The sequence below is a fragment of the Choloepus didactylus genome, chromosome 1, assembly GCF_015220235.1.
Source record: "Choloepus didactylus isolate mChoDid1 chromosome 1, mChoDid1.pri, whole genome shotgun sequence".
Lineage (NCBI taxonomy): Eukaryota > Metazoa > Chordata > Mammalia > Pilosa > Megalonychidae > Choloepus > Choloepus didactylus.
This window is the reverse complement of record NC_051307.1, coordinates 34,396,995-34,469,083: the sequence shown is the minus strand read 5'-3', so window position 1 is coordinate 34,469,083 and position 72,089 is coordinate 34,396,995. Positions and strand designations below refer to the sequence as shown.

Sequence of the window (72,089 nt, the reverse complement as noted above, 5' to 3'; positions counted from 1 at the left end):
GACATGTATATTCATGTCTTTCATAAGGGTTTGGAAATTTTCAGCCGTTATTTCCTCAAATATTCTCTCTGTCCTCTTTCCCTTCCCCTGGGACATCTATGACCTGTATATTTGTGCTCTTTGTGCTATCCCCAAGACACTGCTCAAGTTTTTCTACTCTTTTCACTATTCTTCTGATTTTTTTTTTTTTTTTTTTTTTTTTTTTTGGCCTGCCCTTGGATTTCAGACTTCTTAGTCTGAATTGCATGGACCAATTCCTTAAAATAAATCTCTTTATACATACACATATATCCTGCTGGTTCTGTTTCTCTAGAGAATACCAACTAATATAGTTGTATATGCATGATATTTAAAATCCCATACCATTATCAGATCATGAATACCATGATCAGATCATGAAATCATCTAGTAAATGATACAGATGGAGGAAGTAAAATGGCAGAGAGGATCCCAACAGCATCTCAAATGTCTGTACAAGAACATTCAGAAAAAAAAAATGAGTAGGCATGGGGTAGCATGAATATATGAAGTGTGCAGTTCTTAAAGACAAGTGAAAAGAGTAAGTGAACATTGGTGACAGATACTGCTGAAAGGTGTTAAGACAAAAATGAGAACTGACTATTGTTGGCAAGAGGGAGGTGTTTGATGACCTTGATCAGTAGTTTCAGGAGTGAATAGAAGAGAGGCTGGTATCTGACGGTATATTGTCCTTTTAGTTAACTCATTCTTTCTTCTGTCTGTTTAAATCTGCTGTTGTATGATTCTAGTGTATTTTTAATCTATACTATTGTGCCTTTCATCCTCATAATTTTCTTTTTATACTTTCAAATTCTTCTTTATGCTTACACATTGTCTTATTAATATCCTTTATCTCTTTATGCATATTTTCTTTCATCTCCTTGAATTGATTTAGAAGCTTTGCTTGAACATCTTTGATTAGTTTTTCCAACTTCTGAGTGTCCTCTGAAGTTTAACTTGTCCCCTTTACTAAGCTGTATCTTCCTGTTTCTTAGTATGGCTTGCAATTTTTTGCTGATGTCTAACCATTTTATTATCTTGATGTTTTAACTTTGAAGGTCGATTTCTCCCTCTTGCCTAGGGTTTTATCAATGACTGCCTTTGTGTTAAGGCTCTTTTTGATGCCTTGTCCAACTTTAGACCTTTAGAATGGCCTGTATTTGACTGTTCTGAGTTTTCTCAGCTCTTCTTTTGATTCTTGCCCTGAACACGTACAGTTTTTAAGATTGCATTTTTTGTGTAGTTTTTTTACCTCCAGGGGAAAGCTTCCTATCCTCTTTTTCTTCTCCAGGAATCTTGATCCATTCCATTTGTTTTCATGCAGAATTTTCTTCCCAGCATCTATGGTTTCTTTAAATTCTCTCCCTTACTTGGTGCCCCATTTTCTTATCATTTCTTATCATTTCATTTTCTTGGTCATTCATGTTCATTCATCTTCTTTTCATTTCTGGAACCCATCCTATCTTACAGCAGTTCAGTTAACACTCACTTTTGTTTTGTTTTGTTTTTGTTTTTTTTCTGTGAGGGTTTTCTGCCTCCAGTTTCCACCCTGTTAGTGTATCCTGCCCAGGGGAGCCAGACAAGGTCACTTCAGAACAGTTTGTTTTGCGTTTAGGTGGTCCAGCTAACAGAACTGGTTCAGTGACGGTACAACAGTTCTTGCCAACAGTTCTATAGCCCTCTCTCTCTCTTTTCTGTTTTGCCCCTGGGGGTCCTTTTGTATGCAGCATTCCTTGGCGGCTGTTGTTCCTCCCTGGGTCATTACAGACTTGAGTCCTTGTACCTGGGTATCAAAGTGGTTCTAAGTTGCTGCTGTGAGTGGCTCTATGGTCTCCATCTGTGGTGGGAGGGACCCCGGCCACTGCCTCTCAGGGACTTCCAAGCTGTGCAGGACTCAGTGTGGAGAAGGGGAATGGACTAGCAGTCTGGGGTGGACATTTCATACCTGATATTTTCTTTTTCTTCTAATCAGCATTTGTGGAGTCCTCCATCTTTGCCATCTTCCAGCATTCTAAGCAAGTGAGAGCTGTCCTTTTATTTGCTAAATCTCAGGAGGCATTTACAGGGGATGTCTGATGTCACCAAGTTGATGGCATCACTAATATTTTTTTATATCAATTTAGGGAGACCTGCTTAGATTTCTAAAAGAAGAGACTTAGAAAAGTTTTCAAAAAAATTGAACAATAATATGCCAATTATTTTCCAAGTCTTTTGAAATGACTAGTCTTTTACAATCAATTTCTGTGTGTAATGATGATTGGAAGTTACGAAGAGTGACTAATAAAACAGTTAAGTGTCAGTATGTAACACATACCTAGAGGATTTCTTCTTTGTTTAACTTTTAGTGGCATAATAAAAATACCAGTACCTAAATCTGCCAACATAGTTATTTTATGATCTTCAGTCACTTCCACCCCCAGGAGTGTGCTATCTTTATTTCACATATGGGATGACTCCAGTACACTTTGTTAACCTCACATCTGCTTGTCAAGTGAAAAAAAAAGTAGTTGATGGAATGGTAATGAATTTGTTTTATGAATCTTGCTGACATGATGAAACTATTTTTTCAAGGAAGTAAACTTTTTCAAGAAGTTCTGAATTTAAGTTACAGGGTAATTATTTTGGATCTGAATGGTTTCCTTTGGTTTTTTAATGTTTCAAATAGATTATTCACATGGTGTAGAGTAGAATGTAAGTCACCCTTTCATGCTTCTCAGTTTCTGTCCCTGGTTCTCCTTCAAGAGGTATAACCAATTGTTTTTTAAATTTCATTAATTTTTGGAATAGTTAATCTATTCACAGGGTACAAAATTCAAAAGTTATAAGAGCATATAGTGAAAAATATAATCACTTTCTTACTTATCTTTCTACAAATGCTTTAAACATATACAGACACTTGAATATGTGTTTGTGGGTTTATCCTGAATATTTATTTTTAAAAGTTAATAGTGAAAAGATTGGTCATGGGACGTGAGGGGATATTGGGTTTTTGACAGGAACAACTGAGTGGGAAATCGTAGTATAGAGCTGAGAATGACAGTGGGAGAAGCATATTTGAAAGTAGAAATAAAGAATCCTGCTTTAGCTGTACAACATTAAAAATGTCTATTGAAATCTAGGGAAGGATGATAGTAATCACATGAATCACAAACCTGAACTTAAGTAGTGTGATGGTTTGGATATATTATGTCCCCCACAAAGCCATGACTTTTTTATTCAGTCTTGTGGGATGTTTGGATTAGGTGGTTTCCATGGAGATGTGACTCACCCAACTATAGGTGATAACTCTGAATTAATTCCATAGAGGTGTGACCCTGCCCATTCACCGTGGGTCTTGATTAGTTTCCTGGAGTCCTTTAAAAAGAGCCACAGGCCCAGACACTTGCTGATATTTAGAGATGCGTGGAATTGCGGACAGAAGGACTTTGGAGATGCTAAGCTAAGGACGCAGAAGGAGCTCGCAGCAGCTGAGAGAAGAGACATTTCTTTTGAAAGAGACATTTGGGAGCTGACGCTTTGGAGATGCTAGCCCAGAGTTTGCTCTGGATAAGCTAAGAGAGACAAGCCCAGAGACATTTTGGAGAAAGCCATTTTTAAGCCAGAACCCCGCAACAGATGCCAGCCATGTGCCTTCCCAACTAACAAGTTTTCTGGACCTCACTGGCCATTCTTCAGTGAAGGTATCTTCTTGTTGATGTCTTAATTTGGACACTTTTATGGCCTTAGAACTGTAAATTTGTAACTTAATAAATCCCCTTTATAAAAGCCAATCCATTTCTGGTATTTTGCATTAGTAAACTGAAACAAGTAGAAAAGTCAGGACTGGAGATAAAAATTTGGCAATCATCAGCATTTATTTGAATTTTAAATACTTGGGAATAGGTGAAATTACCATGGCAGAGAATACAGAGAAACAAAGAAAGCTGAGGGTGGTGGCCTGACTTGCCATACATTTGAAAGTTTAGCTAAACAATTCAGTTTTGAACATGTTGATTTGGAGAGGTTTAATAGATTTGCAAATGGAGCTGTTGGATAGATACTGTGGTCATGCATGTGGAGTGTAGAAGAGCAGGCCGGACTGGAGATAGAAGTTTGGGATTCATGAGCATGAGAATGTTGGAGATCACCAAGGAATTGAGTATAGATAAATATAAGTGACCCAACTCTTGACACTTAACTTAAATAGAAAGTAAGAAAATGAAAAAAAAATATATGCTAGGGTTGATATTTGGGTGGGTGTAATGCTGTCAGCCAGTGGGAACTGGCAACTTTGAGCTGCCTGACTCCATCCTCTGCATGGAGGAAAGTCTTGACTGGTATTTTGAGAGTTTCTACTTCTCAATTTTAGGATTTTTTTTAAGGGATCACTAGTTTTGGAGGGTGATGTGAGAACAAAATATACCCGACTGGGTTCCATTGATTGAGAAAATTTTATTTTGGTGTAAATGCAGTAAGCATATATACTGCTTGGGGGCACACTACAAAGCAGCATTTCACATAGGGTGACACCATAAAATGAGCTTGGGAGATGCCTGCCCTGGTTCTATCCCCGCTTCTACCACTTACTAGCTGGGTAACCTTATACAAACTACTTAACCTCTCTATACTCCTTTCCTCACAAATAAAATGGGGATAATAACACTGACCTCAGAATTGTTATGAGATTGATGAGTTAATGTATGTCAAGCACTTAGGCTGGCACATAATCATTGCTCACTAAGAGTTGGCTGCCATCATCATCATCATCTACATTATTGTATTATAATAATGTCTCCCTCACATCTCATTAATGTAGGATAAGGTGACTGAATCTCAGTTTTCCCTGGGCAGTCCTGTTTTATGTCTGTCATTTCAGTGTAATTACTAACAGCAATCTATCTTTTGCCCTCTAGTTTCTTGAACTAGACAGTAAGATCTGTGGTCACCCTACCTTTGGGGTTTCTAGGATAGCCTTGAAGTACAGCCTTGGTGATAAATACTCAGCATGAGGACAAGAAATAGCCACTGTTCAATCAAAACAGCACCAATATGGTTAAATTTCTACTGTATTTAGATTGTCCCCAGAAGTCTAGAAAATACACTAATACAACTATAATATGTGGCATCATTTGATGTATTGTATGGAAATACCTGTTGAGAAAATTTCCATCTCTGTAAGCCAGGATGTATTTAACTCATTGCATTTTCCAAATTTGAACTTCATCTGACTCAATGGTTTAATTAAAAAGAAAAAAAAAAAAAAAACAGTTTCCTTTTTGAAACAGCATTGTAACAGTAAATGAGTGTTTAAATATTTCACCCAAATGAAATCATCATAAACAAAACCTGTCTATTTCTCTTCTGATACATTTAAATATATATTTTATTTTAAAAGTGTATATGCTCTTTTAGTCTCTTTTTTTCTACTTGATTTTGTGTCATAAATATCTTACCAGTTGTTAGAAGTATTTCATATATATCCATTTTGATGGCTGCATGATGTTATTAAGTTGATGTACCATAACTAATCATTTTCTTATTTTTGGACCTGGAGATCATTTCCAATTTCCTATTTTAGCTAAGATTGGGTCTTAAAGTCTTTTCCATTCTTTTGAGCTATTTCAGAGCACAGGTAAGTGATCGTTGTTAGGACAAATGAAATTGTAGAATTTAAGTGAAACCCTTCTTCACTTATTTCTCATATGTCAATCCATTTCATGAGCTTTCATCTGTTGATGCCATGGTCTCTGGACCACAATTTTTTCTATATATACTTTTTAGTTTTTAAAGCCAAAGTCATATATATGTTAACTCCATCAAAGAAGGTGAGATCAGTCAGGAAACAGTGTACAGAATGAGAAGAGGATCAAAGTCAGCCTCCTGGGGCACAAAAGAACCAAAATGAAACTATTTGGAGAATGAAATCATTCATGATGACAGACCACTTTTGGTTGGAAGGTTTGGGACAACCCTTATTTAGTGGATTGAAACAACAATGAGAACTAAGGAGGTAGAAATACATTTAGCATTTAAAACCATACCTGGTTCAAACAGGAGTCTTTATATATAATCCAATATGTACATATAATAGATGAAATGGTTATTGTTCACCTCTCCTTCTGCTTTATCTAAACCCCCCTTGGCTCCTAAGATGTCTGATTCATAGGGCACAATTTGAAAACTATGTTAGACTTTTCTTCCAAGGTTCTTGGTAATGAAGAGAAGGAGAGAGCTAGAGGACACGTTAACTGGAGGAGGCAATTGTTAGTGAGGATGGGAAAGACTTGAGCATAGTTAACATAGGCTGTGGAGGAGTCTAGAAAGAGGAAGGAGCCAAGATGGAATTTGTATTTGTTTATATACACATGGAGATGGTCCAAGAAATGACCTTTCGTGTAAGACATGCATTGTCCAATATGGTAGCCTCTAGCCACATGTGGCTGTTGAAATTTAAATTAAATTTAAGTTTAAACATCCAGTCCTCAGTTGCACTAGCCACATTTTGAATGCTTAATAGCCTCATGTGGCTAGTGGCTTTTGGACAAAACAAATACAGAACATTTCCATCATTGCAGCATTCTATTGGACAGCTCTGTTCTATTTCATTTCAAAAGACCATATCATAAAATTTAGAACTTGAGTTGGAGAGAAAATTCTGGGGGTGCCTATCTAAAGTTTGCCATTATTTACTGCTTGATCTTTGTCAAGTTATTTAATCTCTCTGAGCATCAGTTTTCCTTAACTTTAAAATAGGGCTATTAATATACTTCCATTATAAGATTATGTGACATAATAACCACAGCAGTTAATAGCTTACCACGTGTCAACTTCTGCCATTTATAATGGAAGTGTCTTGCCTCTTGAAGACATGAAGAGATGATGGACGCATTTAGAAGGAAATAGGATCCTGCCTGATTATGGAAGCAAATAAATAGCTATTTGCCTCTATCAATTACCTATGTTCACATAGACAAGGGTTGATTTCCTGGTTTTGAACACACTTTCAGTTTAATTTTCTTAAAATAACTGTTCACTCTCTTGCTAAAAAGCTTTCCTGGACCTTAAAGAATTTCCACCTTAAAGAATCCTAACCCTAGACTGTCTTTAAACTTTTGCATCTGACCCTCCACTATTATATACTTAATGCTTATACTTTCACATATGTATCTTTTTTTCAAAAGGAAAATTTCATACAAACTTGCTGTTTGTTTTTTTCCATTTAACCTTTCTTCTCAGAGATCTATATATGAATGTGAATAACTGCCTTATTTTTTTCCAGGACTATGTAAGTATGACATCTAGATGATACACTATAATTTATTTAACCAGTATCCAAGTGACAGGCATTTAAATTGATCTCATCCTTTTAGTATGAATACAATTACAGTCAGTATATTTGTATAAACACCATTTTGCATATGTGTAAATATATCATAAGTATCTACAAGGTGAATTGTCAAGTAAAGTGTATGTGCATTAACAATTTTGATAGCTAAAATTAAAATGCCCTAATAAATGTTGTAACAGCTTACGCTTTCAGTAGGTGAGAGTGCTAACTGCCCCCACCCCCAAAATCCTCACCAGTACTCTAATCCAACTTTTTGATCTTTCCTGATTTCAGAGGAGAAAATTGTCTCATAATTTAGAATTCATTTCCCTTCCTACATGTATAATTGAGTATCTTTTCACATGCTTAAGGACAATCTTTATTTCCTCTCTTGCTAACTGGATACATAACGTTTGCTGGTTCTGTTTCACTATTATTCTGCTCTTAAATGTTAAACTAGCCTGTTGTGATATGAATTGTGAATTTTGTAAACTTCTGTGAATCTTTTATGTAATACGAATCTTTTTTCCTTTTGACTCTGTTTATGTTCCCCTCTGATGATGTAATCCTAAGCCTTCCTAAGTCCCACCAGCAGAGAAGCTGCCTCCAACCATCCTCCTGATTCAACCCTACCTCTCCCTCCTTGAAATTGAACCCTTGGAGGGAGTTGATAGTCACTTGTCTTTTCGTGTGTAGGTCTCCTCTCCCTAAGCAGATGTCAGCTTTCTCAAAGGCGGAAACATCTCTGCCTCTATAATATTCAACACCTCAGTAATCTTTGTTGATGATAATAATTGCAGCAGTTCTGGCTCTTCTCTTATCAAGCCATCACCACGTGTGTCTTCATCACGTATTTCTCCTTAATTTATCTTTAGTTTCTCAAGTCATTAGAATTTTTGCCCAGAGTTTGATGGAATCAACAAAAACTAAACTAATGAAGAAAATAAGTTATCTTGGACTTGAAAAGAAGATGTGTGCAGCTCACATGTTAGCTCCCCTGTCACAACACACTGTTTCAAGTTGAAGATTGGCTGCTTGCTCTGTGCTCTTTTAATGTTGCCAAGTAGGACATTTTTTCTCTCACCTAGTCCCAAGAACTGTCAACTGTGAGAACATTTCTAGGACCCTTGCAATTCTGAGAGGATAAAGAGATAGAGAAGACACCAATGGTTGTGATTTGCAACTTGTTGCAAAATCATAATCCTCCAATATTTAGCATCTGCCAGACTTTTCATCTACAGACAGGGAGGTGACAGTTGAGGTTTTCAAAGAAACACCAGAACACAAAGTAAAACTTAAAAATTACATGACAGGAAATGTAATCTCAGCCCTGTCACCTAAAAGATACCATCTGCTATGTTTAGGACAAGTTAAAGATGCACTTTCTAGTACCAACAGGGCTTTACAAATGTAAGTATATATAGGTTTGGTTTCAACTTCGTGTACTGTTATGGGCAAAATATATTGGTAAACTAGTTAAGTGAAAAAATTTATATACTACTTCAAATTTTGAAAAAAATTGAATAGGCTATTTTAAATGTTGAAATAAAAATTTAAAAAAAAAATGTCTAGGTGGGGGGTATTACAGGAAAGATATACCAACTTTTAATAGAGATTAACTCCAGGTGGTAGTGTGTTCAAATTTTCTCCAAATTACAGGTATTACTTTTGTACATCTATCACCCACTTTAATTTCAAAGCAGTACTGGAAATGAAATAACATCTCATCCAAGATACCCGTCAATGATTTGGCCATCTTGACAGCCACCCTCTGAAATTCACCCTACCCCCACCCTCACCCACATCATCAGCGAATGGTGTATTTTAAAGATTAAACACTTGAGTGTTATCTAAGAGACTCAAATTCTGGGTAGAGTCTTCTCCCCCTGCTTGTCCAAAGGCACAGAGAAGAGAAGATAGATTTTTAAAATTAAGCACAAGCCCAATTATCACACAAGATTCTTTTTTGGACTCTTTCAAGGAGGACAGTTTATAGAAGTTGCCAGAAAGACCTTGTGATGGTTAGGTTCATTGTGTCAGCTTGGCCAGGTGATAGTACCCAGGTGTGTGGTCAAGCAAGCACTGGCCTAACTGTTACTGCAAGGACATTTGTGGCTGGTTAATAAATCAGAAGGCTGGTTTATAAAATCATCAGTCAGTTGGCTGCAGCTGTGACTGATGAAGTCAACAAAGGGCATGTCTTCCACAATGAGAGAATACAGTCAGCTGGATTTAATCCAATCAGTTGAAGACTTTTAAGTGAGACAGATAGAGGACCTTCACTTCTTCAGCTAACCAGCAAAGTGTTTCCTGAGGAATTCATTAAAGTTGCCAGTTTGTTGCCTGAGGAGTTCATCGAACATCTTCATTGGAGTTGCCAGTTTGCTGCCTGTCCTTTGGAATTTGGACTCATGCATACTCACAGTTGCATAAGACACTTTTATAAAATCTTATATTTATAGATATCTCTTGTTGATTCTGTTTCCCTAGAGAACCCTAACTAATACAGATCTTATTATAACCTGCTTTCATTTATGTTAAAATGTCCTGTAATGGATCCTAGGGCAGTTACACAGCGCTGCTCCCGATTATTCCACTTCACAGAGTGGATTTCAATCCCCTTACTTTGCTGTTCTAGAAAAGGATCCATTATGGCCACAAGTAAGTGTTTTTTAGGCCTACATAAGTAAGAAATGCTCATTCCTGACTATTTGTGTGCAATCACTTCAAGGGGAAAAGGTTTGTGCTTGCAAGCACTTTACTATAAATGGAAGGGTTCTATTAGAAATAGTAAGTATATTGGTTAAGAGTTTGGGCCCTGGAATCAGACAAAGGTCCAAATCCTGGCTCAGCCAGTAAGCAAATAGGAATAAACTGTAATATCTCATGAATATAAATGAGATAGTCCATGTAAAGTGCTTAGCATACCACCTGGCCAGTATTAAGCCTTCAGTGAGTGATGATCCTTATTATGTAAAGATGTTGCTTTTAGATTCAAATTTATTTGTTTGTTTATATGAGGATGGGAGGTTCCTGTAACAATGAAGTAATGGTAGAGGACAGAACATTGTAGAGCAGAGTGGTTAATCCATGCATAGTTATGTCATCCTGCATTCAAATTCTTCAGTCACTCTGCCTTAGAAAGCAAACTCTGAGATGGCTCCTGATGTAATTGGACTTTTTACTATTAAGGGATGCCTTTCGAATGTGGAAGCCAAATCCTGTTCCCAAGATGTTATAGCTTGGCAACAGTTGTTTGGGGGAAAAAATGCTTGTTTGATGAAAGATGGCATTTTAGGGGTTTGGTTTTAAATTGGATAGGGATAAGTTGTTATCATTATGAAAGAGCAGAAAAATACATGACAATGCCTTTGAAATCCAGTTCAATATCATTTTATGAAGAAATCAAAGACCAGAAAGATTTTGACTTTCCAAGGCCACAGTTAGGAACAGAATCCAGGTTTCCTGACGCTTGGTCTAGTGTTTTTCCAGGTACCCTAAATCCCTGGCAGTCCAGGGCCTGAGAGAGAGACTATATATGGAAGGAGAGAAGGGAAGAATTAACAGTGTGTGGCTCTCTCTCAACCCTCCCATATACACTCAGCAAAATCAACCAGGGAGACAGTCAGTGAAAGCAAAGCAGACTGGCTCCTTCCCAGGGCCCCCCAGTTCCCTCTCTGAACCACTGTCACTGATGTTCAGGGTACAACGAGTAATGACAGCTGCAGCCCGTTCTCCAGGATGCCCATGCACTCCTGCTGGCCCCTGGGGAGTGGATGCTTGACCCGAGTCCATTGTGTTTGGTACAAGCCTGCTCATGCTTGTTATACTTGCTGATTCCATAGTGTAACTAAATAATACATAAACCAAAGAAATGCACATGACAAGAAAAGTTTATGTCTATGAAAATTCCATTGAATGTTTGGAAAAAGTTGACAGAGACACGTGGCTTTTAAAAAATTGTTGTCAAATAGATAAGACAACAGTAAAATACTGAGGAAAATAATAATAATCTGATTCTGCTGCCACATGCTTCAAAAGTGTCTTTAACTTTTGTGTATTTCTTTTCAAGTTTTAAAGTATCAGCCATCACAAATGGCATTTTCAAAATTATTTACCAAAGGATCTGATTTAGCTATCAATATCAGATTTTAAATATGGTCTATTTTATCATGAGGCAATATTAGGAATATTATTTCTGTCTTTTGAGCTGCGACTGTTTTTAACCTTGTACCCTACATATTTGTGCCTTTTTCCCTCTAATGACAGCTTTACTGATACATGATTCCAGATATGCATCATTTTCTTATACATACCTAAAAATTCTGGACATCTGGTGTACACAGTAAGAAGGAAATCAGCAATACTTCTCAGTTTATACTATTAGAATTGTATTTTTTAATAGAAGGATTTGTTGAGTTGTCTATATTTCTCTTTCTCTTTGTCTCTCCCTTTCTCCCACACACATATTTGACAGGAGACAAAATTAGGGGGGTACCTTAACCAGAGAAAGGAAGAAAAATGAAAACCTGATTCCAGTTAGTAATAACTCAGATGACAAATCAAATTTTCTATTTTTCATGTTCTGGTCATTTTAGACAAAGTTCAAAATTTAAAATAAACTTTCATTATCACTTAGTATATTTTATTTTCACTTCTTTGGAAAATCAGTTCCCTTAGTGTTTGATGATCTTATAAGACGTAAAAACAATATCTGCTTTTTTCCCACTGGATTTAGTGAAACAAATGGTCAATTAATCACACTGTTTGGGTTTTTTTATTGTTGAATTTTATAGCTTTATTAGTTTAACTCTAGAAAATTTATCTTATATATTTTCTACATGTGAATTTTAAAATTTGGCAGTTCTGTTATGAGATCAACTTGCCCATTTATTTCTGGAATTTAAAGGAACAACCTCACCACCAAAGGTTTTATATTTAGATATATGTCTAAAAAGACATCTCCAAAAAGAGATCTGTAGCTTAACATCTAATGGTAAAGATCAAATAAATTAAGGCATATATCTATGATGAATACCATGAAACTAATAAAAATGTTTTGGAAAAATTCAATGGCATAAGAAAATGTTCATCTTGTTTTCAAGTTGGGACTATAAAATAAATATATCCCATATAATAGGAGTATAATAAGTGAAAGTTCCCTCTTTTAAATATTCCTCATCTACTACAATGTTGTGCCAGTTTGAATGTATTGTGTCCCCCAAATGCCATTATCTTTGTGGTCTTGTGGGACAGACGTTTTGGTGCTGGTTAGATTTGCTTGGAATGTGCCCCACCCAGCTGTGGGTGGTGACTTTGGTGGGATACTCCCATGGAGGTGTGACCCCACCCATTCAGGGTGGGCCTTGATCAGTGGAGCCATATAAAACATGCTGACTCAAAGAGACTGAAGAGAGTGCAGCTGGGAGTGATGTTTTGAAGAGAAGCAAGCTTGCTAGAAAGGAACGTCCTGGGAGAAAGCCGTTTTGAGGCTGGAGCTTTGGAGCAGACGCCAGCTGCCTTCCTAGCTAACAGAGGTTTTCCGGACACCACTGGCCGTCCTCCGGTGAAGGTACCCGATTGCTGAGGTGTTACCTTGGATGCTTTGTGGCCTTAAGACAGTAACCGTGTAGTGAAATAAACCCCCGTTTTATAAAAGCCTGTCCATCTCTGGTGTTTTGCATTCTGCAGCATTAGCAAACTAGGACAGATTTTGGTACCAGGAGTGGGGTGCTTTTGCTGCTGAGTTTGCAAACACCAAACATGTTGGAACGGCTTTTTAAATGGATAAGGGGGAGTTTCTGGAAGAGTTGTGAGGAGCTTGATAGAAAAGGCCAAAACTGCTTTAAAGAGACTGTTTGTGGAAATGCGGACTCTAAAGATACTTTGGATGAGGCCTTGAACAGAGATGATCAATGTGTTGTTGTGAACTGGAAGAAAGGCGATCCTTGTTTTAAAGTGGCAGAGAATTTGGCAAAATTGAGTCCTGGTGTCAGATGGAAGGAAGAATCTGGAAGCAACAACCTGGAATACTTAGCTGAGGAGATCTCCAGACTACGTGTGGAGGACGTATCCTGGCTTCTCCTTGCAGCTTATAGTAAAATGCGAGCAGAGAGAGATAAACTTAGAACTGAACTCTTGGGTTCAAAGAAACCAGAAGCTGATGGCTTGGAAAATTACAGGCTTCCAGGGGGTGGAATCCCAGAAGCTACAGCCCAATGTGAGGATGTAACCAAACATGGAACCCAGCCGCCATTTCAGTACAAGCCAAGATTGGAGATGGAATTATCCAGAAAGGATTTGTGGAAAGTCCTATTGTCTGATGGCTTTGACCCCTGTATGCTTCATGCAAAGCCAACAGAATTTTTGCGAGATCTTTATAGACAGAGCCATTGCCGGTCTGGACTGGAGGAGACAGACAAGGAAAAAATTAAAGGAAAAATCTCTTCAAAGACAGAGCCATGGAGGTTGAGGTCTGGAGTCAAGAGGTCTCGGGCTGGGAGAGCGGAGCAGCCCACATGCATGGGAAGGGTGAGTTTGCCCTGGAGGTCGAGGGCGGGCATTCCACCTCGATGCTCTGGAAGAGTTTTGCCACCTCAAGTCCCAAAGAGGTTGGAGCACATTCCCAGGGAATTGGGGAGAGCCTGGCTGCCACCACACTGTTCTGAAGGGGTTGAGCGTGTGCCCCGGAGATGGAAGGGAATCCGGGAGCTGCCCCGATGTTTGAGGAGGGTGGGGCCGAGAAGGTGGTCTCCCCAATGTGTGGGTATGTTGGAGCACTCACCTAAGCATTTGGAGAGGAAAGGGCTGCCGAAAAGGCCCTTAGGAAGGGTTAGACTCCCACTCTCTCAAGCCCCAAGGATGCAACGTTGTTCTGTAAATGACTCTCAGACTTTGAAATCTAATGGAGTTTGTCCTGCAGGTTTTAGGAACTGTTTTGGTCCTGTTAAACCTGTTTTCCTTACTCTTTCTCCTTATGGCAATGGAAATGTTTATCCTATGAATGTCCCTCCTTTGTATATTGGAAGCATATAACTTGTTCTAAGTCCACAGATCCAAGCTAAAGGAAAAGTATGCCTTAGGACTGACCACGCCTATATTTGATTTTGATGGGATTTTGTACTTAACTTTTGTTACTGAAATGGTTTAAGTTTTTGTGATATTGTGATGAAATGAATGTATTTTGTATTTGAAAAGATAATGTCATTTTGGGGTCCAGGGGGTGGAATGTGCCAGTTTGAATGTATTGTGTCCCCCAAATGCCATTATCTTTGTGGTCTTGTGGGACAGACGTTTTGGTGCTGGTTAGATTTGCTTGGAATGTGCCCCACCCAGCTGTGGGTGGTGACTTTGGTGGGATACTCCCATGGAGGTGTGACCCCACCCATTCAGGGTGGGCCTTGATCAGTGGAGCCATATAAAACATGCTGACTCAAAGAGACTGAAGAGAGTGCAGCTGGGAGTGATGTTTTGAAGAGAAGCAAGCTTGCTAGAAAGGAACGTCCTGGGAGAAAGCCATTTTGAGGCTGGAGCTTTGGAGCAGACGCCAGCTGCCTTCCTAGCTAACAGAGGTTTTCCGGACACCACTGGCCGTCCTCCGGTGAAGGTACCCGATTGCTGAGGTGTTACCTTGGATGCTTTGTGGCCTTAAGACAGTAACCGTGTAGTGAAATAAACCCCCGTTTTATAAAAGCCTGTCCATCTCTGGTGTTTTGCATTCTGCAGCATTAGCAAACTAGGACAAATGTTAACAGTGATTATCTCGGAAGGCGGGATTATAGTTGATTTTAATTATCTTTCTTTGTGCTTTTGTGTATTTAATATTTTTCTCCATAAACAATACTAGTTTTCTAAATGCAATTTTATTGATCTATATTCACATACCAGATAATAATCCAAAGTGTACAATCAGTGGTTCACGGTATTATCATAAAGTTGTGCATTCATAACCAAAATTAATTTTTGAACATTTTCATTACTCCAAAAAAATAAAAATAAAAAAATAAGAATAAAAATAAAAAAGAACACTCAAAACATCCCATACCCCTTATCCCCTAGTTCCAGTTTGTTAAAGTAGCCATTATGCAAGATACCAGAAATATATTGGCTTTTATAAAGGGGATTTATTAAGTTACATATTTACAGTTCTAAGGCCATAAAAGTGTCCAAACTAAGACATCAACAAGAGGATACCTTCACTGAAGGAAGGCTGATGGTGTCTGGAACACCTCTGTCAGCTGGGAAGGCACATGGCTGGTGTCTGCTGGTCCTTTGCTCCCAGGTTGTAAGTCAAAAATGACTTTCTCCAAAATGTCTCTGAGCTTCTGTCTCTCTTAACTTCTCTCAGCTCTCTGCTTTGTTCTACTGGGGTATTACTCTCTAAGCATCCTGGAGTACTCTCTTAGCTTCTCTGGGGCAAACTCTGGATTACATATATTAGCTTATCTCCAAAATGCCCCTCTTTGTTTCTCTGAGCTCCTTCTCTCTGTGAGCTCTCTCTCTCTTTCTTTTTTGCTTTTATAAAGGGGGTTTATTTGCTTACAAAGTTACAGTCTTAAGGCCATAAAGTGTCCATGATAAGGCATCAACAAAGGGTACCTTCACTGGAGAAAGGCCATTGGCATCCAGAAAACCTTTGTTAGCTGGGAAGGCACATGGCTGGCGTCTGCTTGCTCCCAGGTTGCATTTCAAAATGGCATTCTCCAAAGTGTTGCTCTTGGGGTGTTTTGTTCTCTCTTAGCTGCAGCTGCTCTTCAAAATGTCACTTTCAGTTGCTCTGAGTCTGGGCCTGTGTGGCTCTTTTTGAAGTACTCCAGTGATCCAATAAAGACCCACCCTGAATGGGGGGGGGGGCAACACCTCCATAGAAATAATCCGATGAAAGGTCTTGCACATAGTTGATTGAGTCAGATCTCCATGGAAATACCGAACCAATAGGTTCCAACCTCATCAACACTAATACATCTGCCCCCACAAGTTTGCATCAAAGAACATGGCATTTTGGGGGACATAATACATCCAAACCGGCACAAACAGTGCATGTAAAAAGACAGTAGAACAATATCTTTGAAGTACTGAAAGAAAAAAAGCCTGTCAACCTAGATTTTTATACTCAGAAAAAAAATCATTCAAAGGCAAAGTAAAGATTTTTTTCAGATGTATAGTAGCAGAGAGAATTCATCACCAGCCCAACACTACAAGAAATGCTAATGGAAGTTGATCAGACAGAAGGAAAATGATACCAGATTGAATTATGAATCCACAGCAATAAAAAGTAATAAAAGTAATAGAATGGTAACTACATGGTGAATATAAGTTTTAATATTATTTAAAATTCTCTAAAAGATAATTGACTATTTAAAAAAAGTAATTGCAATGTTATGTGCAATTTATAACATATGTAAAAGAAAAATGTATGACAATAGCACAAAAGTGGAAAAATGGAAGTATACTATCGAATATTTGTATACTAGTGTATAGTAAGCTATTGCAAAGTTTTATCCTATATGTGAAGTGGTATAATGTCACTTGGAGGTAGACTATGATAAATTAAAGATATATTCTGCAAATCCTCAAGCAACCACTAAAAACTAAAATGACAGAATAAGTAATTAGAGCTAAGAAGCCAACAAAGGAGATAAATGGAATAAAAATATTTAATCAAAAGGAGGCAGGACAAGTAGAAAGGGGGAACAAAGAACAGCTGGGTTAAATAGAAAATAAATAGCAAGATGATAGATTTAAACCTAACCATATCAACAGTTTGTGCGCTCTCTTAAAGGTCACCAGTGATCTAATTAAGACCCACCTTGAATGGGTGGGGCCACATTGCCATGGAAATAATTTAATCAAAGTTCTCACCCCCACAGTTGGGTGGGTCGCATTGCCATGGAAGCATTCAATCAAAAGATTCCACTCAACAAGATGGGATTGAAGATCATGTCTCTTCTGGGGTCCATAACAGCTTCAAACCAGCACACACCCCTATTATTTACTTTATTTTTTGTCTTTATTTTCTTACTCATCTGTCCATACATTGGCTAAAGGGAGTGTCAGCTGCAAGGGTTTCATGATTACACAGTCACACTATAAAAGCTATATAGTTATATGATCATCTTCAAAAATAAAGCCTACCAGACTGTAGTTCAACAGTTTCAGGTATTTCTTTCTAGCTATTCTAATACACTAAAAACTAAAAAGGAATATCTATATAATGCTTAAGAATAACCTCCAGATTGACCTCTTGACTCTATTTGAAATCTCTCAGCCACTGAAACTATTTTGTTTCATTTCTCTTTCCCCTTTTGGTTCAAAAAGGCTGTCTCAATCCCACGATGCCAGGGCCAGACTCATCCCCAGGAGTCATGTCCCACATAGCTGGGGAGGTTTACACCCCTGGGAGTCATGTCCCATGTAGGGGGTTAGGTGGTGAGTTTTTTTTTTTTTTTTTTTTTTTTTTTTTGCAGAATTTGACTTAGGCCACATCTGAGCAACAAAAGAGTTTCTTTGGGGGTGACTCTTAGGCATAATTATAAATAGGCTTAGCCTCTCCTATGCAGGAGTAAGTTTCATAATGATAAGCCCTAAGATCAAGGGCTTGGCCTATTAAATTGGTAGTCCCAAATTCTTGTGAGAAGATCAGGAATTCCCCAGGTGGAGAAGTTTAATATTTCCACATTTTCCCCCAGTCCCTCAAGGAGGCTTTGCAAATACTTTTTTGTTCTCTGCCCAAATACCTCTGGGATGTATCGGAACAATACTATTTTTACTAACACAAATAATTTTAATGAAATGTTTGTAGCATAACTATGGCATGCTTAATTTAAACTCTCTGTTACTGATGGCAATTTCTACATATAGATCCATAAGAGAAGCAGTGATTTTAATTATAACCACTAACAATTTTCATGGACAACAGAGAGTATTATTTGCAAATATAATCTTTACCTTGGAAGTTGGAAAAACTATCTGATGCCCTCTTGTGGCCAGTAGTTTTATAGGTGGTTTATTCCTTTTTACTGAAAATGTCTAAACCAAGAGAATCTTGGTTTCTCTTTAGAAAAAGTCTAAACTAAGAGAATAATACCAAAATTATATCTCATTGCTTTCTAAATGACAAAAATAATGTGTTCACATTCACTATTTTTTTTTTTAATTTTTAAACTATTTTTAGAGCAGTTTTAGAAGATACTATGCCTTTTTTTTTTTAAAACAGTTTTATCCACACACCATACAATCAAACATTCTCTATTATTAACAGTTTAGGGGCTATCTTTCCAGCCCTCTATATAGCTCCTAAAAGAAAGCATCCTGTAGCCACACTGAGTTTGAAACCCTATCAGCTAGGACACTTTGGGCAGTTAACTTAGATATCAGGACCCAGTTTCCTCACCTGTAAAGTGAGGATAATACTATAACATACATAGATTTATCAAGGAATAGACAGTACTTGCTATAGTAACATGTGAAATAAAATTCTATTTTGCAAGGTAAAATGCTTTATGCATGTATGTATTAATATGGACTATAATGATAACAAGATCCTGTGATAAATCTAGGTAAACTTTATTGCACTATATCCTCACTTTTTGTACCAGTTTTCACCCTTTGCACACATTATGTAAACATAATGATAAACTTTATTATGCATTTGACATGTGCCAGGTAGAGAGTTTTACATTAATCATCACAGTTCATTCTAGGACACACCCATGTATGTTTAAATTCCATTTTTGCACCTATTTTGCACCCATTTTCACACCCCACAACTTTCTTTTATTGGCCTCATGTTCTTCTATAGTATGAATGAACTACAATCTTTCATTATTGTAAATATGGTTGCAACAAACATTCTTGAACATTTTTTGTGTATTTGTGAAAGTATTTCCATAGTTTATCCTCTAGATATATAGAATTTGAATTATTAGATAAGAGAATATGCACATTAAAAAAAATTTGGCATTGTCAAATTGCCTTCCAAAAAGGTAGCAACCATGCAAACCATGACTGTTCCAGTTTGCTAATGCTGCCCTTTTGCAAAACACCAGAAATGGAGTGGCTTTTATAAAGGGGGTTTATTTGGTTACACAGTTACAGTCTTAAAGCCATAAAGTGTCCAAGGTAAGACATCAGCAAAGGGTACCTTCACTGGAGGATGGCCAATGGTATCCAGAAAACCTCTGTTAGCTGGGAAGGCACATTGCTGGTGTCTGCTTGCTCCCAGGTTGTTTTTCAAAATGGCATTCTCCAAAGTGTTGCTTTTGGGGTGTTTTGTCCTCTCTTAGCTGCAGCTGCTCTTCAAAATGTCATTCTCAGTTTCTCTGCTCCTTGTGTTTGTCAGCCCATTTATATGACTCCAGTGATTTAATTTAGACCCACCCTGAATGGGTAGGTTAACACCTCCATGGAAATTATCCAGTCAAAGTCATCACCCAGTTGGGTAGGTCATATCTCCATGGAAACATCCAATCAAAAGGTTCCAACCCAATCAACACTAATAAATTGACCCCCACAAGATTGCATCAAAGATAATGGTGTCTGGGGGGACATAATACATCCAAACTGGCACAATGACCTTTTCAATGTCAGTTTGATAGGTGAAAAATGGTATTTCAATTTCAAATTACATTTCTCTTGTCATAGTGTACCATCAGCACATCTTTTGTCTATAGCCATTTGTATTTCTTTGTTAATTTGGCTTTGCTAATTAATTCACTTATATGTAGAAGCTTTTCGTTATCATGGATATTAACACATTTTCTTTTACACATTTGTGAAAAATTTCTCCTTCTTTGGAATTTGTCTTTTAACTTTATGTCTTTTGACATGTAGTTTAAGTGAACACCCACCCCTTATTGTTGTTAAAAAAAATTTTTTTTTGCTTTTCTTGAAAATTATTCCTCCATGTAAGCTTTAAATCAGGTTTTCATGTTTCATTAAAAATTCATCAGGATTTAATTCTGATTTATATTGACTACTTATGTATTAATTTGTGGAAAAGTAAAGTTTTTATAATACTATGTCCATTTAGAAATACTGAATATTGCTCTTTTCAGTTCTTTATTTTGTCTTTCAGCAAATTTATATAAATTTTTCCCCTGTATAGGACTTACTCCTTTTTGTTGTAATTAAAATTTATTTCCTGGTACTAAATACTATCTTAATAATAGGATTTTTTTTCTTCCACAAAGTAGTATATTAAATTTTTCTAATGAAATTAATATTGTGTTACATACAATTGCACACATAGGAAAAGTGTATAATACTTCTTGTTTTAGTTTCCTAGGCTGCTCAAAGCAGATACTATGAAATGGTTCCGCTTAAATAATGGTAATTTATTAGCTTACAAACTTACAGTTTCAAAGTCATTAAAATGTCTGAATCAAGGCATCATTGAGGTGATATTTTCTTCCAGAAAACTGGTTGCAGTGATCCTTGGTTCCTCTGCCACATGGCAAGGAACATGGCAGTATCTGTTTGTCTCTCCCTTCTCTTCCAGTTTTTGTTGTTTTCAGCTTCTTCCTGTGGACTTCCTTCTCTGTCTGAATTCCGCTCCACTTATAAAGGACTCTGGTAATTGGAATAAGACCCCTTCTGAATGAGGTGGGTCCCACTTTAAATGAAGTAGCCCCATCAAAAGCTTATACAATGGGTTTACATTGACAGGAATGGATTAAATTTAAGAACATGGTTTTCTGAGATAGTCACAGCTTCACATCACCACACTACTCCACTCTATTACAAGAATTTATGATTTTGGAATTTTTCTTCCAGACTTTTTACACAGTATGATCAACATTCCTATAATTTCATAACCATATTGTAATTGTTTAATTCAGAAATGTAACGGATTGCCCATGAAATATAGATGCAATTTATCAGTGATATGCAGTAGTTGTATTTGGTAAATCTGTTGAACTGTTCTTAAATTAGAAGTTTTTAAAAAATGCTTGCCTTTTTGCCCCTCTAGTTAAAAAGTAATAATTCTCTGTATACAAATTTAAAGACTGAAATAATTTAGAAAAATAAATTTATCTATTTCTGCTCTCTGCCCCCGAGAGCACTATTGTTAACAATTCTTTCAATATTGTCACCATTGCAGACATAACATTTTTCTTCCCTCACTCGCAATATTTGTCCCATGTCATTTCATATTGATGTACCTCTTTTTTTTCTTTCATGGTCACATGGTAAAAATACCAAAGTATTTCCTTGAATAGATTTTCAAATTTTATTTAAGTATTCATCTATTGATAGCTACTTGGCTTTTTGTTATTTTTGGCATCTAAAACAATTTAGCAATGAACATACTACACAGATCATGGCCTCCTTGTTTGAGAATTTTTGTAAGTAAATTTCTAGAAGTACAGTTGCTTGGTCAAAGAATATACATATTTAAATTTTTAACTGCCCTTTACTGCGGGATACTGATTACGTGCTTCAACTTGGCGGGCCTGGGCCAGGGGACCGGATCCGCCCCTGGGGAGGGTGGTGGGCACGGGCGACAGCGCCCTCCACAGCCCCCCAGGCCTGGGAAAGTGAGGCCGGAGGCAGGCCCCATTTCCTCACCCAAAATACCACCGTTAGGGGAGGCTTGCCGGAGGGAATCGCCTTTTCCCCACCCCCTTATCTTGCCTGTACACTCCCCCGTTGCCAGAGCAACTCCCGCCCGCTGCAACAGCTTATGCGTCCTCTCAGAACCAATCCTAGCCTTTCTCCCCTCAGCATTACCATTTAAGGCTCTTACACCCCCACTCCAACCCCGCCCTTCTTACCAGCCTATATAACCTGTGCTCACCCCTGAATAAGGTCCCTTTTGTCCTTTTGTTCTACCCCTACTGGAGGAAGAGTGTCTTGTCTTTCCCTTCTCGCCGCCCTCCACACCTTGCACGCCACCGCCGGGGACCTGGCCAAGTCCCCCGCCTCGCCCTCGCCTCCGGGAAAGAGCCCCCGCCGCCGGTACCCTCCGAGCAACGCCGAGAGCCGAGGGTTCAGCAACCGGCCGCCATCCCCCCAGACGATTTAACTGCGACCGCACTTTACAATACCCCTCTAAACTTCTACTAGCAGTATATAAGAATGACTGCCTCATCACACACTCTCACCAGCATTCATTAATCTTATGATTGCCAAAATAAATCTGTTTTATTTTGCCTTTGCTAGGGAAGTTTAGAAACGTTCATACATTTACTGGCCACAACACTAAAATTGCATACAGAAGTTATCCATGGAAACTGTAGCCTGGAGAAAGATGCTTACTACCCACACTCCCTACAGGTTTGCATTATATATGATAGTTGAGTTTTTTTGGTATGTTTGTGTATTTTGCCAAGCTATAGCATCTATATCATAACATTTGTTATTTTCAAGTCCTATGAAATTTAAGCAGAAGTCACCCATGATTATGTTTGTAACTTTTACGGAAGCTGTTTCTGCAGCTAGCTTTTTTTCTTTTTTGAGGGTAGAAACAATTATATGCAACACTTCTTTGTGTTGATTATCTGCTTTAAGGAATAAAAATCAAACCACCCCTAAATGTGGTGATGGTCTGCTACAAGTCCTAAGGATGAGTTCGCTTTTGATGAAGATTAAATGTTTTCATTTTGATTTTTGTGTTCCTTAAAATTATATGTGAAAGAACAAAGAAACTGGAAGATGGCCTAATGCTATTAAATTGGTTTCTGCAATGAGTAAAGTGTACACATTTTAAACAGGAATTGCATGAGCCTTCTCTAATTATAATGTGCTTGTGTGACAGCTCACCCAGTGGATGAGATGATGCCACAAAGTTCCATCTAAAATTTGCCTCCACTAAAGTACAGATTCCAAAGTATATGGAGAATTTGTTAACAAGGGCCACTAGCACTCTATACCATGTCAAATCAAAAAATATTTGACAAATAAGAAAGAAAAATGTGAAAGCCTATGATAAATTTGGACATTACTATTACTAATTCTGTGTGCTCTTTCCTCTTGACCAATCATTGGCACCTTTTGTCATCTCAATCCTCAGTCCACTCAGCTATTTTATCTACTGCAGTTTGATTTACAATTCAAGCAAACAAAATTACTATTAAATTATTAGCTTTGTTTTCAGAAATATCTGTATAGTATGTAACAAGGAATTTCATCAAGGCTTCATAAATCAGTAGATTCTTTGAGTTGTATTCTCACCTATATAATTTTTCCATCAGTTTTTTTTTTTTTTTTTCCCCAAATCTTGGTCAGATACTGAACCTTCTCACAAGTTTCACGAGTTGGTCGATTTTATATTGGCAACAAACAAAACTTGGTACCAAAGCACTGTGTCACACGAGCTTTACCAAAGCCTTGCTTGATTTGAGTCATGGCTTCGTCACTTGGCTGTTGTCTTGGGCATTTTTAACTTCTCTTATCTAAACTGGGAATAGTAATGGTATCTTCCTCATGGGGTTGTTATGATGATTAAAAAAGTTGTTGGTCCATAGTAACAAAATCAAAAAACTAAGTTATCGTTTACTAATATCTATAAAATGGATATAACTACTCTGCAAGTAAAATGAATATGGTGTTTTTTTTTTTCCCTCTTCCCAATCACTGAATTAGATACTGTAACAACATAAATGCTTATCATGATTTGTAATCACTGCAGTTTATTGAAAAGTTAAATAGAGATGAGTATTACATTAAACATACTAGAAATAAGCACTTCAATATTGTCATATGACTTACCAAAAGCTTTTTTTTTTTTTGTATTTTTTGTTTTTAATGGCCATGTTCAAGTTTAATCTCTAGAATTTAGGACTTCAGTTGTATCAGAAATATAAAGTGAAATGGAGAATTAAAACAAATCATCATTCATTCACAGACTCCTGCTTTTAACAGCCTGATAATGCTTTCTAGCTGGAATTATGCAGCTCCTACTGTCTTCATTACAACAGTCCTGGAGTTGAGAAAGTTAGAGAAGTTGACTCCTAGACTCTTAATTACTATTAAAAAGGGTTTGACAAACTTTTATGGCCCGGGCTTATTCGAATTTAAGACCCAGTGCGTAGGACTGCTGCAAGATGGTTTTATTTCACTAGAAATGGATTGGAAAAGCTACACTGATGTGAGCTTTCTTTTCCTTTAAATAAATTTTGAAACAAGGTGGAGGACAGGCAATAAAAGGCAGAATCTTCCCCAGGTAGTACATTTAATATACAAATTCAAAATTATTTTTTTCCCAAAAGGCCCTGCCATTTAACTGTCAGCACTAATAAATAATAGATGTAGGAAATTTATAGTAATATAATGTGGAATGGACAGTGTAGTTACTAGATACGTGCCAAATACTTGCTTCTTGGCAGTATGGCAACTACACTTTGATTTTCCCAACACGCCTATACCTACAGCATGAACAAACTACCAGAACAAATGCCACCTGCTAATTCCTAGGGAAAGAGACATTTGAAAGTTGCCATCTTTAAACCAATTGCCCACAAATCTGCCATTATCACCCCCAATTCCCCTAGGGTCTTTAAGGGAACAGTGTGGTGATTTTGACAGTTAAAAAAAAAATTTTTTTAACTTAAACTAATTTCCCTCGTGATGTCATTTACTTGTAGGAGATTATGCTCAATTTTGAATTAAGCATCCACTACACATTTCAGGGGAAACAAATAGATATTATGGTGTAGGAATGTTAAAACCATATATGGCTTAACAGTATCAATAACATTAAAGCAAGTAATGTCTCCAAGGTTTTAAAATGAGTTTTCTAAGAAATAAAGCTTCAGTGGCTGTAAGATTTCAAATGGATTCAAGAGGTCACTCTGGTGGACACTCTTACACAGTATATAGATAACACTTTTTAGGTTTTAATGTATTGGAATAGCTAGAAGCAAATGCCTGAAATTATCAAACTGCAACCGAGTAGCCTTGACTCTTGACGATTGTGTAACAATGTAGATTACAAGGGGTGACAGTGTGATTGTGAAAACTTTGTGGATCGCACTCCCTTTATCCAGTGTATGGATGGATGAGTAGAATGGGGACAAAGACTCAATGAAAAATAGGGTGGGGTGGCAAGTATGATTTGGGTGCTCTTTTTTACTTTTATTTCTTATTCTTTCTGGTGGAAGGAAAGGAATCAAAAATAGATTGGGGTGATGAAGGCATAACTATCTGATGGTACTGTGAACAGTTGATTGTACACCATAGATAATTGTATGGTATGTGAATATATCTCAATAAAAATGAGTTTTCTCTTCTTTGAAACTCGCCCTATAGCTACTCACTAAATTGTGCTTTGAAAGTTATCACCTTTCTGTATACATATGTATTTTACAATAAGGAAATAACTGAAACTGTGGAAACGTAATGCATAACATTCTTTGAAATAACCTATATAGCCACTTGTCAAATCGTACTCCAAAAGTTATCACCTTTCTGTATGTTATCACATAAGGAAATAACTGAAATTGTGGAAATGTAACCCATAACATTCCTTAAAATTTGCTACTTGTTAAATCGTACTTTGAAAGTTATCAGTTATGTATATGTTAAATTTCACAATAAAAAAATGTATTAAAAATGAGTTTTCTGAAAAAAACTGCAAACTTCATAAATTCCACAGTAAAAATTGACTCAACACTTTCAAATCATTGAACCATACACCCTTATAATTTGGGCACTATTCTGTATTCTATACCTCAGTAGAATTCACCAAAAATATTAACAGGAAATTCTGGAATAGTCACAACAATCCAATGATTTATTACCAAACGGTGATTTTTCTAAGTTAAACAATTCAAGCCTCGAAATTGAAAAATGTGAGTGGTGGGAAAAGTATTCCTGATGTGAATTTTTAAGTTTACCTTTGGAAAAAAAAAACCAAACTCTTACAGCTATCTCTTTTTCTTTTTGTAGTTCAAGTATGCTTACAAAACTGATGGAATTACAGAGGTATAAATACGAAGGACTACTGAAGAATATGAAGTATTGTATTATTTAGCTTCATTTTAGACCTTCAGTAAAGACTATAACATCATTAACACTGAAAAAAGCTTTCTTACAAGAAGGGTTTAGAGCAGCCCTAAGAACATTTCTGCTTTACGCATTTACGTCAGATGTCATGTCAAAATTAGCATAAGCCAAATTCTGGTTAGGAAAATCCTGTGTATAGTGACTTTGATAGTTAAAAGCTGTTTTAAATTTTCAATTAGCTACCACTAACACATTTTAGATCTTATATTTATAGTTAGATATTGTAACCTTTGGGGAAAATATGGTTAAGGCGATTTTTTTGTTTTGCAAGACTATTAATCTTTTATTGTTAAATAGCTTAATGGTGGAAGAAATGATTGTGGCCAATGTATGTATGAAGAGTGTGAAGGTCATGGTATAAATTAATCTGCAGGACTTTTTTTAACATTCCCCCTTTTTTTTCCTTCAGAGTGGTCCTTGAGCATCAATCATTGTTTGGTGCTGGATTCTACTAATTCTTTTGCTTCATTTATTTTGGTTCCTAAGTAAGGAAATCCACCTTTATCTGGGTGATTCAAAGTCATGATTCTTCTGTGAGCTGTTCTAATCTTGGCCTTGTCAGCAGATGGTACAGGTTATTTTTTAAAAGGAAATACTGAAATCCCTATTTTTGTCTATATATATATTTTTTGCTACATATTTACACACGCTGAAGGGAAAAGTCTCCTTTGCTTTTTTCCCTTTTATGCACATAACAGAAAGACACATTATCATGCCTTAAACTATTTTTTATTTGCAACTACATGATTTCACACAATTCTTTTAAACAATGACATAAAATAGATTTCCTTGTGTATAAATAACGTACATATTCTCCATAAAGTAAATGCGTAAAGGTGCTAGCACTGATCATCCACTCCTACAGTGTTCTGTATCCAACAAAGTTGATGACACAAAATATAAATACTCAAGTCCAATATTAAAAACTCAGGCACTTGACTAACTTTAATAAAGTTTTTCAAACTATATCAATATATCTAAAGTGCATATATATATATATTTTAAGAAAGATTATTCTCAATAACTTCTCTATAAAAATAAGTTTGATGGTTTGGTCCATCTAACTTTACTACTATGAATATGAACTTTTCACTTTTAATATAGTCAGGCGTATTCTACCTATCTCTCAACATGACACCAAGAGACTCAAATGGTGCTAGTGAGGTGCTAACATGTGAGGATTGATCCAGTGGTTCCGGTCACAATGCATTCCAGGGGGAGGTACCCATGTCACTGGAATGGGGCGATAAGGTTTATTCTTCCTTCCCTGATTTGGATAACCAAAAGGAACAGGAGGAGGGTAGTGATTCTGGTGGCCATTCCCTCGGTACATTCCTGACTTTTTTCTGGGCAAAGGATGCCACATTGGAAGAGGTGGGAATATCAGTTCTGAAACCTGTAGGGAAGGAAAAACCTTAAGTTAATTAAAAAGAAAAATTAATGTTTTATGTAAAGACGTAAGTGACCTTCCAGATTCCTCAAAATACAAAAAAAAATCACTCACCTACAACCCTAAGAGTACATTCAAGTGACACTCCTATAAGCAAGTCTCAAAATGTGTTAAAAACACATTCTTCTATATAAGTGACCAATGTTTTCTGAATGAAGAAATAAATTAATAAACTCAAACACAAACATAGCATTCTAAAACAATTCATAAAAGGTAAGGGGTGACCTGTACCCTCAAGGCTTTCCAACTAAAAAGATCAAAACATGGAATGAATGGAAGCTTGTAAGGACACACAATGTTTTAGACCAGTGGTTTCAACAGTAACTAAGGAGTCACCTAGGAGCTTTTGAACACAAAATGTTCATACCACAGCCCCTGGTCCAGTGAATAATAATACTAACAAAATCAAAGGAGTAGAGCCCAGGTATTTTGATGAAGCTCTCCCAGCTAATTCTGCTGTAAGCCAGTTTAGTGAGTGCAGTCTTAGATTCTCCCATAAATTAGGTGGGCACACATTATGTTCCCAGTATTCAAAAGTTCTTACCAGTAGCTGTGGACCTGACTATTCAGAGTTTCAGATTTCTCTGATCTGCCCTTCTTAGTACAGGCATTATACACACACACACACATTCTGCACAACACTGCATTCAAAAGGCACAAAAGTATATACAGTATGGTAGAAAGTCTCTTCCTTATCTGAAACTAACAGCTATCCAATTACCCTCTTGAGGGCAGCTCTCAGACATTCAGATCAACTCACAAAGACCTTTCTCCCTCTTGTTTTATAGATACATGGTAATGCAATGACTATACCATAATTAAATTAACTGATCTACTATTAATGGGACATTTAGGCCACTTCAAATCTTTTGCTATTAAAAAACAATGTTGCAACTTAAAAAAAAAAGCTGCAAACCAACAAAAGACAACCAATGCTGTAACAAATTTCAGCAGTTAATTCTTGAATACCTACAATAATGGAGAAATAATGAAGAATTTATAGTTCAAACTGTTAAATGACCTATACTGCAAGTGTAGCAAAATGGACTGTTTCATCTCTTTCTATGGTATTAAGCGGTTTGTTTGTTGGCAGAAAGATAAAAACCTGGAGCTTGTATTACTCTCCTTCCAGTTAATCCCCTCCCCATATAGGCAACTACTGTTCTGATTTCCATCATCAGACTCAGTTTTCCCATTTCTGAACTTCATATAAATGGACTCACCCAGCATATATAACTTTTGTATCTGGTTTCTTTTGCTCAACATAATGTTTTTAAGGTTCTTCCACATTGTCTCTTTCATTAGTTTTATTATATGAATAAATATGTATACTGTATATTCACACAATATACACATACACACCATATATGTACTGTATGAATATGTCAAAATGTGTTTATCCATTCACCTGTTATTTAGGTTGCTACCAGTTTTTTATTATTATGAATAAAGCTGTTCTAAACATTCCAGTACGAGGCTTAGCAGACACATATTTTCATTTCTCTCAGTGAAATACTTAGGAGTGGAACTGCTGCGTAATAAGGTAGTTGCATATGTTAATTTTGTAAGTGCCAAACAACTTTCCAAAATGGTTGTACTATTATACATTATCACAAGCAGTTAATAAATCTAGCTGCTTCACATTCTTGTCAGCATGTGGTGCTATCAGTCTTTTCAATTTTAGCCATTCTGGAGGAAGCAGTGTTTCACTGGTTTTATTTAACATTTATCTGATGACCAATGAGGTTATATGTGTACTGGCCACTATACAACTTCTTTTGTCGAGTGTTTATATACATCTTTTGCTCAGTATTTTTAATTGGGTTATTTGCTTTTATTATATAGTTTTTAAAGAAAATTCTGGAAGGGAGTCCTTTGACAGAAAGATGTACTGAAACTATTTTGTCCCAGTCTATGGCTGGCTCACTCATTTTCTTAATGGTTTCTATTGATGAGCAAAGATTTTAAATTTCAGTGAAGTTCAATTTATCAATTTTTGTATGTCAGTGCTTTTTGTATCCCCTCAAGAAATCTCTGCCAATCCCAAGATTATAAATGTATCTCCCTGTGTCTTCTCCTAGAAGCTTTAGAGTTTTCACTTTTATATTTAGGTCTATGATCCATCTCTAATTTTTTGTGCACGGTATCAGGTAGAGGTTAAGATTAATTTTTTTTTTTCTATACTGATTATCCAATTTTTTAGTGTCAGTTCTTGAAGATTTCCTGGTTGTACTGCTTTGACACTTTTGATTAAAAAAAAAAAAAAAAGAAAAAGAAAAAACTGACTGTATATATGTGTTCTATTTCTGAAATTTCTACTCTGTTCCACCTGTGTATCTTTAAGCCATTACCACAATGACATGATTAATACAGTAACTTCATATAAGTGAGTTTTCCAACTTTGTTTTCCTTTTAAATTTTAAAATCAACTTGTAAATTTCTAGAAAAAGCTTTTGAGATTTTGATTGATACTGAGTTGAATCTGTATCAATCTGGGAAGAACTGACATAATTTTGACTTCTTAACTAATGGAGAGCTGTCCATGGAGGCACCTTTCAGAAAACACACTACAGAACAAGTTGGGGATTTTTTGTCCTTAGTTTGATAGCTCCTTTTAAAACTCTTGACAATGACAGGTTTAAAATTAAAGTGGAAAAGGAAGAAAAAAATACAGGGGGTCACTTGCACCAGCTTTCTACAAGAGTATTGGTAACAGCAGTGCTTCTGTCATGAAATGCTTTGTTAGTGAGTAAGACGCCAAGGAAAAATGTTTTCCTTAAAAGGCATGCAAAAGACACCCCAAATTTCTATGCCTTTCTATTTCAATCTTATCCAAATAGTCTTTCAACTTGAGGGGAAAATAAAACCTAAAAATTAAGATCAATTTACTTATAAAATCTAGCAGCCATCAGTTTAATTACTTTGTTGAGTAACAACAAAATAAAATTCTGAGCTAATACTACCACACATTTGAATGAATTCCAGCAACTTTAATAAAGGTAATTTGCAGCATACACAGAAAAAAAAAGGTCAAAATATTCATGGGAGAGGTTTTTAAAATGATCCTTGAAAAACAAATATTATGTTACTTATATATAAAAGGAATCTCTGGAAGAATGCACAAAAAACTGCTAACTGGTAATCACTGTCTGTGGAATGGCACAAGACTGGTGGTCAGGAGAAGAGGGAGGCTTCTCACTACTACACTCTTTTATACTATTTGAAGTTTTTTAAAGCAGGTGCATACATTTTCTGATTTTTATACATATATACCCAAAATGTGATAAATCTTCAAAATTTAATATTCCTTTCAAACCCAGGAAGGACAATTTAGTAACTGGAAAGAGAGCGAGTAACTGGATGGAGGACAGGAAGCTCAAAGGGACACAGCTGAGACATAAGGAAAAGGAAATATAGAATGTAAGCTTTGTATCATTGTTGAATCTCTTGTACTTCTTAGCTGCGCTTAATGGGATTGCATAAAAGAATGTTCTTGTTCATGGGAAGTGTATGTGTGAATTATAGTGTTTGTTCAAGGATGTGTGCAACTAGCTCTCATATGTTCAGAAGAGAGAGCAATAGATGATGGATGATAGATGGGGAGGGAGGGGGAGGGAAAGAAATAGTGATGTGACAGCATGTTAAGGTTGGTGGATTGGGGTATTGGGCGAGGGGGGTCAGGATATGCTGGAGTTCTGTGTATGGGGGTTGTATTGTTTTTGCAACTGTTCCTGTGACTTTGAATTTATTTCAAAAAAAAAAATTAAGTTACACTGAAAAAATGCTATTATATAAATGTTGCTGAATTTAAAGACTAGTTTTTCACACTTGAAACTCCAGCACTGACTTCTTATTAGATCTAAATTTTCATCTTAACCCAAATCCAACTGCACCATAAACCTGATATATTGCATTATGTCTAAAGACCAAACTTATAAAAATAGTACATTTAAAAATACATTCAAAATTAGGAAGTACATGTATATAATAAAGCTCAACTCAAAAAGCCTCTTGTTTGTTTGGGTTTTTAAAAATATATGCTTTTTGGTATGTGAGATATAAACAATAAACAGGTGACTAAATCTGTAAATGAACACACACTAGCTATGTGATGCCGGTTTGAATCTATTATGTCACCCACAAAAGTCATGTTCTTTAAAATCTTGTGGTGGGGGGACAGACTTATTAGCCTTGATTCGGTGTAACCTTGTGACTGAATGTTTCCATGGAGATGTGAAACACTCAACTGTGGGTGAGAACTCTGATTAAATTATTTCCATGGGTAAAATTATTTCCATTCATGGTGGGGCTTGATTAGTTCACTGGAGTATTTAAGAGTTAAGAGCCAACATAGATGCTGATGCTTGAAGATGTTTGGAGATGCTAAGCTTAAAGATGAAGCCCCAAGTTTGCCCCAGAAAAGCTAAGAGAGGACCCCCAGACATTTAGAGAGAAACGCTCTGGGAGAAAGAAGCAAGAATGCACAGGAGCTGAGAGAGCAGAGCAAAGACAGGAGCCTAGAGGCATTTTAGAGAAAGCTGTTTTGAAACACAACCCGGGAGAGCAAGGGACCAACAGACACCAGCCACATGCCTTCCCAGCTGATAGAGGTGTTACGGATGCCATCGGCCTTCCTTCAGTGATGGTATCCTCTTGGTGATGCATTAGTTTGGAGACTTTTATGGCCTTAGAACTGTAAATCTGTACCAGAATAAATCCCTTTATAAAATTCTACTATTTTGCCTAATGGTAGAATTAGCAAACTGGAACAGTGACTCTTCAGCCATTAATTGAAGGAGACTGTTTTGGTTAGTGTAAACTCAGAGGTCTGAAAGTACCCAAAGATACAAAACCCAAAGTGTTAAGGACTGCAAAAAATGAGTGGCCATGCTTGAATTTTTGAATTTTAAAACATTAGGGATGTTTCATCATCATGAACTTTCTGTTCTTTGCCATACTTTTTGAAAAATATTTATCCCAGTTACTGAGTAGTAAAGCAGACCCTTGATAAAGTGACCCAGAAGCCTATTTACATGTCACTGGAGCAGATGCCCTTTGGTGTGGGAAAGGCAAGAACTGTGATCCAGAATACCAAATCAGAAACTTTGGGCAACAGGAGCAAGACTTCCTGGAGCAACCTGGGAAGCCCCACTCATGCCTTTCAATACAAAGCAGTTTCACAGTTACCTGGTACACAGGGCTGGGGGTTGCAGTCACCGAATTGGGTTTCACTTCCTTACTAGGCTCTTCGTCCGAAGAAGAGGATCCAGAATGATAATCAGAGGTAACTTTATCAAGGGCCCTGGTAACTTTCTTGGAGATCTCATCTTTGTTTTCATCCTCGTTTTCAAAGCTGGCAACAATGAATGCATTGTTTTTCTCTCCATACCTAAGAAAAAAAGAAAATACTTACACACCTTGAGGTCATATCAACAAGGCAAGATATGCCCACAATGCCAGTTTTCAATCTGGGTTGAAAGTGCTTCTAATGGATGGTGCTGAGGGTATCACAACATTGTAATGTGGGTCTTCCCTCTGAATTGTATGCTTGGGAGTAGCTGATCCCAAAGAATACAAGATATATGAAAAAAACTGTGAGTATAGACTGTAAGCTTTATATCAATGTTAAATTTTCTGAACTTGATAACTATACTTAAAAAGTGGTTACATAAATGAAAATCCTTGTTCTCAGGAAACAGAAGTCTTAACTGTTCAAGGAGCATGATGTATACAACTTATTCTGTAATGTTTACAGGTTGGTGGATATTGGTATCTGGGTTGAGGGTATGTTGGGGTTCTCTGTATGGGTTTTGTATATTCCAACTGTCCTGTAAATCTGAAATTATTTCAAAATAAAGAGTTTTTAAAAAAAATTACAAAAAAGAAAAAAAAAGAAATGCCCATAAAAGCAATTAAAACAGGTCTGGACATGACATTGTCCCCAGACAAAGGAGTCCTCTCAGAACTTGACTCTATACATTCTAATGCAGCTCTATGCCAGCAAGAATGCATGATTTTCTACTTCTGATCTATGTAAAGATGAATAAAAATGACCTATTTCCCCCAAATTTTCCTTCTTTTCTACTGCCTCCTAACAAAAACAATGTTCAAAACAAAGGGAAACTCATTGTTTTGACTGCATTTTTAAAAACATACCATTGACATCAGTTTTACAGGAAACTTTCTAATTTATTTAAAACTAACCCCTGTAATGTATATCCCTAGTAATTCAAGTTACAAATCAACCAGACATTTCCTATGGGATTTACTTTTACCAAGATTACATTTAAAAGGCCTGTTTCCTGCATCCACAATGACAAAAATTACAAACAAGGTAATTATTGAGGTTAAAGAAAAAATACTGTTTTTGAGAAAAATGAAGTTTTGCTTAAATCATATTATCCATCTCAAGGTGATACAGGGATAACTGCTTACATCTCATCTTAATTTTAAAAAGCAAGGTTGATTATCCTTTCAAAATATTCCTGAAGCCTTGATTTAAGAAAAATAATTAAAAAAATATATAACCCATGCTTCTGGTTGCTTAAAAAAAAAAAAAAAAAAAAAGGAAAATAAATTCTTCAATGAGAGAAAATAGCATAATGAAAAGTTAAATCAAGAGTTTTTATTCAGAGAACAAAGCAGAAACCCACAAATCTATTTAAATAGTTAACAAAGGAAACGAATTGTTAAGCAGTTTTTACACAACATGTAATTAAAGTTAGAAACACAGTGATTCTAAGTTTAAAAACATAAAACTTTAAGGGAAAATAATGCTACACTTTGATTCAACAGAAAAATAGGGTTAATGGATATCAATTTCATCAAGATAACTCTCATCTCCAATTATTTCTGAATCAAGATACTGATCTATAAGGTAAAAGGCCTGTTAGAAAGCCTTTGTACGTTTATATGAAAATCAAGTAGTCTCGCAGATGAGTTCTATTTCTTTATATAGCTCCGCTATCTTCCATTTCCATTGGTTTAAAGGGGCCACGAAAGGTACCTAAATACAGTAGGTAACTCTCCTTTCTATTCTTTTTCAGTTTACCTCAAAAAATGAGTCTCTACTGGATTGAAGAAAGAGCACTTGACCCCTTTCTGGTACTTGCTCTGCCACTAAATAGCTCTGTGACCAGAGAAAAGTCAATTTCTCTAGGCTTCAGTTTCCTAGCTGCTGGGTGAGGAGGCTGGGGCTGGCTGGATACTGGTTGGTCTTTGGCAATTCTTAGTAGTAGATGCCTGAGCAGTTCCTCACAATGCAGAACTCATGCACTATATTTAAGGGGTTTACTTAGGATGGGTTTTTAGTAATGGAAATTTATCCCTTTGGCCGAAAGACTCAACAAATCTCAATACAATCAAAGGTTAACCCTAGGTTAATGACAATAATATTAATAATGGGTTTAGGCCTACCTTCAGTTTTGCCCATTAAGAGTCAAAATTCAAACAAAACAGAAAGGTGGAAAGCCTTTGTAGAAACAGAAACCTAAATCAAGAGTAGACATCTAATGATTGTAGGATCAGCTTTATTAATTCAAATTTCCTACACACCACACGCAAGTTCAGTTTGGTTCTGCATCTTTGTAGTGTTTGGGTATAAGGACTCCCTTCATGCTAAGTGAAGCTGCTGACTTCATTGCTGTAACATTGGAAAGTGTAGTTACTTCCTTTCCTTAAAAGAATTCATAATGGACAACTTCCAAATTTAGTTTTCAATGATGTACTGCTAAAACATTAAGGCCAATTAAGTTAATAAGAAACAAATTAATAGTATCTAATACTTTTTTATCAGGAAAAAAAGGTTGCAGAAATCACACACAAAAAAGTTATAGAATCTGTTAAGAGGCTAATGAAGCCGCCAGCTATTCTGACCTTTCCATCATAGGAAAATTCTGATATATTTTATGTATCCTCTTAGATATTTCACTAACTGATAACTGTTCTAACTACTTGGCACTTTTTGTACCCTTCCAACCTTTTATTATGACAGTATAACTCTGACTATGAAGAAAGTTCTCCCTGCCTACATCATTTTTTTTCATAACCTTTGTCAGTCTCTAGTATTATCAATGATTTATTATCATTTAAAGACTCTCAGATATTTGTTCTAATATATAAATGCTTTACCAGGTTTGTTTTAATTTTCAGGATACTTAACTTGCCAGCTTGGATCCCAGAGTACTTCTCAATATCCTCTATTAACTTCCATCAATCACCTCCACTCAACCACTAACAAGTCTTTCTTTTTGGGGGGACCCTAGAGTGTCCATAAAACTAAAGGTTTTTTTCTTCAGGTGCCAAGACTTATTTTAAGCAATTAAAATAGATGTCCAAAATGTTTACAGAATTACCTGACTTCTTAAAAGCATCCCTGCACATAAAAACTTTTCCTTGATGATTTAGGATCATTGTATTAAATATTATTTGGCTAGGCAGTGATACATTTGTGCCTACCATCTAACTGTTTCACTTCTTCCTTTACATCAGAGCATATGATACCTTTTTGCAGCTTTATGACTACTCGGAACAACCCTCCTTCAAATGTTGCTTCTCATCTTTTCTGGGTTGAAAAACTACACAACTAACTTAAAGAACTGTGTGGTAAGTAAGAGTCAATAAGGATCTAAGTGTAGGTGTAATGAAAAAGTAAGCAAATCAGTATAGTAACTTTGGGATAGCTATTTCTTGTAAACTGAGATCTTCTGAAGGGGTTCAGTTGACAAAGTCTTCCAAGTCTGACTTTGGCCTAAGAGTAGTTGTAAATTAGTCCTAAATTCTAAAAGAAAGAAGTGGTAGAAGTTTATGGAGATAAAGATTCTCCAACAGTTGAAAAAGACAAAGCAAGTCATCTCAAATTCAGTTCTGAGGTCAAACACTGTAAGATTCTAGGATTAATTCAGAACTCTGCCTAAGTCAAGGTCAAACTTTGGCGACTTTGTCTACTGAACTCCACAACTAAGAATATCTGGTCCACAATAAATGTTTTTCCAAAGGATAGAATTCAAATAATTTCATACCTAGCACTCATCTTTTACATCTGCTCATTAGGAGATGAGAGAAATAATTTCTATTGTGAAAACAAAATCATGAAAATACCACTGTCACCTAAAAAACAAAAAGTGGGGTGAGAGGGAGTAGAGACAGAGACCAACCAAAAGTTACTATATGGGATTTTTCCTAATTTGAAGAGGGTAAAAAGACAATATATTACCAATAAAAAAAAAAAAAAAAAAAAAAAAATGCTAATTGCCCTAGACAAAACTAGGTGTCTACGTTCTATTCCTTTACCAAAATAAATTTCTTGGCAAAGCTCTAGAAAATCCCTGCCTAATGGGTTTCTCAGTTTCTTCAGCTGCAAAATAGGTATACAACTTCCTTCACCAGAACCTCCAAAAAAGTGCTCAACAAAATTCATATCTTAGAGCACTAAATCACCAACTCCTGCTTATAAAGATACCCAGGCAGGCAGTACAAGAGAACTTCCTAAAATTTGTTCCACATGGCAATAAGTACAGCTGCCAAACTTGAGAACTCACCGACAGCACACCTCACATGGGTCCACCCAGAGAGTGAGCTCCTTTGGTAAGCCCAAATCGCTGTACAAGATGCAGCTGTTCTCACAGGCTTTTAGGACGTCAGGATCAACTCTCTGAAATTTATTGACACGAATGCACCTATAACAAAGTGGAGTCATATTAATGGTTTTGGTTTTAATTGAATTTTAACCATAAACCTCAGTATATCTATTAGTATTTGCCAAAGGGATTTAAAAAAAAAAAAAAATCCCCTAGAGGAGAACCCAGAAATATCTTGAATGATACATGTGAATTACAGGCAAAGAGGCGGCTTCAATATGTCCAGTTCAGTGGACAGAAGAGGGTACCTGTGTGAGTCCAACATCACTAGAACTGTCTCTACCTAAGTTTACCCAGAGACCACTCAACCTCACATGTACATTAAATGAGCGAGGACTATGAAAACTGCATAAGATTTCTTAGTGCTCTAAAGATAAAAATATTTCTAGGCCAAGTGCCTATACAACAAAATCTCCAACTAACAAAAGATCCCAGTCAGTGTTTCAAATATTTGGAAATTCTTGTGACAAGTCTTGAACTGTCATTAGCTTGCTTTTACATCCTAGATAATAATAAGTGTTAAGAAAGGTACCCTTCATCTTACCTATAATTGTTCTATATAGACTCAGTCAAGGACATGGAAGCATTCATTTCACGTACTTAAGATCAAAATACAATCCTAAAGTATCATTGGCTTATTCCATTTAATATCTCTGTTATCCAAGGACTTTTTTTTTAATAGTTGTCAAATGGGAAAAACTGCTAAACCAAATAAAGTTTCTGTTCCATTGTTTTAAAACAAAGAAATATTCCATCTACCTAACAGAATGCTCAAAGATGACTTTCAGAGTGAAGGCAAAAATGCATGTTATTTGTATTTATTATTTTTATATTTTTGGTTCATATTTTTAGTCTACGGATTTTTGAGGTTTAACTTTTTCCTTATTGGTTTATAAAGATCTTTGTACTGTAGATGTATTAACTCCTTATTATAATCATAACAAATGTGTTTTTTGTTTGCTTTTTGGTATGTTACTTGCCTTTTAAGGTTATTCTGGTTTTCAGAATTGTCCAAAAAATGACCAATCATTGCTTTATCCAATATTTACTGAGTGCCAACCATATGTCAGGCTGTGCCAGACACTGGCATTAAAAGAGGAAAAAAAAAAAAAAATACATGTAAAAACAAGGTTCTACCCCAGTAGGAAAATGGTAGCTACACTGGAAAGATTTCCTGCCAAAGATCTTCTATTAGTAGGAAATCCATCAAGAAAACCTGGGTTTTAGTACTAGTCCTACTACTTATTTACTGGGTCAATTTAGATTAGTAATTTTACCTGTACATCAGACCTGAAGTTATAAAATATGGACAGTAACAGTTAACTGACAATCAGTAATTACACCAGTTAAATTATTTTGTTGATTTCAATTTTCACTAAAAACTGTGATATGTTTCTAACTAGGTAACAGACAATACTGTTTCTAAACAATAATTCTTTTTGAAGGTTTCAATATATTAACTCTTTTAATTCTCACAACCATCCTTCTGAGTTAGATACTATTATCCCCATTGTAAGGAAGAAAGGAGGCAGAGTTCAAGTAATTTGCCCAACACCATGTAGCTAGTAAGTGATGGATCTAGGCTTTGAATCTAGGCCATTTGACTCCAAAGTTCATGTTGTTATAAATTCAGGGGGCAAAATGATTTCATAATAAGATGTCACTTAGTCCTTTCCATAAGATGGCTCTGTGCTACGGATCCTAACATTGGATAGGTGATTCAAAGGTCCTGTATGCTCCAGGATCAAAAGCAGCTAAGGGTAAGGAGTTATATCTTAGATGTTTTTCTTAACCACAATGAAAGTATTGTGGGCTCTAAGCTTAAGAAAATATATATGTAAATACAGATGCTTGAATAGAGACTCTGCTTCAAAATAGCATACCTTACATATTTCTATTTCATTCTATATACTGTCACTACTTATTCATTAACTACACTCCAAAAACAAGTTTCAAAAGTTGCATAAAAATTGCCTACCATTTCCTTAATGTTGACAGTTTAATTCTTTCCAATTTTTTGCAATTACAAATGAAGTATAAGAAATATCCATAGCCATACATATTTGTCCGCATTTCTCATTGTGCTTCTGGAATAGATCTTCAAAGAGTAGCAATATTTTTACGGATCTTGATAATATTGCCAAATGGCCCTCCACAAGCATTTTACATTTTTATACTGCAGAGAAACTATTTTAATTTATAAACATTTAGGAACAAAAAGAACACTTACAACCTACCATATAGATTGAAGTATATTAACTCTGGTTAATCCTATACTCTATTCATTTCTATAATAGTAACGACCCACCATTAAGTCAAATAGTTTTTTTACTTCAGAGACTGCTTCAAAATGGCTCAGTAACAATACTTCAGATCAACATGTCAATTTAATCCTGCTTGACTTTTTCTCAAGTTTTTAGAATTAATGGAAATGAACTTGTACATTGTCTGAACTTTAAGCATTTACTTGACAGTGTCTGTTTTTTTTCAGGAATAGTATGGTGGCTTGGCACTTACGAAAGCCTTCATCCAATGTCATATAAGTATACAAAGCCTCAATAGCTCTACCTTACAGGAGCTGTTCACTGAATCAGAAACAAAGATGGGCAGAAGAAACTAAGAGAATTAAATGAGAAGATAAAAAATAAGCCTGTTTTATATAGAAGACCCACATTTCTACTTTGATATACCACATTTTCAAATTTAATAGGAAACCTCTTTGGTTAAAAATGAAGGGAGAAACATAATTGCCTTGATTCTTTTCTTGACAATGGAATACAAGTGCTCCTGGCTTTTAGCAAATGAGAAACAAATCATATTTTAACCTCCTTCTTAGACCCTTGAATAGTTAGTCCTGTACTTGCAAGAGCTCAGAGACTGAAAGGAATTTCTTTTTACATCAAAGTACCAAAGTGCTGATTTGTGGAAAAAACTCTGGGGCAACAATATGCACAAATCAAAGAAAATTTCTGTAGTTGTCACTATAGTCACAACTGTTCCACTTTCAGTTTTTTGAGGCCACATCCACAAACAGGGCAAGGTTTGACAGCCGAGTTCTGCAGAACATTCTCAACCCAGGTTCTCAAGCAGTCACATAAATACTAGGAAGTGAGCATGCCAGAACATGTTTTGCAGGAGCCTGCTCTTCTTTACTTTAAGCTGTAAAAATAACTTATAAAGTACAAAAGACAGCTGCAAGTGAGAATTATCTTCCCTCTCAACCCAAAGGCAGCAGTGGCACTGTGATATATAGAAAGCCCACAAGAATTTGTAGTCAGTTAGACCTGAGTTCAAATTCGGGAGCTAACATTTACCACCTGTGAATAATAGGTGAGCTGCTGTCATTTATAAATAGGTACACTGGTCAGTCTATAAATATTAAATGCATGTAGAATTATGCATCATAAATTAAATCATTCCTGTATTAGGTGTCAAATAATCCTAATTCCATTTCTCTAGTTCACTTTTCCCCAAAAAACGTGCAACATGTAATTTATATTTAGATACAAGGAGACTCATTCCCCTCAATTCTTACCCTGCTCATTTATCATTGATAGTTTTTGGGCTCCTCTACAATTGTGAAAAACCCCAAGTATCCATGATAGAGAAATGAGCTCATTCAGGGGCCAAATTATAAGCCACAAGACTAATAATCCCAATGAGCCTACTGTTTTGGCCTTCTGATTCCAGGCAGTGGGACTCCATCAACAAATATTTATATATTAAAATCAGTTATCTCGACACCCTAGAGACCGGTATTTTGCAGGTAAAACTCGGACAGGCATTGTCCAGATACCCTACAGGCCTCTGGTCTTGCACCCATTTCAGGGGTTGTTCAGCCTCTTTGTTCAGTCCTATCCACCCATCCAGTCCACTCCTTTACCTGTAGGCCTGCCCTTTTGATGGTTTTTCAGGATACCAATGATTCTTATATTTTTCTTGAAGTATTAGAGTCAATTTCTCCGCAAACCTCTCAACTGCCTCTTTCTTCAACTTATCATGTTTTCGTACTAGCCGTGTGAAAAAGAAGACCACAGCAGCAATTTCGTTCTTCATCCTTCCCTGCAAAGATAAAACACAATTTCTCAAATAAATAAAGAAATATAAAACAAATTTAAAAGAATTAAAACAGGAAGATAAAGCTCGGTGACCCATCCCTTCTTTACAGCCTTCCTTCCAGTTTTATCCTGCATCTCATTGGCTCCTATCTGGAGTAGGGAATCACTAATTTATTTTATATCATAAAGATTTTATTATAAAATACTATTTAACAAGTAGAGGGCAAAATTCAAAAAATATTTTGGGTTACAGTTCCACAGTTTCAGTTATTTCTTTATTGTAAAATATAACATATATACAAAAAATGTCTTTGGATTATTATAATAAACAAATATAATTTGAAATATGATTTTCAAATAATAACTGGAAAGTTATCACTTCTATGTATATATGTTATATGCTACAATAAAAAATGCAAAAAAAAATATTTAATAATCTAAGCATGTAGCTTAGTGGAGAAGTTCAGTAAAGAGAGTGCACCAAATGTTCTTGCTGGCTAAAATAAAATCAGAAATGCTACTCAAAGAGAATCACTATAATAAATGATATCACTGTACAGTTTTACTAAATGTGTCCATATTTAGCTACCATGATTTAAGTTTAAAATTCTGTGAAATAATTTGAGTTTTAAAACACAAAAAAGCCCACTTTAAAATTCAGTACTGTAGAGCTATTTTGAAAAATAGCCTGGCAGTTCTTAACGAGGTTATACATAGAGTTGCCATATGACCCTAGGAATGTATCCAAGAGAAAACATAGGCTCATGCAAAAACTTGTACAGAAATGTTCATAGCAACATTATTCATAATAGTCAAAAAATGGAAACAAGCCAAATGTCAATCAACTGATGAATGGATAAATAAAATGTGGCGATATCCATGCAATGGAGTATTATTCAGCAATAAAAAGGAAAGCAATACTCATACACGCCACAACATGGATGAGGCTTGAAAACATTATGTAAGGAAAAAAAACAGTCACAAAAGACCACATGATTGTCTTTAATACATAAAATAAAAAGTTTATTTGTGGCCAGACTTAAAGGGATAGGAGGGAAAGGGAAATAACTGTTAATGGGTATGGAGTTTCTTTCTTTTTGGGGTAATGAAAATGATTGTGGTGATGGTTGTACAACTCTTTGAATATACAAAAATTACTGAACTGTATATTTTAAATGGGTGAATTATATCTCAATAAAGCTGTTACACCTTTTTTTTTTTTTTTTTGAATCCAGTATTGAGTTTCTTTAAGCACTCTTTCAGGAAGAGTGCTTTACCTAGAAGATATGAACTAAAAATAGTGGCTCTTAAAAAACATATTTAAGACAGTGGAAATTCAGGGTCATCCACACAAAATTAAACTAAAAGCAAGTAGAGATTTAGCTGCATTTTGGAATTGAACCTTTTAAAAACGGCAAATCTGATTTATCATTGACTAATCCATAAAGGCAAAAACCTTGTCCTAAGGTTGTTTCCATGTATATTCTGTCTTTATAGGATGAGCTCATTCATTTGGCTACTGTAACTTGGAGTTATTCAGATGCCACATTTAGTAGGCAATATCACCTTTTCCAGAGCCGATTATTAAAGATATACAGCCTCTGCTATGTTTAGTACAAAAACTAACTAACCTAGCCATAGTCTGTTCCCACACATTCAAAAAATAAAGCTAATTCTCTTAGCTTCCTTTTTCTCAACATTGCTCTTTAAGTCTTTCATCATAATACGACTCCTTTACTCTGTGTGCAAAATCAAACAAGAACCTCACTGTGAAATAAATTCTATATAGTTATCAGAGAAATGTGCTGGCAGCCAGAACCACTCTGATCCTAGATGGGAAGACACCCAAACCTTTTTCTTGGAACTTCAGAATGCCAAATCCACCTTCCACCGCCAGCTACCAGGCACCAGCCTTCAGCCTGTGCACAACAGTGGGTGGACACACACAACTACAACCCACTACAGTCGTTGTGCAGCCTCCTCCTGAAAAATGAGCAGTTTCCACTCTCTAAAGCTAATTTATACACCGCCACGTTACAGTGGAAAAGAAAACCCACTGCTATTGACTATATGGTTGGGAGGCAAGTTGCTGATGGAACTACATTAGCCTCCAACCCCATCAAAGAAAACAAGGAGCCACACTAAAACGGATGTTCTTAATTCTCAACTAAATCATTCTCCCCATTTATTAGATTTGCCAACTATGTGCTACTTAGAGTTCGGGGTTGTAGGTTTTTGTTTTGTTTCATATCGAAAAATAAAAAAGAAAACAACCACTTAGTGGTCTTTCCTTTTGCTTTTGGTTGTAACACAAGAAGAGCCATATGGAGTTGCTTTGGGGAAAAAAAAACAAATAGTTTGAAGGCATTATCACTGGAAAAGCTGAAAAATTAGCTCACCACCTGTATTCTAGGAGTACCAAAAGCCAAAGGGAGAAAAACCAGAAGCAAAAGGGGCCTAGAAGACCTTAAGCGTCTAAAGGAGTAGCCACAGTTCCTCCACCCACACTCGGAGCAAAAAGCTCGCATTTAAAATAACGCACGGTGACGTCATCGTGGGACGTAGTCACCGCGGCGGCTGCTCCCCAAGTTCTACTTTGTTCCACAGGCACCAAGGCATGGATACAATCCCAAGGAATACCAACCCCCGCCTTCCAGGCGTGTATAACTTTGTACTGTCCCCTCTTCTGTAACGAAAAGCTAATCGCAACCGCTTCTAGAAACAAGTATTTCTCCTGATAAACGTTCCCAAGGTTGAAGAAGCGGGAACACCGGTCTGTGGGAGTGAGGAGCCTTGACCCGCCTCAGCGGCGCTACGGGAGTGGGGGATGGGGGCGGGGTCGCTCTCCAGAACGTGAGGAAACAATTTTCCAAGGGGCAAGGAGTCTTACTTTTGAAGCCATCCAAACCTGCTGCTAAGCACTACGCTTGGGTTTTGAGAGTGCTAGGTGAGTAAGCATCAAACATCTCCACCCACTCTTGAAAGAGAGGCCCGCAAGCTGGGGCCAACTTCTGCAATCCCGGTTTTTCCCCCAAGTCAAGGGGGAAGGGCCTTTGAACGCAATTCCCTTCCTGCACCCACCCCCCGACATGCCGGTCCGGGGGAGCCAGCGCTGCGTGCCGGCGGGGTCCGCTGTACCCTGGCAGGCGTCAGGGCTCCGGGTGGCCCTGAGTTCGAGGACCGGGCTTCCCTTTTGCGCGACCCCCACACAGCAAGCCCGGATCCCCGCTCCAGAAGTGAGGAGACAATCACACGGACGCGAGAGAGGGGCACAGCAAGAAGGGTGGGAAGGCGCAGGGCCGTCGTCAACCCCGAAGCCAAAGGTAACTCGCGCACCGGCGCAGTGGAAACGTGGCAAGAGCTCGAGGCGGCGTCTTCTCCATCCAGATCCCGCCGAGGGTGCCGCGGCAACCCCGCCGGCCGCCCTCTAAGCCCCCAGCCCTTCTTACACACGGAGCCCAAGCCGGTGCAGCCGGTTCGATCTAGCACGCCTCTCCTCTCCCGGGCGCACCCCCGCTTGTGAGCCCTCGACGTGGCCACAGCGGCACTCGGACTACCCTCCCCCCGATGCCCTCAGCCCCGCCATATCCACCTCCCCTTTTCCGGTCTCCTCACCGCCGCCGCCCTCCGGAGCCGCAGACTAGCAGGTCCCGATTGTCTCCAGACGCGGAATCCAGGGGTGCCGGCTGCGCGGAGCACCGCGCGGCAGCAATGAGCGCCGCGAGCCTCGTCCGACGCGTGCTGCTCCCGCGTCGTCGGGCGGCCGAGCGTGCGCGCCAAGGAGGGCGGGCGGGAGAGCGAGTGCGCGCAAAAGCGAGCGCGCGCGGCCCCGAGGCGGTGCGCGGGGGGCTCGCGGCCCGGAAGAGGGGAGGGGCGATGACCCGGGAAAGGGTTGGCCCCGCGCGGGACCGGCTCGCGCGCCCCGGGGGAGGAGCCAGAGGGGCGGGGCCTGGCACGAGCCCGCCCCCGCGGCCCAGGGCCCGCAGTCGGGTCCCCCACGCGCGAGGTCCGAACTCTCCAGTGTGTGGGCTAGGTTCACGCCTAGGAGACTTCCTTCCTGAGAAATAAGGTCGCTGAGGGCCAAATGGACCCCGCTCGACCGCTGTAGCTACTACAGTGCCTTCGGGGGTCGCGCAACCAGCGGCCGGCGCCTCCGCTGTCTCGGCCTTTCCTTACCCTTAGTCTCTCCTTTCCACTCTGCACCCTGCCACCTTGCCGCAGGAAGCGGAGAGTTCTAGACCCAACCCTAGCTCCAACTCTCTAGACCCAGGGCTTCGGGAAAGAGAGGCCACATGGACCAGACGGGAGGGGAAACTTTGCATTTATGTGATAGATCCTCACCCTTCTTGCCGTGCTAATTGCAGGCACGTTGGCTCTAATTAATCAGCCACCCTGCTATGTTTTTAGATTGTTTAAAACTTTTCGTTGGCTCTTCCGTTGCTGAGCTAGTCGCTCTCTGAGAGCGGAGACTGCCTCATGTTTACCGTGCCGGGCCTGGAAGTGAGTACAGCGCCTTGCACAAAGGAGAGGGGCTCCAGGGATGGTGACTGAATGCATGAGGCCTCGAGAGTCCAGGCTTTTTATTTCTGACACACTTTTACTCAAGACTTCTCAGACACAGAGTTTAATCATTGAGCAAATACAAATATGGAAAAGGTGCATTAACTTTGAAGAAAAGAAGGAACAACTTTCCAATCTTTTTTATTAAATTGGTGCCATGGTACCAATTTTGTGAAAGCACTTTAGTACATCAAACAGGCCAGGAAATACAAAATATTTATTTTCTTTTTGTTTTTGTTTTTGTTTTGTTAACAAGAAAGCTAATTCTCACATGGGCTAAAACATGCTGTAAGTTACTCAAAGCTGACTGGTCAAGTAATATATTGACCAGGTTCCTCACTGTGCATCAGGCCTGAGAGCACATTTTCAGTCCAGTATTATAAATAATTTAAATTTGCATTACTGATGGTGACCATAACCTATTAGCAATTGAAAACAATTTTAAGCAGTAATAAATATAGAATTCCCAAACCAATACAATAAACTTTTTTTCAGATAAAATATTATAGGTTTATTTAAAACTTAATTCTCACCTTGAGTATGCAAAATACAAATGCCACAAAATGTTCATTATTTTTACTTTGTAGTTTACAAATCTACAAAATAGAAGTATGCTTAAATTTATATTACATATTTATTAAGGCAAGGAACTATATAGAAAAAAATATTTGTTCTGCTTAAGGCATACTTGGGAACAAACCATTGTACAAATTATGACACATCTGAAACCACAATGCTTAAACAGACTGTCTGCATAACAAATGTTAAAGTAAACCAGGTGTATTTACCTGACTTAGGTCATAAATGTAGATTGGAAGACAAAAATAGATTTTCCTTGTCAAAAGTATGCAGCAGTTTGAGAATTTTCGCTCCCTTGTTTGGTACCTTTAGAACCAAGATTCACTAAGCACCATCAGTTAGGCTATTAAAACGTATTTTCTATACCTGAATTTCTTCCTCTTCTTCTGATATCATAATAATGGCTTTTTGAAGGCAAAGAGAATATAAGGTGATCTTTATATTTGTACCACATCAAAAACATGATTCAAGGTAATGTGGCCTTCCCTCCCCCCAATGCACAGATCAGTATAATAAACTTCATATGTAAAAAATTATGCCATTCTAGGCCTAGAGCTGCTTGCTGGTCTGTTTAAAGAGGACACTGATATTTATACTCTGGACTATTCTAGGAGATATGAGGGTGTTTGTATTTTAAACTCCTAAAAGTCAGATTGATTTTACTTTACTGATGAAGTCTTTTATCTTTGCAATTTCATAAAATATCCAGGTAGCCATGAACATTACTCAAAATTTGTCCAGACATTTCAATAGACTGGGATTGGTATTTTGTGTAATGTTTATTAATCTGTGAGCCACATCATTCAGTCTTTGGGCAGTACCATATTGAAAAGAACACAAGCAAGTACTTGGAAACTAATTTCAAAACAACTTTTTAAAATTCTCATAGCTCAGCTGCTGTGAAGCACATACATAACAGAGAATTTATCTTAAACACTTTTCTTTTTCATCCACTTCTTTTGCACACAATAGATGCTTTTGTGCCTCTGTGTTCAAAACTTGCCCTCCTCTTCTCCATCCCTGGCTTTATGCTTCTCATCCTTCCCCCTAGCTCTCTTCCCTCTGATTCAGAATCTCCAAAGTCTAGAAAAATTGATACAGCAAGACAGTGCCCTCTTCTTTAGGAGAAGGGTTGGGGGAGCAGAGCTGATATAAACAATTACACATTCACATATATTTTCCCTTTCACAGCTTATTCCCTTTCACAGCTGACTTGTAACATTCACTATACTGGACATATTTTCGACTAAAAAAATTTGTAATTCTTCCATATCTTTTATTCCTTTGAACTCAGAGAAATCCAACATTGAAAATGGAACAGTCTTGGGTACCATCTTCTCAACCCATACGTCAGATTTGAATCTGGATATGAAAGCATTGTTGCCATCACTTTTATAATGGACCAAGAGGTAGGTTGTTTCTGTCATGTTGTAACATCAGGGAAGAGTGTGCAGCCTTTGGGGACCATTGGAGGTCCAGCAAGTGGGATCTAAGACATCTTGATTCCAAAAACACTTGAATACATTTCTTCAAATTTTCCCAAGACCTAGCCACTTGGCTAAATTAAAATAAACTAAATCTCCTTTCTTTGCTTCAGCTTCTTAGAAAATACTTACAAACTGGCAGTGGTTAAAAAACATAAGCATAAAGAAAATTTGAAATATTCATTACTTTCTCCATTACATCATGCAATAAAACTGGCTTCCAAAAGTCACAACTCAAACTCTCTTGATGAATGAGGCAATGGAAACTGGGCACACCAACCTCCTATTCTGAGTTGCATTAACTGTTGACACGCAGATCCCTGCCCCAACCATGTCACAAGCATGCCCCATCTTTTTCAGGAGAAAATGTTTTGATCAAACTTCTTAGATTATTTAGAGATACCTGGTTAGGATTTGTTAAATCATATGAGCTAGGTTAGGAAAATATACACTACTTGGGTGGGCTGACACTTTGGGTTCAGATAAAGTTTCATATTGGAAACCCCGGGTGTAAAATATCCCTGCTTGGTAAAAGAGGGGCCATCATTGTTGGGTTTCTTTGACAAAACTCATACCAGCAGAGAAACTGACTTTTATTAGTAAGCAGTGCATAAACTCCCACTCCTATTTAGTGTACAAGAAAATTAAGAATATAGGTATATGCAATTAGCAAAATGCTCAGAAATGTTGCAAAAGAAAGAACTGCAACCTTTACTCAATAGTATTTCCTTAAAGGCATGGTGGTAAGTAGGTTTAAAAACATAAGTCCTTTATTGAACAATATAAAGCATATCTTTGTAAGAAAAAGTATCACCTTGTTTTTACTCTTCTCTGGTCTTTTAAAGTCAGATGTATGGTGGTGGTACTGGGTGAGAATGGAGGAGGGAAGATTGAATGTCTATTTTCAGGAGCCATCCCCTGCAAAACCTTATTGATTCCATACCCTGTCAACAACTGGCACTGGTACATTGGGGAAGGGAATCAGAGAGGATTAAAAGATGAGTAAAATAAGTTGCTTACAATCTAATAGAAGATGGGGGCATGTGAACAAGCTATTTAATGTATTACAAGTTGTATTATGAATCAAATGCCACATAATGGTATAAAGGCAATAGTGTTATAATACAAAAGGGTTTGGGTGTGACTGGTCTCCCAGCTGAAAGAAAGTTTCACAGACATGTGAGTAGGTCTTTGCAAACCTTCCTTACTACTTTTCAAATGTAGGCAGGTAGAGGGGAAGAGGCCATAAGCAAAGGGAAATTGCTCCCAAGGCAAAGTAGCTCCTTTGAGTCACACAACCTCAATTGCACCACAGAGATGGGTAGAATTAATCAGATTCACACAGCAAGTCCTGGCATTTGAAGGCGTAATTAGGGGTGATTATGGGTAAGCTTTAAAAATCTGCTTTGTCAGCAGATTATCCAACGAGATGTTACCATAAAGAGGAGGAGGAGAAGCTCAAAACACTGAACAAAAGTTACTACGTTAATAATTGCGTATGATGTGGTTGGCAAAACGTTTTGTTATGGTGCTTATAGGAGTGTTTTAAGGAGATAATTGCAGGAGGTGGGTATTTCTACCCTGTAGAAAGGCTTCAACTAATTCTTTTTGTTTTTTTTTTGCCTTTTCTGTTTTCCCTCTTTAGCCTTGAACCTTCCATGATTGAATACACCAATCATTTCAATGTTAAATGAAATAATTTCTGCTTTAAGAGAATGTAATCATGGCCATGTTTTATTTCTTTTATATACATATACATATACATACATATACATATATATTCATAACACCTAGAGCAGTGCTAAGCATAAGGTAGTTCAAACTGAACACTTGACTGAAAATTCTGTAATGTTCACCAAACTTTAATTAAAACTTTTTTTCGAAATGTTCTGAAATTCATAAATATCATTAAAAATTTATTTTCACTCCTGACCCTCCCCAATATTCCTGTTATTAAAATTTTATATTTGGCATATGCAAACCTGTAAATCCTCATTCAATATAGGCACTGCTGTAAAACTAGATGTAAGAGCAAACTGAATGCTTAAGCTTACTGTTTTTATTAATCATATTTTTTATTGTAGAATGTAACATATATACACAGAAGTGATAAATTTCCAAGTGTAATTTAATGAGTAATTAGAGAGCAAATTTCAAAGAATGTTATGGGTTACAGTTCCACAGTTTCAGTTATTTCCTTATTGTGAAATATAACATATACAAAAAGGTGATAATTTTCAAATTACAATTTACAGTTACAGTTCCACCATTTTGATTCCTTCCTTCTAGCTATTCTAATACCCTAGCAACTAAGAAGAAGAAAATTATATAGAGATTCAGTATTCATAATCCTTTGCTAAATTCCATCTTGTCTGTTGCTACCCCTTCCTCTAGCTTAATCACTTTCCCGATCTAGACAGGGATGTCTAGGCAGTAACCACCCTAACTTGTTCATGTTGAAAAGGGATGTCAACATTATGGAAAAAGGGACACATCTGGTTGATGTTCTTGAAGAGGCTATTACTTCTGGGTTTTGGGACTTAGCTGGTATAGGAGTTCTCTGGAGGATTTAAGTTTCTGAAGAATATACTTAGTGAGTAAAACTTTTAGAGTCTCATATAGGGATCCAGGTATTTTTTAGGGTTTTCTGGACTACTGTTGATTTGATCTTATCGTACTATGGCCATTTGTCATATCTAGCTGGAGCTTGCATAGTAGGAACCTCCAGGACAGCCTCCTGACTTTATTTGAATTCTCTTAGCCACTGAGACATTTTGTTGCCCTTCTTTCCCCCCTTTTTGTCAAAAAGGCATTCTCAAGTTCATTCCTGGAATCCATGTCTCATGTTGCTGGGGAGACTCACTCATCTGGGGGATCCTGCCCCACATTGGGGGGAGGGTAAAGAATTTATTTGCCAAGTCAGGCTTAGAGAGAGAAAGTCAACATATGAGGAATAAAAGGGGTTCTCTGGAGGTGACTCCTAGGCATAATTATAGGTGGGCTTAGCCTTCCCTTTACAACCATAAGTTTCACCAGAGCAAGCCTCAAGATCAAGAGCTTTACTTATAAACTAGGGGGTTCCTAAGTTCACATAGCATACGATCTGTCCACGATAATACATCCATATCTCACATTATCATCACTTAGTTGTATAATCCTTATCACTCTCCATTTGAAACAATTTTCATGTCCCAAAACACCTTGTAGCTCTTTTCAGCCCTTGATTATTTGTCCCTAGTATTTGTGAGGTCCTAGTATGGTATTCCTATTAATTATAGTCCCTAGTATGCAATAGGTAGATTCTTCCCATATACCATTCTGTTGTCAACTCTCTGTACTAGTGTCATATGTTGGAAGTATATCATGCAAGGACCTATCTATATTTGTAATGCTGATCTGTGGGATGCATGCCTTTAAACAATCCCTTTCAATCCTATTCACTTTAGTACAGCTCTGATACTTATAATCCCATTAACAAACAATCGTCACCCCATCCATTCCCATAACTTTGAATTCACCGTCATTAACATGTGTGAACATATTAGATTATCATTCTCCCTCACTAGCTTCTGTCTATTACTAAGTCCCCGATATTCTACATTATAAGACATTGATTTTACATTGTTCAGGGAATTCATAGAAGTAGTAACATACAGTGTCTCTCCTTTTGTGTCTGACTTATTTCACTCAGAATTATTTCTTCAAGGTTCATCCATGTTGCCATATGTTTCAGGTTCAGGACCTTGTTCCTTCTTACTGCTGCATAGTATTCCATCATATATATATATATACCACATTTTGTCTATCCACTCATCTGCTGAAGGACAGTTGGATTGTTTCCATGTGTTAGCAATTGTGAACAGCGCAGCTATGAACATCTGTGTACAAATGTCTGTTCATGTCACTGCTTTCAAATCTTTTGCAATACAAAAAGCATCTCATATATAGACACACACTTGTATTTGTTTATATACATATATACTTATATGTATGTATATATAGTGTATATATTCGTATACAGAGAGAGAAATTTATGACAGATTTTTTTCATTATTTTTAATACTAGCTTAAAGTGCTCACAAAAAAATTTTTTTTCAGGAGGAAAGTTGGTGAGCATAATGAATTACCTATGATCCATATCATTGCCAACAACTTTAACACTATGGGAGAAGGGAGTGGGGGAATATGTGGAAAGAAACAGAGTCGAACAAAGTTGTTAGGCTGGTAATATTCTGTTTAGTTTTGTTTTTGTTTTAAATTACAGACATGTACATGCTGAACTCTCATGGTGCTAAGGAACCAAAATGAATAAAAAGCATAATACTCCTCACCAGATGTTAGCATAAATATTAAATGTTATATAAATATGTGCACAATTCTAGAACATTTATCTTAGAGCAACAACTCTTGGGATTATAATTCGCTGGTCTTTTGCTATAGGCATGTATTTTATGCTAAATTCACTGGGCTTTTCCAATGATATTGTCTGTGTTTAATTTGGAAGCTCTAAAATGAAGGAATGACCTTTTATTTTAGATTTGCTGTAATGGAATTCAGCAATTTTATTATTTTTAAGATAGATAATTCATTACATACATAGCTAAATATTTTTTAAAATATTTTGGTTTATAGGATTCTACCTATATTTATATTCACAATCAGCAAAAAATACAATCTAAGAGATACTTTTCAAAAGGGTTAAACCAGGAGTCACCACTCTTCTCTCTTTATACTCCCTTCCTTGGTGTTTGAAATCAGCATCTCATGGCATTGAATGTTGTCTGTGTGCTGAGGACTTCCCAATTAATATTTCCAGTTCCAGGTACTCCTCTGAAATCCAGACTTATGTATTCAGTAGCTTAATGAACGTCTCCACTTGGATGTCTGATAGGTATTTCATACATGACATGTCCAAACATGAGCCCTAAGTTGCCAATGTCCCCTCAACCTCACTAAACTTGCTCCTCCTGCATTCAGTGTTATCTCAGTATTAATCTTACGTAAGTGGTTCAGGCCAATGATTCAGGAGTTCACAATAACCATCTCCCCCACCGCCCTGCCCACCCACCCATCCATATTTTATCCATGAGCAAATCCTTTTGGCTCAGCCTTTGATTTTTTGGACTTTTCGCCCACTCAAATGGCATTTTTATGTCATTCAACCTAATGTACCCAAAATCTTACCATTCCCATTTCCATTGCTATCTCTGTAGTCCAAACTGTTCCATGAACTAATGCAACATCTATCTAACTGGATTCTACACAGGGTAGTTCAGAGTGATCTTTTTATAAGTCGGATCTTGCCCCCAGGGGCCCCCCATCTCTCCCAGAGTATAAGACAAAGGCCCTGCAATGGTCTACAAGGCCTCACAGTAGCTGTCCCCTCTCCTACGCTCTTCCCCAACACATCCTCCCTATCTCCCTTGCTTCATCTAGTACACACTCCCCCCTCATTTCAACCACTGTCATGGTCTGTATTAGTTTTCCATTGCTGCCACAAAAGACCACAGATTGCCATAAAATTAACAGTTTAAAACAATACAAATTTATTATCTCAGAGTTCTGTAGGTCAGAAGGTTACATTTTTGTACATCAGAAAATCAGTAGGTCTGGGTTGGCTCAGCTGGTTTTTCTGCTTCCAAGGCTGAAATCAGGGTGTCGCTGACTGGGATCTTATCCAGAGGATCTAGGAAGAACCCGCTTCCAAGCTCTTTTATGTTGTTGGCAGAATTTAGTGCCTTGTGTGTGTGTGTTTTTGGACTAAGGTCCTTGTTTCCTTGCTGGCTGTCAGCTTGGGGCTGCCATTAGCTCCTAGAGGCCCCTCTCAGGTCCTTGAATGTTGGCCCCTACATCTCAAGGACAGCAACAGTGTGTCGTATTCTTCCCATGCCTGGAATCTCTCTGATTTCCTCTTCTGCCAAATCTTTCTCCCTCCAGCTAGAGAAAATTCAGGATACCCCAATAATCCAGGATAATCTCTTTACTTGAAGGTCTCAAACTTTATTCCATCTGCAAAGTTCCTTTGCCAGTAATGTAACATATTCACAGGCTCCACAAATTAGACCTTAGACATCTTTGGGGACCGTTACTCTGCCTCCCATGTGACCTCTCAGCCAAGCATGCTTCCATTGCAGGGCACATATGCTTGCTGCTGTACTACCCAGAATGTTCTTCTCCTGGATAATGTTACAGCTCACTCCATCACTGCCTTCATGCTTCAACTTGACTACTACCAAATCCTGCCAGCCTCCTCTGACCAGCCTTTAAAAGAAACATCCCCAATTACTCACTTTCCCCCTTAATCTGCTTCCCCCTCCTTTTTCTCACCACTACCTGATGTAGAATATATCTGTCTCCTTCTCCAAATAAGTCCCTTAAGAGAAGGGACTTTGATTTATTCACTGTTGGATCCCCACCACCCAGAACAGTTCCTGGCACATGGTAAAATGTTCAATAAATATTTGTTGAATGAATGCAGATCATCAAAAAAAGCCCCAGAGGCCTCACTCCATTATTCATGCCTGAGAAAAGTGAGTCAACTAAGTCTCAGTTGACCTAAAAGACTATTTTTTAAAAATTTTTATTCATATGTGTTACTACAATAGTTTTTGAAAAATCTCATTCATAAGACTATCACTGATTTGTCAAGCCTTCCTTAAGTCATTATTCATGACTTTTATAGCACTCCACGATCTTTCACATAAGATAACTAGTAGTTTGGCGTTACTCTCCTTAGTGTAACTAAACTAGCTCAAAGTTTTCATCTCTTCCATCTTTAATCCTGACAAACTATTTAATAATCTCTTCTCAAATTTTGAAAGAGTTGAAATTTGTAGTTTTCAGAATCTACTTTTCTCCTTTCAAAATTAGGACGTTACCCTATTGCAAATTCTTGGCATTTCTATTGTTTTAAATATTTCCTCAATTTATTGACAGTGCATGCTAAATCTATAAATAACTCAGGAGCCGGAGATATCAGTTTTAAAGTTACTGTTATTTTCCTTCTTTTTCATTATCCACCTCCCCAGACCCCCATATCTGTTTTGTGCTTTTTAATTTAAGGTTGTTTTCCTTGGAGCAAAAAATGAAAACAAAATGAGACATTAAAGGTTTTGTTTTCTGTCTCCATCTGCCCCAAGCAGGGTCCTGAACACTTTCTCTGAATTTAGCTAAACAGCTCCTTTCAAAGCTTCAGTTTATTCTGACATTTAGCTACCTTTCACCATTGTTATGGGTTTCAGCTTGCCTTTTTATTTGTATCTGATTCATCAAGTAGCACCCGTCTCTTTGGTTTCCTCTGCATTTTCCCCTTTCTTTCCTCCTGAGCACTATTTTTCAATAATAAGGGCAAGCTATTTTGTTAGTTACCCATTTCTCTTGAGCCATTTTCTATTTCAGATCTTGTCAATGCAAGCATTCCTATCCCTCGGAATTAAAACAGATTCTAAAAAAATTATTTTTGAACTTGCAGTGAGTGCAAGCAAGAAAATGTGTGATATGCTGCAGAGCAGTTTTTTCTCAACATGTGATTCCCAGACCACCTCTATCAGAATTGTGGGCCATGGATGGGGAGTACTTAGTAAATGGAGATTACCAATTGGAGGTTATCAGAATTGGAGGATGGTGAGTGAGGAGCTTGGGAATCAGCATTTTAAACAAGCTTCTTCAAATAGACTCTTCAAAATTTGAGAAGTTTACCTGTCAAGGATATGCAGAAGCATAAATCCTTGCTATTAAGGAGCCGATACTATATTTAAGATGATAAGACATGATATAATATATACCAAATAAATGATATAGACAATAAGTACATTTGAATCAGAAATTAAGTCCAGCTGTTAGGTTAGGTGGTAGAATGTGTTAAGATTGGCTTCATGGAGCTGGTGTTTATTGCTTATAAGAAGCACTCAAGAATTGTTTGTAAGGCCTCTAGATTGATCCTATGCTGGATAAGCCCTGAAACCCAGAGGTAGAAGTCTCTCCAAGAACATCAACCATTTTCATAACTCTACCCCATAAGGTCAACACCCCATTCCAGCACAAAGAAGTTAAAATGGTCATGCTCACATATCCCCGAAGACTGGGAGAAAGATCAAATGAGAGAAACTGAGAAATTTGGATTTAACAAATGACTGCCAATACTGATATTACATAGATATTTCTTTTTAGTGTCTAGTGTTTTAGAATAGCCAGAAAGAAATACCTGTAGTTGTTGAATTGTAATCCAGTAGTCTTGATCTGTGATAACAATTGTATAAGGATATAGCAAAAAAAAAAAAAAAAAGGTCAGTTTCCCCTGTTTGTATGGATCTACTTCTGGATGTTTTGTTCTGTTTCACTGATCTATATATCTATCTATGACAATAACTACACTGTCTTAGATAAGCTATCTCTATTGTAAATCTTAAAATAGGATAGAGGGCAATACTAGTGATCAATAAGAGGGAGGGGTAAGGAGTATGGTATATTTGGGGTCTTCTTTTTCTTTTTATTTCTTTTTCTAGAGTAATGCAAATGTTCTAAAAATGATTGTGGTGATGAATACACAAGTATGTGATGATACCATGAGCCATTGATTGTGAACTTTGGATGGATTGTGTGGTGTGTGAATACATCTCAATAAAATTACATTAGAAAAAACACATACTCTCAAGTGAGTTTGAAGTCATTTTATAAAAAATAAATGTAGTAATAAGATGATTTATTTTTCTTAAAAAAGGTTTGGATCTAAGTAATAAAATATATAAGTTAAAAAAAGAACTGTTTGTTGAATTAATGACAGGGCTATATTGATAGGTGAGGAAACCATAAAATTTTTTTAATTGGAAAAGATCTTAGAATCCTCTTGTTTTTCCCTATTATCATACAGATAAGGAAATTGAGTCCCAAGAAAGTTTTTTGACTCAATTACCCATGACACACAGATTTCCTTATTCCTGACTGAATGTTTTCTCTACTATTCCATGATAGAATTTGGCCTAGCTAAGAGCAAGGGGGAAGGCATTTTAATAACTGTAGTAAATTTAGTTCAGAGTGCATCAGATAGGTGTGCTTTGACCAATATAACTGGAAGGGTGGAGCATTTGATTAAGAGATTAACAAACAACCTGAAAAGGCAGGTTGGAATCAGATTATAAGCAACTTTGAATACCAGAGTAAAGGATATAGAGAGTGCAGAGCTGTTGAAAAACTTGGCACAGGGAAGTGACAAGACAAAAACAATTTATGAGGAAGATTATAACCTGTAGTTGCTGATGGGAAGGATGGGAGGAACGAAAGGCCAGAGCCAGGGAGAAACATGAGGAGGAGCCAGCTTTAGAATCCACAATGAAAAAATTGAGGCCTAGATTGATAAAAGAATGGATGTGTGAGCAAATTGGAAGTCTGGCTCATTAAAACCTGGAAATTGGTTCAACTCTGGTCTAGCTCAGTAGTTTCCTTCTTCTTTTAATTGACGACTTAGTTGCATTTTTAAAAATCACAGTGAAAGTATATTAAAGTGTCAGCAAAAGTTCTACCAGCAACTGCAACACCTTCTGACAGTAACTCCTGTTAACAGTGACTTTTAAATATAACCTTAAATCTGTAAGCAAGCAGGAAATTGTAAAATAATCTTAAAATGTAATCTAAAGCAGTTTTTAAATGTAATCTTAAAATGGGAAGTAGGCAGGGGGTGAACACCTTTAGTCTCACAAAAGAGCAAGATGTAAATGTAGAGTCTGCAACAATATGTAAATGAAAACATTTACATCTGGGAGCACCTTTCACAGGTGTCACCTAGTTCCTAAAGGAAATAGGAAATAACTAAATTACTGATTCTCCAAACATCTGTTACATGTTGACTAAAATGATAAACTCTTTTTATCTCTAATGGGTTTAGCCAATTAAAGAATCACTTCAGGGAGAATGCCCCAAAATCTCCCAGATATGTATAAGCCTTTCCTCTATCACTCTTGTTCCATGTTAATTAAATGATTAACTCTCTTCATTTCCAAAGGGTATAAAAACCAATTAAAAAAACACTTGGGGGAGGCTGGTTTGGGAAAGCTTCCTCTGTCCTCCCTCTGGCATAAATAAACCCTCTTTTCCTTCTCAGCTTGGTTCCATGTGACTTCTATTGGCCATGCCGGGCGATGAACCCAGATTTGGGAACTGCCTCTTCTACACTCCAAATATTACAGTAACTCAATTCAACTCAATACAGTTCTGACTCTAACCACCTGGAGTTGGCCAGACTCCATAGTTTAAGGACAATCCTCTAGAAGATTTGCCTTCAGGTACCAGTTGCATATTCGGGGACTCAGGTCACTCACACTTTTTACCAACTGGCTACAAACTCACGGGTTCCCCCACTTTGTCAGGTTCAATAATTTGCTAGAACAATTCACAGAAAATGCTATATTTATAATTGTAGTTTCATTAAAGTAAAAGGATATAAATAAGAAGCCAAAAGAAGAGACACATAGGGTGAGCTCTAGGAGGGTCTCAAACACAAGCTTCTGTATCCTCTGCACATAGAATCAGAACATGTCACCCTCTGGCAAAGAAATGTATGTTATCAATTGTGGAAGTTCTTTGTTGCCTCAAGCATCCCAAGTTTACTTGGTGTTCTAGTTTGCTAATGCTGCCAGAATGCAAAACACCAGAAATGGATCGGCTTTTATAAAAGGGGGTTTATTTGGTTACACAGTTACAGTCTTAAGGCCATAAAGTATCCAAGGTAACACATCAACAATTGGGTACCTTCACTGGAGGATAGCCAGTGGTGTCCAGAAAATCTCTGTTAGGTGGGAAGGCACGTGGCTGGCATCTGCTCTGGAGTTCTGGTTTCAAATGGCTTTCTCCCAGTATGTCCCTCTCTAGGCTTCAGCTTCTCTCCAAAATGTCACTCTTAGTTGCTCTTGGGGTGTTTGTCATCTCTTAGCTTCTCTGGAGCAAAAGTCTGCTTTCAAAGGCCATCTCCAAAATGTTTCTGTAACCTGCAGTTCCTCTCTCAGCTCCTGTGCATTCTTCAAAGTGTCCCTCTGGCAAACCCGCTCCTTGTGTCTGAGTTTATATAGTGCTCCAGTAAACTAATCAAATCCCATGCTGAATGGGCAGGGTCACACCGCCATAGAAATTATCCAATCAGAGTTATCATCCACAGGTGGGTGGGGCACATTTCCATGAAAACAACCTAATCCAAACTTTCCAACTTAATCCCCACTAATATGTCTGCCCCCACAAGATTGCATCAAAGAACATGGCTTTTTCTGGGGGACATAATATATACAAACCAGTACACTTGGGTTCCATTATATTGGCATGATTGATAGAATTAATGCCCACATGGTTGAACTCAATCTGTAGCCCCTCTCCCCTCCCAGAGGTCAGGGAGGTGAGCTGATAAGACATGGCTGAAAACCCCAACTGCTAATCACATGTCTGGTCTTTCTGGTGTTGCCAGCCTCCCACCCTAAGGCTTCAGTTGCAGCTGGCCCCACCCTGTGACTATCAGGTGTGGTCCATGGCCCTCCTCATGAACAATCAAGACACACTTGTATCACAGGAAATTCCAAAGATTTAGCAGTAGCTTCCCCAGGAACTGGGGACAAAGACCAACCAAATTTTCTTTTTAACACAATGGAATTCAATTTTTCTCACCCCAGTGTAGGGAATAGTTCAAAGCCCAATATTTTTTTCTAAAAAAAATAAGTAAATAAATAGATAATCAAATATATGTCTTACACTTAGAGGATGGTAAAAGCACTGCATTAAAATACTGGTTAATTCAACACTTTTTTTTAAAAAAGGCATCTATTCTTTTCTAGGCACTGTGTCAATTTCTGGGTCCTTAGAAATGCATAAGATATGATCACTGTTTTCAAGGAGCTTGCCCTTTACTGGGGGGAAGCAGTAAAATAATAACATCTGGTTTTCATGCCTCAATCCATTCATTTTTTTAAATGCCATGAAAATACAAAGGGGAAAATAATGAATTCTAATGGTAGAAAGGTGAGTCAATGAAGTTAAAAGAAAAATAACTTTCATTTACGAAAACATCTGGATGGGCCATTTCATTTAGGGATTTGAGGTTCTCTGAGCACAGTCAGAACAACCCAAGATATGTCTAAATTGCTCTAGATGAGAAATAAATAGACATTTGAGGACTGCCTGTAGCCAGGTGATTAAAAGAGAGATTCTAAGGAGAAATCAAGTCTACCCCAAAATATATTGGGCTAGCTTTTGAGCAGAGAAGACCCTCAAATGAAAATTCCTAAGATTCAGGGTTGATCAAAGGTCCTAAGAAAAGGGCTATATTATTTTTTATTTTTAAATTTGAAAAATGTGGGAAATGAAAAATTTAAAAAACACAGAAAAGTAGAGACAATAGCACAATGAAACCCCCATATCCATGAAGATTTAGTATTGATCATGATTTTGCTACACTTGCTTAATCTCTTTTCCCTCTCTGTACTAAATTATTTTCAAACAAATCTCAGAAATTTTGTCATTTCACTTCTACATATTTGAAAATGCATATCCAAAAAATAGTATTTTTTATATAACTCAACCTATTTTCACAACGTAATTAACAAAATTAATAATTCCTTGCTATCATTTTGGTATTTTTGAATATGCAGTCCTTATTAAAATATCCCTGGCTGTCTCAAGATTTTTTTCAGTTGTTTTAGTTTCCTAGGCTGCTCAAGCAAATACCATGAAATGGGTCTGCTTAAACAATGGGAATTTATTTGTTTCCAGTTTTGAGGCTGAAAGAAAGTTCAAATCAAGGCATCATCAAGTCAATTCTTTCTCCCACAAGACTATGGTGTTCTGGGGCTGGCTGCTGGCCATCAGTCCTTAGCTTGTCATATGGCAAGGCACATGGTGGAGTCTCCTGGCCTCTCCTTTCTCTTCCGGGTTTTGTTGATTTCAGCTTTGTATTTTCTGTAGCCTTCTCTCTGTCTGTATTTTATTCTGCTTATAAAGGATTCCAATAGTAGGATTAAGAACCACTCTGATTGAGGTGGGCCATAACTACTTTTTTTTAAAAAAATTCTATTTTATTTGTGATACATTCATATACCATACAGTTATCCAAAGTATACAATCAGTTGTTCATGGTTGTGCATTCATCACCACAATTAATTCTTGAATGTTTCCATTACCATACAAAAAATAAGTACAAAATAAGAAGAAAAACAAAAATTATAGTAAAAAGAAGACCCAAAACATCCCATCCCCTCCATCCCTCCGTATTATTCATTGACTTTTTGTCCCCATTTTTCTAATCATCTGTCCATACTGGATAAAGAGAATGTGAACCACAAGGTTTTCACGCTCACACAGTCACATAGTATAAGCTATATATTTATACAATTGTGTTCAAGAATCAAGGCTACTATGTTGCAGTTCAATAGTTTCAGGTATTTCCTTCTAGCTATTCCAATACATTTAAAACTAAAAAGGGATATCTATATAATGCATAAGAAGAACCTCCAGAACGTCCTCTTGACTCCATTTGAAATCTTGCAGCCACTGAAACTTTATTTTGTTTCATTTCTCTTCCCCCTTTTGGTCAAGAAGGCCTTCTCAATCCCTTGATGCTGGGTCCTGGTTCATCCCAAGGAGTCATGTTCCATGTTTCCAGGGAGATTTACACCCCTGGGAGTCATGTTCCGCATGGGGGGCAGTGAGTTTGCCTATAGAGTTGTCTTAGAGAGAGAGGTCACATCTGAGAAACAAAGTAGGTTCTCTGGGGGTGACTCTTAGGCACAATTATAAATAGACTTATCCTCTCTGTATTAGTTAGGATTCTCTAGGGAAACAGAATCAATGAGAGATATCTATAAATATAAGGTTTATAAAAGTGTCTCACACAACTGTGGGTATGCACTAGTCCAAATTCTGTAGGGCAGGCAGCAAACTGGTAACTCCAGTGAAGATGTTTGATGAACTCCTCAGGAAATGAACTGGCAACTTCGAGGAACTCCTCAGGAAACACTTTCCTGGTCAGCCAAAGAAGAAGTGAAGGTCCTCTATCTGTCTCGCTTAAAAGTCTTCAACTGATTGGATTAAATCCAGCTGATAGAATTCTCTCATTGTGGAAGACATGCCCTTTGTTGACATCATCAGTAACAGCTGCAGCCAATTGACTGATGATTTAACAAACCAGCCTGTTGGTTTATTAACCAGCCACAAACATCCTCTCAGCAACGGTTAGGCCAGTGCTTGCTTGACCAGACAACTGGGTACCATCACCTGGCCAAGTTGACACATGAACCTAACCATCACATTTTCCTTTGAGGTAACCAGCTTCATAAGGGCAAGCCTCAAGATCGAGGGATTGGCCTTCTAAATTGGTAGTCCTCAATGCTTGTGAAAATATTGGTAATTCCCCAGGGGGGGAAGTTTAACATTTCTGCATTTTTCCCCAGTCCCTCAAGTGGACTTTGCAAATACATTTTTTTTCTCTGCCCAAATTACTCTGGGATGTATTGGGGCTTCACATTAACCTGTATAAGCCAACCAGATCTCACTCTTATTCGAAGTTCCATGTAATTATGAACTTTGAATTACATGGAGTTCCATGTAATTATGGTTAGTATGAAATGACCATACAAGTTCAATTATACAGTGTGCTACAGAAAATATAGATTTTGCACCAATAAACATCTCTTTCTTTGGTCTCACACAGAAGATGAAGCTTTAAAACACTGTTTCCAGTATAATCACATAGTTATGCATTCACCACCACAATATATATGAGGACACTTCCATTTCTTCCACAAAGAAAGAGGAAGATGAGAAAAAAGAAAGAAAAAATGATGACTAAAAAAAAATAAAAAAAATAAAATAAGACAATAAAAAGTTCAGACAACAATATCAGCACCAGGAGTCCCATACCTCTCCCTTATATTCCCCTCTTAAAGACATTTAGCCTTTGTATATTGCGTTTGTTATAATTAATGGAAGCATATTACAATGTTACTGTTAGCCATAGACTCTGGTTTGCATTGATTGAATTTTTTTCCCCAATATCATCCCATTTTCAACACTTTGCAAAGCTGACATTCATTTGTTCTCCCTCATATAAAAACATTCTTATATTTGTACATTTAATCACAATCATTGACTGCTCTAGATTTCACTAAGTTATTCAGTTCCAGTCCTTATCTTCTGTTTTTCCTTCTGGTGTCATACCTACCCCTAACCTTCCTCTTTCAGCCATACTCATAGTCATCTTTGTCCAGTGTACTTACAATATTGTGCTACTATGACACAGTATTGTGCTACCAACTTCTGAATCTATACAGTCAGTCCTCTTGAATAATCTATACTCCTTCAGCATCAAATGCCCAATCTCTACCCTCTTTCTAGCTCATGATATCTTCATTTCTACACTCTTCTCCAAACCTCTCTCTTCTGTCTTTTCCTATCTGTCTGTAGCACTCCCTTTAGTATTTCTTTTAGTGGAGGTCACCTGTTCACAAACTCTCTCAAATATTTTGAACTCCCCCTTCTTTTTGAAGGACAGTTTTGCTGGATATAGGATTCTTGGTTGGCAGTTTTTCTCTTTCAGTGTCTTGACTATATCATACCACTGCCTTCTCACCTCCATGATTTCTGCTGAGAGATCCACACTTAGTCTTATTGAGCTTCCTTGTATGTGATAGATTGCTTTTCTCTTGCTGTTTTCAGAATTTTCTCTTTGTTTTTGACATTTGAAATTTGATTAGTAAGTGTCTTGGAGTAGGTCTATTTGGATCAATTCTGTTTGGGGTATGCTGTGCTTCTTGGGTTTGTAATTTTATATCTTTCATAAGAGTTGGGAAATTTTCATTGATCATTTCCTCTATTATTCTTTCTGCCACTTTTCCCTTCTCTTCTGCTTCTGGGACACCTATAACATGTATATTTGTGCACTTCATATTGTCATTCAGTTCCTTGAGACCCTATTCATATTTTTCCATTCTTTTTCCTATCTGTTCTTTTGCATGTAGGATTTCAGATGTCCTGTTTTCTAATTCACTGATCCTGTCTTCTGCCTCTCCAAGTCTGCAGTTATATGTCTCCATTGTGTTTTTCATCTCTTTGATTGTGCCTTTGTATCCCATAAGTTCTGCCATTTGTTTTTTCAAGCTTACAAATTCTTCCTAATGGTCACTCACTGTCTTCTTTATATACTTCATCTCTTTTGTCACATTTATTTCAACTCATTGATTTGATTTAGAAGATTTATTTGAACATCTTATTAGTTGTTTCAACTCCTGAATCTCCGTTGATGTGTCAGTTTGTTCCTTTAACTGGGCCGTATCTTTATGTTTCCTGGTGTGGCCCATGATTTTTTTCTGTCTATGGTTCTGGTTTTCTTGATTAGTTTATTCTGGAGGTTGTTTTCTCTCTTTTTCTAGTGTTTTTTTTGCTGGTTGTTTTGATCTCTATCTTTTCTTTGTTTCTCTCACTGGCCAGTTGTCAGATTGGCCCTGCCTCCCAGTCTGCTCCTCCAAATCAGGCACCCACTGTGTCCTGCCACAGGGATGGGAGGTAGGCACTGGGCATCCCAGAAAGTTCACTGTGTGGTAATACAAATCTTATGGCTTCCAGTGGCACTCTGCTTTCTGCTGGCTGGCAAGACCTGGGTTTGTTTTAGAGTCATGCTTTAACAGTTGTGTCTTTCATATTTCTCAGCCCAAACAGGGTTGGGTTTCCATACATGGTGTGTAGATGAGCTCCTGTCTTCTTAAGAAAGGGTCTGGAGCATCTTTTTAAAAGTGTTTCAATTCACTTGCACCTTCCGGACCATCCAGCAGATGTCCGGGTGCTGCTCGGTAACCTAATTGACCTCAGAAGCTGCTTTGCCTCCAAGGACAGGTTGCTTCTACACAGGTGAGCTGAAACTGCAGGATTCATATGCCATCACTTTGCCAGCCAAAATCTGGCTTGATGTGTGGCTCCATCTATGGCAAAGCACTCCCTCAGCTGACCCAGTACTCCAGCCATCCCCCAGGAAAGGAAATGGCCGCCTGCTGCTGCTTCCCTCAAGGGTGGAGGAAGGGCTTTCAGACCCAGGGCTAGAAACACAGTGAGTGTCCACGTTTTCTCAGTCTCTTTGTCCCTCACTGACCTAGGCCTTGAAATGTCCTCCCCTGTCCCCCAGGTCTTCAAACAGTTGGGGTATGTCTTACTTCTGTGAGAGATTTTGTAGTCTGTGTCTGTAGTGGGATTCTGTGCCTTTCCTACATGATACCAGGTGATGGGGAGGGGAGAGGACCAGCTTGTCTGGGATGGAAGATTTCTACCTGATAATCTTCTCTTTCTTCAATTCAGCATTTGCAGGGTCCTTCTCCAGTCTATATCTTCTTCCAGAGTTTCAAACAATTTGGAATTCTTTTATTTTTTGAATCTCTGGAGAGTTTTCTGTAGCTATTTATGTCGCCACGTTCATGCCATACCTTCTCAACTTAAGTAACCCCTCAAAAGTTCCTACTTGCAATGGGTTCACACCCACAGGAATGGATTAGATTTAAGAACATGTTTTTATAGGGTACATACAGCTTCAAACCACCACAAGTTGGCTGGTTGAATTACAACTCGAAGTCCACACATCACATTTTTATTTTATTTTATTATTAGATAAGTTGTAGGTTTACAGAAAAATGCGTAAAATACAAAGTCCCACATACCATCCTATTTTTACACTTTGCATTAGCCCCCATATTGCATTTGAATGATATGTCTCTCAAATATTTTTAATCTAGATACTTCCTTCCTTCCCTTTTTTTCCTGTTATTGACTTGTTGAAAAAACTGGATCTGTTGTCCTTTAAAATGCCCCACATTCTGAATTGGTTCTTATATTCATTTAAAAGTTATTTTCTACACTGCTCTGCAATGTAATTACCTACCTTTTGTCACACTTTCAGTCAATTCTGTTCCCCACGCAACCTTGAGTCAGAGGTTCTTAGGGAAGCAAAAGAATTGGGGAGATGCTGTCCAGGAGGGTGTTGGATTGGGGAAAAGGGAATGCAAATGTAAAAGGTAAAATGCAGGGCACAGTTGGAGAAGACAAGGGAAGCAGGAAGAGAGGGCCGGAGATTATGAAGAGAAACATATACCTTCTCCCTGGATCCTTTACACCCACCATAGGAAGTGATTTGAAAATGGAGACATCAAGTGTAGACTCTCTTAAGATTGTCGCAAGAGCAGTATTATATTATTAGGAGATGATAGAAATCCAAATAGTAAAATGTATTAAATCCACTAAATAGGTTATTTTTACATTGGCATTGTAGTTTCTTTAACTTAAATCTAAAACTTAAATCTAAATCTAGTTTCTTTAACTTAAATCTAAAACTTTCTTAAGTTTTCTTAAGAAAGGATAGATTATGACACTTGTTATTGTGGGATTACATGAAATTCACTATAGTTTTACAGTTTGATTCTGTCAGAGACTTAAGACTTGTAAAATAAAACAGTTGGGCTGTAAATGTCTTACTCTTACCCAATTTCATTGCCCCATTTCTTTCCATGCTTTTTGTTGGCTTGCACACTAGTTCATTTTAAGCCAAGTATTTGAAAATGTTAAGAAAAAGTACTGCAGCAGCCAGGCAGCAGCTGACTTTGTTTTTACTTAACTGTGAGATAGCACTCACAGATGTCAACATGTATTCTTTTTTAATGAAAAATTTTTATGAATTCCATACACACAAGAACTTTGACAGAATTGCCTTTGAAAATTTAGTGTACAGTCATCAATGCAGACTCCAGCAACATCTCAAATATATCAAACTTTCATTTTCAGAGAGATCATGGTAAGAGCAACATGACATTATTAGCAATTTTAGCTTTCTTTTATTCACTCTTGATATCATTTTCAGTGTGTTATTTTATGTACTTTTCCATATTACTGCCATCTAAAACATAAGCTAAAGGCATTCATTTGTTCTGCCTAGCCATCACCAAATCTAGTCGAAGAGATATTACTTGATTATGGTGACAATGTGGGGAAGATGAAATTCATGTCACACTATTTCAAAAGTGTCTGAATTTGTGAAATTTCAATAGGAAGCAACAAATGTGTGGAAATTTGGGCATAAATAACTTAATTAATTAATTTCCAGTTTTAGTACCGTCTAGTGAGTGATTGAGACTGGGCCATTTGGAAATCAACAAAACTCACACTTGCCTCCAAGAGTTTGAAGAGTTTTATAGTCTGTAGGTTAGATTGGGACGTGAGTTGCCAAAGGTGGTGAAAAGATCTGTGAAATACAAATTTTAAGGGTTCAAAGAGAAATTTAAGAGAATTTAAGAAATATATAAATTAGAAGGAGCTTGAATCTATATGGAAATAATCAGTAGAAGTTATCTCAAAATGTTAACAGACTGTTGGGAAAGGCAAGCATGTGAAGAACTAAAAAAAATAAAATAAAAAATAAAAAAGAGAACTGATAAAGAAAGCATGGAGAATAACAGAGTTACATATTGATGTGGAAGGTCAGCTAAAAGGAGATTAGAAAAGCCAGTCAATGTTTCCAAAGGGCAGTATTTAGGACATATAAGCCAAGTTGGCAAGATGTGGCCATTAGCAGTATAACTTCTACTTAAATGTTAAGAGGACAAATGGGAAATGGAACAAAAGGGGACAGATGGGGTTCGAGCCTGATCCTGTGGGTCTGAAGGATTTGAAGGAGGGCACTCAGACTCTGCCTAGGGTTAATGGTCAAGGAGGTCCCAAGGTGTTCTCATGCTGCAAACCTATGCCAAGATAATTGTGTAGCATGAGATCACATGTGGAATTTTCCTTGACTATATGAAGTTTATACCTCAGAATGGTCTTATACACTTCACAAAGATTAGCAGGTCATTTGGATTGATGGTATGCTCTGGAATAAAGTGAAGAGAAGAGAAAAGAAAATTTCAAAAAGTAGCGAACCCAGGAGTTTGATCCTCAGGGGTGAGATTTCATCTCTCTTAATCTCTACATAATAGTGGAAACCTATATGGGAAGATCTTCCATCTGGGACCTACCTTGACAGAATAAGTTGGGTGGGCAGACTTCATTCTATCATAGCTAAAAGGCAAAGGAATTTTTAAGACTTTGCAAAATTTTGTTCATGTTGCTTTTTAAAAAAAAAAAAAATTCTGTATTTATGCACTAAAATGAGCCTAAACAGGAGTCTTTTAAGACTAAGTTCACCATAAGTCCAAATAGCTCTTCTAGTAAGTCAGGAATCAGATTTGTGAAAATATGGGAGACAGGTTTTCAGATGTAGCTAGCTAAAGGTCAGTTGGTAGACTTGAACTAGTTATTTCCAGTGAGAACACTGAACATTTCTGAGTTTACTTATGTTTTCCCAAATACTTTCTAGTCTGCTCTGGAAATCAGTAGAGAGAAATAATGATGGTATTCCATGCATGTGATGTGACAAAGACTGTTACATTTTGGTGGACTGCGGAGAGAAGAGAAAACAGAAGTATCCATAAGCAGTGGTCGAGATAAACTAAATCCCTTCTTTATTGTGCTTGATGGGAAGTCATTTTAGGGACTGATTCCTTAGACACAACCATAATAATACCATGGTAATGTTCTCTAAAAAAGATACATAAATTAGAAGGAGCTTGAATCTATACAGAAGTAATCAGTAGACATTATCTCAAAATGTGGTAACATTGAAAATTTTACAAAAGGGCCTAAATAGATCTGTAGTATAGATCTGGAAGGAACCTCGGAAATTGTTTCCTTCAATAAACTCCTTTTGAGAATGTGAAGACTAAGAACTGCCTAGTTATTGACAGTTCTACTACTAAAGTTCAAGTCAGCAGATTCCCAGTTCAGTGCATTTTTTGGAGCTTCTAAAAATTGATGTTAAACGACTCTTTGCTCTATTAAAGCATAGTTATAAATATCAAATTTTAGAAATTGTCTTCTAATAGGATATTTTTCTCTTCTTTATCAGTAAATTTACCACTACGTTATTCAGTAAATGAGATTTTTTTTTCTTTCCTGTCCATCTTGTATTGCCCTAGCAAATAATCCCATGCCACACCCCCATCCCATCCCATTTCATTCTGAACAGGTCTCTGAAGTGTGGAGTCACACAGACATTTCTCAAACCAGTAATAATTTCTAATTTACTTTAAAAATATTTCAAATCTAAAAGGTATTTGAGCTAAAAAAGTTACTTTAATAAGATGCTGGTTTCTCTTAAAGGTATTTCTAGCCTTTTCTTCATATTTCTTCTTCTATTTTCCTTCCAAAGAAAATACTTAAAAAGGAGCAACATGTCCTCTACTCTGTTCTTTTTCCCCTAAGTTGTTTAGGTTATTCTAGATCTTTTGCATTTCCATACAAAGTTTAGAATCAACTTGCCACTTTTACAAAACAGCCTTTTGGGATTTTGATTACAATGTGTTGAGTCTACAGATTAATTTGGGGAGAATTGATGTGTTAACAATAATGAGTCTTCGGATCCATGAACACGGAATATTTCTCCATTTACTTAGGTCTTCTTTAATTTTTCTCAGCAGTGTTTTGTAGTTTTCAGAGGTCAAGTCTTGAACATCTTTTGTCAATTTTATCTCTAAGCATGTCATATTTTTGATTCTATTGTAAACAGCAATTTTCAATTTCAATTTCTGATTCCTTGCTAGTGTATAGAGATAAAATTGGTTTTCGTATATTGACTTTATACAAAACTCTAAGTTCTAGTAACATATTTGTGGGTTCTTTAGGATTTTTACATAGATGATTAAATTATCTGTGAATTACGTCAGATTTATGTCTTCCTTTCCAATCTGTTTACCTTTAATTTTCTTTCCTTATTATAGCATTAGAACTTTCAGTACAATCTTGAATAGAAATGGTGAGAGTAGATGTCCTTGCCTTGTTCTGATCTTAGGAGGAATATTTGCAGTATTTCTCCATTAATATGACATCATACATAGGATTTTCACAAACACCCTTTATCTGATTGAGGAAGTTCCCTTCTATTCCTATTTCTCTAAGAATTTTTATCATGAATGGATGTTGGTTGTCAAAGTCAAGTATGTACTTACCATATGACTGGGTCAATCTGCTCCTTGATATCTGCCAAGAGAAATGAGGATATGTGTCCACACAAAGTCTTGTATGTGAATAGTCATAGGAGCTTCATTTGTAATAGCGAAAAACTGGAAACAATCCAAATGTTCATCAACAGGTGAGTAGATAAAACAAATTATGGTATATCCAAATGAAGTAATATTACTCTCAATAAAAAGGGTTGAACTATTGATACATGCCACAATGTAGGTGAATCTTAAAATAATTACGCTGACTCAAAGAAGCCACAAAAAGAGTACATACAATACAATTCCAATTATATAGAAATCTAGAAAATGCAAGCTAATCTATAGTGACAGAAAGCAGATCAGTTTTCCTGAAAATGGAATGGGGGGAGCTAGATTACAAAGGAGTCTGAAGAGACTTCTGGGAGATGATGGATATGGTCATTATTTTTGTTGTGATGGTTTCACTGAGGTTTACATATATCAAAACACATCAAATAGTACCCTTTAAATAAGTGCTGTTTATTGCAGTTCAATTATACCTTAATAAAGCTGTGGTATAAAAGAAGCAAAATGTTTGATGCACAAATATGTTCATTGTAGTGCTATCTATAATAGCAAAAATGGGAGCAGGAGAACAATCAATATGTTCATTATGAGAAGAATGGCTTATTAAATTACGTTCCATAATATAATGGAGTCTCATGTGTTGCATAAAAATCAGTGTTAGGAAAACTAAGAATATGAGGAAATGCTTGAGATATATAGTTAAGTGAAATCAAATGATTATGACTAAATACATATGCATATGTAAGGTAATATGCAACCTGCAAAAGTAATTTTCAGGTTGGTATATCTATAAGTAATTAAAATATTATATCTTAATCATGTTCTTCAATCTTGATATAATTGTCTTTTCAATAAAATTTTCATCAATAATAATAACTGGGTCAGTTAGAACTCTTTTTTGTTGTTGCTGTTGGACAGAAAGCCCGAAGTAAAAAGGGGGTTGTTTGCTCAGGTAAATAAAAGTCAGCAACAAAATCTTGGATGATGCTCTTAGGGCCTATTTTCTCTTTCCCCATCTCTCTGCTCTTCTCCCTCTCAGGCAGTCTTCTTCTTGTGATGATAAAAAATCGCTACAACAGCTCCAGACTTTACTTGTGCTCAGCCTTACGGCCACCAGAAAGTGCTTGCTTCTGTCCTGGACATCTCAGCATCTTCTTGGCCTGGTTTGGGTCGCTAGCCCATCGCTAAAGTGATTGGCCTGTGTTGGGGAATGCAGTGGGTTGATTGGCTCCGGCCTGTGTCCAGGACTTCCTCAAGAATTGGCAGTGGGGTCAGACCACCGAAACTCATGGTCTGAAAGTTTCAGGGACACTGTCCCAAAGGGAAATTTGGATGTGGTTATCAAATATAGTGGGAATGGATTATGAATTGCCAGGATCAATAAAAATCCACTGTACTAAAAATATCTATACAGCATACATTATGTACAAGGCACCTCACACTTCCTCATTTACTCTCCTCCCGACAACGCTGTAGTACGGGGACTGTTGTTATTCCAATTTTATGAATGAGGAAACTGAGGTTCAGAGGTGTCACAGGCCCAGACTCATTCAGCCAGGTTGCCCAGCTTCATAGGCCAAGAAATTAAATGTCCTGCCAGCCTGCCTCTTGATTAACTCACTACCAAAATAATAGGTAATATGCCTGTGGTCAATAAATAAAATAACACAACAGTCAAATCTAGCAAGAGAACCCCAAAAGGGAGAGAAATATATTTGTAAAATATATTTAAAGGCAATTATGTTATGACTGTAGAAATGCCTTTAATAGTTGTTTTTTAAATCATGAATTCAGAAAAAAACAAACAAAAAACCACCAACAACTGAATGAGACAAGTACAAATACTGTCCCTACACTTGGAAAAAATAAACACGTATGGGTCTGGTTTCCT

General features: G+C 37.2%; 1 protein-coding gene across 1 annotated transcript; it reads right to left on the bottom strand.

Moving 5' to 3' along the window:
- Positions 1-27,042: 27,042 nt before the first annotated feature.
- BTG3 (BTG anti-proliferation factor 3) lies at positions 27,043-45,276 on the bottom strand. The gene is made up of 5 exons (XM_037828912.1): positions 45,091-45,276; positions 41,301-41,479; positions 37,319-37,456; positions 32,967-33,168; positions 27,043-27,725 (listed from the first exon to the last, which is right to left on the bottom strand). The coding sequence occupies exons 2-5, from the start codon at positions 41,471-41,473 to the stop codon at positions 27,486-27,488; spliced, it is 753 nt and encodes a 250-aa protein (XP_037684840.1). The 5' UTR covers positions 41,474-41,479; positions 45,091-45,276; the 3' UTR covers positions 27,043-27,485.
- Positions 45,277-72,089: the final 26,813 nt, after the last annotated feature.

Excerpts from the sequence above, each read along its gene's own strand:
- BTG3 (XM_037828912.1), bottom strand. The coding sequence starts at position 41,473 with ATGAAGAACGAAATTGCTGCTGTGGTCTTCTTTTTCACACGGCTAGTA. Across the intron at positions 33,169-37,318 it reads CCATGTGAGGTGTGCTGTCG|GTATGGAGAGAAAAACAATG; the intron begins GTGAGTTCTCAA and ends TTTTTTTCTTAG. Across the intron at positions 27,726-32,966 it reads CCCCCAGCCCTGTGTACCAG|GTTTCAGAACTGATATTCCC; the intron begins GTAACTGTGAAA and ends CCTTCCCTACAG.